This window comes from Gymnoscopelus microlampas (genome assembly GCF_963454915.1).
Source record: "Gymnoscopelus microlampas genome assembly, chromosome: 5".
Classification (NCBI taxonomy): Eukaryota; Metazoa; Chordata; class Actinopteri; order Myctophiformes; family Myctophidae; genus Gymnoscopelus; species Gymnoscopelus microlampas.
Window position 1 is genome coordinate 30,166,831 of NC_139942.1, and position 65,120 is coordinate 30,231,950.

A 65,120-nucleotide genomic window follows, 5' to 3' on the forward strand; every position below is an offset into this window, starting at 1 on the left:
TGCGTGGGGTGGGTATTTGGGGCGTGCGTGGGGTGGGTATTTGGGGCGTGCGTGGGGTGGGTATTTGGGGCGTGCGTGGGGGGTGGGTATTTGGGCGTGCGTGGGGTGGGTATTTGGGGCGTGCGTGGGGTGGGTATTTGGGGCGTGCGTGGTGGGTATTTGGGGCGTGGGGTGGGGTATTTGGGGCGTGCGTGGGGTGGGTATTTGGGGCGTGCGTGGGGTGGGTATTTGGGGCGTGCGTGGGGTGGGTATTTGGGGCGTGTGTGGGGTGGGTATTTGGGGCGTGCGTGGGGTGGGTATTTGGGGCGTGCGTGGGGTGGGTATTTGGGGCGTGCGTGGGGTGGGTATTTGGGGCGTGCGTGGGGTGGGTATTTGGGGCGTGCGTGGGGTGGGTATTTGGGGCGTGGCGTGGGGTGGGTATTTGGGGCGTGCGTGGGGTGGGTATTTGGGGCGTGCGTGGGGTGGGTATTTGGGGCGTGCGTGGGGTGGGTATTTGGGGCGTGGGGTGGGTATTTGGGGCGTGCGTGGGGTGGGTATTTGGGGCGTGCGTGGGGTGGGTATTTGGGGCGTGCGTGGGGTGGGTATTTGGGGCGTGCGTGGGGTGGGTATTTGGGGCGTGCGTGGGGTGGGTATTTGGGGCGTGCGGGTGGGTATTTGGGGCGTGCGTGGGGTGGGTATTTGGGGCGTGCGTGGGGTGGGTATTTGGGGCGCGTGGGGTGGGTATTTGGGGCGTGCGTGGGTGGGTATTTGGGGCGTGCGTGGGGTGGGTATTTGGGGCGTGCGTGGGGTGGGTATTTGGGGCGTGCGTGGGTGGGTATTTGGGGCGTGCGTGGGGTGGGTATTTGGGGCGTGCGTGGGGTGGGTATTTGGGGTGCGTGGGGTGGGTATTTGGGGCGTGCGTGGGGTGGGTATTTGGGGGCGTGCGTGGGGTGGGTATTTGGGGCGTGCGTGGGGTGGGTATTTGGGGCGTGCGTGGGGTGGGTATTTGGGGCTGCGTGGGGTGGGTATTTGGGGCGTGCGTGGGTGGGTATTTGGGGCGTGCGTGGGGTGGGTATTTGGGGCGTGCGGGGGTGGGTATTTGGGGCGTGCGTGGGGTGGGTATTTGGGCGTCGTGGGGTGGGTATTTGGGGCGTGGGGTGGGTATTTGGGGCGTGCGTGGGGTGGGTATTTGGGGCGTGCGTGGGGTGGGTATTTGGGGCGTGCGTGGGGTGGGTATTTGGGGCCGTGCGTGCGGGTGGGTATTTGGGGCGTGCGTGGGGTGGGTATTTGGGGCGTGGGGTGGGTATTTGGGGCGTGCGTGGGGTGGGTATTTGGGGCGTGCGTGGGGTGGGTATTTGGGGCGTGCGTGGGGTGGGTATTTGGGGCGTGCGTGGGGGTGGGTATTTGGGGCGTGCGTGGGGTGGGTATTTGGGGCGTGCGTGGGGTGGGTATTTGGGGCGTGCGTGGGGTGGGTATTTGGGGCGTGCGTGGGGTGGGTATTTGGGGCGTGCGTGGGGTGGGTATTTGGGGCTGCGTGGGGTGGGTATTTGGGGCGTGCGTGGGGTGGGTATTTGGGGCGTGCGTGGGGTGGGTATTTGGGGCGTGCGTGGGGTGGGTATTTGGGGCGTGCGTGGGGTGGGTATTTTGGGGCGTGCGTGGGGTGGGTATTTGGGGTGCGTGGGGTGGGTATTTGGGGCGTGCGTGGGGTGGGTATTTGGGGCGTGCGTGGGGTGGGTATTTGGGGCGTGCGTGGGGTGGGTATTTGGGGCGTGCGTGGGGTGGGTATTTGGGGCGTGCGTGGGGTGGGTATTTGGGGCGTGCGTGGGGGTGGGTATTTGGGGCGTGCGTGGGGTGGGTATTTGGGGCGTGCGTGGGGTGGGTATTTGGGGCGTGCGTGGGGTGGGTATTTGGGGCGTGCGTGGGGTGGGTATTTGGGGCGTGGGGGTGGGTATTGGGGCGTGCGTGGGGTGGGTATTTGGGGCGTGCGTGGGGTGGGTATTTGGGGCGTGCGTGGGGTGGGTATTTGGGGCGTGCGTGGGGTGGGTATTTGGGGCGTGCGTGGGGTGGGTATTTGGGGCGTGGGGGTGGGTATTTGGGGTGTGCGTGGGGTGGGTATTTGGGGCGTGCGTGGGGTGGGTATTTGGGGCGTGCGTGGGGTGGGTATTTGGGGCGTGCGTGGGGTGGGTATTTGGGGCGTGCGTGGGGTGGGTATTTGGGGCGTGCGTGGGGTGGGTATTTGGGGCGTGGGGTGGGTATTTGGGGCGTGCGTGGGGTGGGTATTTGGGGCGTGCGTGGGGTGGGTATTTGGGGCGTGCGTGGGGTGGGTATTTGGGGCGTGCGTGGGGTGGGTATTTGGGGCGTGCGTGGGGTGGGTATTTGGGGCGTGCGTGGGGTGGGTATTTGGGGGCGTGCGTGGGGTGGGTATTTGGGGCGTGGGGTGGGTATTTGGGGCGTGCGTGGGGTGGGTATTTGGGGCGTGCGTGGGGTGGGTATTTGGGGCGTGCGTGGGGTGGGTATTTGGGGCGTGCGTGGGGTGGGTATTTGGGGCGTGCGTGGGGTGGGTATTTGGGGCGTGCGTGGGGTGGGTATTTGGGGCGTGCGTGGGGTGGGTATTTGGGGCGTGGTGGGGCGGGGTGGGTATTTGGGGCTGCGTGGGGTGGGTATTTGGGGCGTGCGTGGGGTGGGTATTTGGGGCGTGGTGGGGTGGGTATTTGGGGCGTGCGTGGGGTGGGTATTTGGGGCGTGCGTGGGGTGGGTATTTGGGGCGTGCGTGGGGTGGGTATTTGGGGCGTGCGTGGGGTGGGTATTTGGGGCGTGCGTGGGGTGGGTATTTGGGGCGTGCGTGGGGTGGGTATTTGGGGCGTCGTGGGGTGGGTATTTGGGGCGTGCGTGGGGTGGGTATTTGGGGCGTGCGTGGGGTGGGTATTTGGGGCGTGCGTGGGGTGGGTATTTGGGGCGTGCGTGGGGTGGGTATTTGGGGCGTGCGTGGGGTGGGTATTTGGGGCGTGCGTGGGGTGGGTATTTGGGGCGTGCGTGGGGTGGGTATTTGGGGGCGTGGGGTGGGTATTTGGGGCGTGCGTGGGGTGGGTATTTGGGGCGTGCGTGGGGTGGGTATTTGGGGCGTGGGTGGGTGGGTATTTGGGGCGTGCGTGGGGTGGGTATTTGGGGCGTGCGTGGGGTGGGGTATTTGGGGCGTGCGTGGGGTGGGTATTTGGGGCGTGCGTGGGGTGGGTATTTGGGGCGTGCGTGGGGTGGGTATTTGGGGCGTGGGGTGGGTATTTGGGGCGTGCGTGGGGTGGGTATTTGGGGCGTGCGTGGGGTGGGTATTTGGGGCGTGCGTGGGGTGGGTATTTGGGGCGTGCGTGGGGTGGGTATTTGGGGCGTGCGTGGGGTGGGTATTTGGGGCGTGGGGTGGGTATTTGGGTTGTGCGTGGGGTGGGTATTTGGGGCGTGCGTGGGGTGGGTATTTGGGGCGTGCGTGGGGTGGGTATTTGGGGCGTGCGTGGGGTGGGTATTTGGGGCGTGCGTGGGGTGGGTATTTGGGGCGTGCGTGGGGTGGGTATTTGGGGCGTGGGGGTGGGTATTTGGGGCGTGCGTGGGGTGGGTATTTGGGGCGTGCGTGGGGTGGGTATTTGGGGCGTGCGTGGGGTGGGTATTTGGGGCGTGCGTGGGTGGGTATTTGGGCGTGCGTGGGGTGGGTATTTGGGGCGTGCGTGGGGTGGGTATTTGGGGCGTGGGGTGGGTATTTGGGGCGTGCTTGGGGTGGGTATTTGGGGGCGTGCGTGGGGTGGGTATTTGGGGCGTGGGGTGGGTATTTGGGGCGTGCGTGGGGTGGGTATTTGGGGCGTGCGTGGGGTGGGTATTTGGGGCGTGCGTGGGGTGGGTATTTGGGGCGTGCGTGGGGTGGGTATTTGGGGCGTGGGGTGGGTATTTGGGGCGTGCGTGGGGTGGGTATTTGGGGCGTGCGTGGGGTGGGTATTTGGGGCGTGCGTGGGGTGGGTATTTGGGCCGTGCGTGGGCTGGGTATTTGGGGCGTGCGTGGGGTGGGTATTTGGGGCGTGCGTGGGGTGGGTATTTGGGGCGTGCGTGGGGTGGGTATTTGGGGCGTGCGTGGGGTGGGTATTTGGGGCGTGCGTGGGGTGGGTATTTGGGGCGTGCGTGGGGTGCGTATTTGGGGCGTGGGGTGGGTATTTGGGGCGTGCGTGGGGTGGGTATTTGGGGCGTGCGTGGGGTGGGTATTTGGGGCGTGCGTGGGGTGGGTATTTGGGGCGTGCGTGGGGTGGGTATTTGGGGCGTGGGGTGGGTATTTGGGGCGTAAGTGGGGTGGGTATTTGGGGCGTGCGTGGGGTGGGTATTTGGGGCGTGCGTGGGGTGGGTATTTGGGGCGTGCGTGGGGTGGGTATTTGGGGCGTGCGTGGGGTGGGTATTTGGGGCGTGGGGTGGGTATTTGGGTTGTGCGTGGGGTGGGTATTTGGGGCGTGCGTGGGGTGGGTATTTGGGGCGTGCGTGGGGTGGGTATTTGGGGCGTGCGTGGGGTGGGTATTTGGGGCGTGCGTGGGGTGGGTATTTGGGGCGTGGGGTGGGTATTTGGGGCGTGCGTGGGGTGGGTATTTGGGGCGTGCGTGGGGTGGGTATTTGGGGCGTGCGTGGGGTGGGTATTTGGGGCGTGCGTGGGGTGGGTATTTGGGGCGTGCGTGGGGTGGGTATTTGGGGCGTGCGTGGGGTGGGTATTTGGGGCGTGCGTGGGGTGGGTATTTGGGGCGTGCGTGGGGTGGGTATTTGGGGCGTAAGTGGGGTGGGTATTTGGGGCGTGGGGTGGGTATTTGGGGCGTGCTTGGGGTGGGTATTTGGGGCGTGCGTGGGGTGGGTATTTGGGGCGTGGGGGTGGGTATTTGGGGCGTGCGTGGGGTGGGTATTTGGGGCGTGCGTGGGGTGGGTATTTGGGGCGTGCGTGGGGTGGGTATTTGGGGCGTGCGTGGGGTGGGTATTTGGGGCGTGCGTGGGGTGGGTATTTGGGGGCGTGGGGTGGGTATTTGGGGCGTGCGTGGGGTGGGTATTTGGGGCGTGCGTGGGGTGGGTATTTGGGGCGTGCGTGGGGTGGGTATTTGGGGCGTGCGTGGGGTGGGTATTTGGGGCGTGCGTGGGGTGGGTATTTGGGGCGTGGGGTGGGTATTTGGGTTGTGCGTGGGGTGGGTATTTGGGGCGTGCGTGGGGTGGGTATTTGGGGCGTGCGTGGGTGGGTATTTGGGGCGTGCGTGGGGTGGGTATTTGGGGCGTGCGTGGGGTGGGTATTTGGGGCGTGCGTGGGGTGGGTATTTGGGGCGTGGGGTGGGTATTTGGGGCGTGCGTGGGGTGGGTATTTGGGGCGTGCGTGGGGTGGGTATTTGGGGCGTGCGTGGGGTGGGTATTTGGGGCGTGCGTGGGGTGGGTATTTGGGGCGTGCGTGGGGTGGGTATTTGGGGCGTGCGTGGGGTGGGTATTTGGGGCGTGCGTGGGGTGGGTATTTGGGGCGTGCGTGGGTGGGTATTTGGGGCTTGGGGTGGGTATTTGGGGCGTGCTTGGGGTGGGTATTTGGGGCGTGCGTGGGGGTGGGTATTTGGGGCGTGGGGTGGGTATTTGGGGCGTGCGTGGGGTGGGTATTTGGGGCGTGCGTGGGGTGGGTATTTGGGGCGTGCGTGGGGTGGGTATTTGGGGCGTGGGTGGGGTGGGTATTTGGGGCGTGGGGTGGGTATTTGGGGCGTGCGTGGGGTGGGTATTTGGGGCGTGCGTGGGGTGGGTATTTGGGGCGTGCGTGGGGTGGGTATTTGGGCCGTGCGTGGGCTGGGTATTTGGGGCGTGCGTGGGGTGGGTATTTGGGGCGTGCGTGGGGTGGGTATTTGGGGCGTGCGTGGGGTGGGTATTTGGGGCGTGCGTGGGGTGGGTATTTGGGGCGTGGGGTGGGTATTTGGGGCGTGCGTGGGGTGGGTATTTGGGGCGTGCGTGGGGTGGGTATTTGGGGCGTGCGTGGGGTGGGTATTTGGGGCGTGCGTGGGGTGGGTATTTGGGGCGTGGGGTGGGTATTTGGGGCGTGCGTGGGGTGGGTATTTGGGGCGTGCGTGGGGTGGGTATTTGGGGCGTGCGTGGGGTGGGGTATTTGGGGCGTGCGTGGGGTGGGTATTTGGGGCGTGCGTGGGGTGGGTATTTGGGGCGTGCGTGGGGTGGGTATTTGGGGCGTGCGTGGGGTGGGTATTTGGGGCGTGCGTGGGGTGGGTATTTGGGGCGTGCGTGGGGTGGGTATTTGGGGCGTGCGTGGGGTGGGTATTTGGGGCGTGCGTGGGGTGGGTATTTGGGGCGTGGGGTGGGTATTTGGGGCGTGCGTGGGGTGGGTATTTGGGGCGTGCGTGGGGTGGGTATTTGGGGCGTGCGTGGGGTGGGTATTTGGGGCGTGGGGTGGGTATTTGGGGCGTGCGTGGGGTGGGTATTTGGGGCGTGCGTGGGGTGGGTATTTGGGGCGTGCGTGGGGTGGGTATTTGGGGCGTGCGTGGGGTGGGTATTTGGGGCGTGCGTGGGGTGGGTATTTGGGGCGTGCGTGGGGTGGGTATTTGGGGCGTGCGTGGGGTGGGTATTTGGGGCGTGCGTGGGGTGGGTATTTGGGGCGTGCGTGGGGTGGGTATTTGGGGCGTGCGTGGGGTGGGTATTTGGGGCGTGCGTGGGGTGGGTATTTGGGGCGTGCGTGGGGTGGGTATGTGGGGCGTGCGTGGGGTGGGTATTTGGGGCGTGCGTGGGGTGGGTATTTGGGGGCGTGGGGTGGGTATTTGGGGCGTGCGTGGGGTGGGTATTTGGGGCGTGCGTGGGGTGGGTATTTGGGGCGTGCGTGGGGTGGGTATTTGGGGCGTGCGTGGGGTGGGTATTTGGGGCGTGCGTGGGGTGGGTATTTGGGGCGTGGGGTGGGTATTTGGGGCGTGCGTGGGGTGGGTATTTGGGGCGTGGGGTGGGTATTTGGGGCGTGCGTGGGGTGGGTATTTGGGGCGTGCGTGGGGTGGGTATTTGGGGCGTGCGTGGGGTGGGTATTTGGGGCGTGCGTGGGGTGGGTATTTGGGGCGTGCGTGGGGTGGGTATTTGGGGCGTGCGTGGGGTGGGTATTTGGGGCGTGCGTGGGGTGGGTATTTGGGGCGTGCGTGGGGTGGGTATTTGGGGCTTGCGTGGGGTGGGTATTTGGAGCGTGCGTGGGGTGTGTATTTGGAGCGTGCGTGGGGTGTGTATTTGGAGCGTGCGTGGGGTGTGTATTTGGAGCGTGCGTGGGGTGGGTATTTGGAGCGTGCGTGGGGTGGGTATTTGGAGCGTGCGTGGGGTGGGTATTTGGAGCTGTGCGTGGGGTGGGTATTTGGAGCGTGCGTGGGGTGGGTATTTGGAGCGTGCGTGGGGTGGGTATTTGGAGCGTGCGTGGGGTGGGTATTTGGAGCGTGCGTGGGGTGGGTATTTGGAGGCGTGCGTGGGGTGGTATTTGGAGCGTGCGTGGGGTGTGTATTTGGAGCGTGCGTGGGGTGGGTATTTGGAGCGTGCGTGGGGTGTGTATTTGGAGCGTGCGTGGGGGTGTATATTTGGAGCGTGCGTGGGGTGTGTATTTGGAGCGTGCGTGGGTGGGTATTTGGAGCGTGCGTGGGGTGTGTATTTGGAGCGTGCGTGGGGTGGGTATTTGGAGCGTGCGTGGGGTGGGTATTTGGAGCGTGCGTGGGGTGGGTATTTGGAGCGTGCGTGGGGTGGGTATTTGGAGCGTGCGTGGGGTGGGTATTTGGAGCGTGCGTGGGGTGGGTATTTGGAGCGTGCGTGGGGTGGGTATTTGGAGCGTGCGTGGGGTGGGTATTTGGAGCGTGCGTGGGGTGGGTATTTGGAGCGTGCGTGGGGTGGGTATTTGGAGCGTGCGTGGGTGGGTATTTGGAGCGTGCGTGGGGTGGGTATTTGGAGCGTGCGTGGGGTGGGTATTTGGACCGTGCGTGGGGTGGGTATTTGGAGCGTGCGTGGGGTGTGTATTTGGAGCGTGCGTGGGGTGGGTATTTGGAGCGTGCGTGGGGTGGGTATTTGGAGCGTGCGTGGGGTGGGTATTTGGAGCGTGCGTGGGGTGGGTATTTGGAGCGTGCGTGGGTTGGGTATTTGGAGCGTGCGTGGGGTGGGTATTTGGAGCGTGCGTGGGGTGGGTATTTGGAGCGTGCGTGGGGTGGGTATTTGGAGCGTGCGTGGGGTGGGTATTTGGAGCGTGCGTGGGGTGGGTATTTGGAGCGTGCGTGGGGTGGGTATTTGGAGCGTGCGTGGGGTGGGTATTTGGAGCGTGCGTGGGGTGGGTATTTGGAGCCTGCGTGGGGTGGGTATTTGGAGCGTGCGTGGGGTGTGTATTTGGAGCGTGCGTGGGGTGGGTATTTGGAGCGTGCGTGGGGTGGGTATTTGGAGCGAGCGTGGGGTGGGTATTTGGAGCGTGCGTGGGGTGGGTATTTGGAGCGTGCGTGGGGTGGGTATTTGGAGCGTGCGTGGGGTGGGTATTTGGAGCGTGCGTGGGGGTGGGTATTTGGAGCGTGCGTGGGGTGGGTATTTGGAGCGTGCGTGGGGTGGGTATTTGGAGCGTGCGTGGGATGGGTATTTGGAGCGTGCGTGGGGTGGGTATTTGGAGCGTGCGTGGGGTGGGTATTTGGAGCGTGCGTGGGGTGGGTATTTGGAGCGTGCGTGGGGTGGGTATTTGGAGCGTGCGTGGGGTGGGTATTTGGAGCGTGCGTGGGGTGGGTATTTGGAGCGTGCGTGGGGTGGGTATTTGGAGCGTGCGTGGGGTGGGTATTTGGAGCGTGCGTGGGGTGTGTATTTGGAGTCGTGGTGGGTGTGTATTTGGAGCGTGCGTGGGGTGTGTATTTGGAGCGTGCGTGGGGTGTGTATTTGGAGCGTGCGTGGGGTGTGTATTTGGAGCGTGCGTGGGGTGGCTATTTGGAGCGTGCGTGGGGTGTGTATTTGGAGCGTGCGTGGGGTGTGTATTTGGAGCGTGCGTGGGGTGTGTATTTGGAGCGTGCGTGGGGTGTGTATTTGGAGCGTGCGTGGGGTGTGTACTTGGAGCGTGCGTGGGGTGTGTATTTGGAGCGTGCGTGGGGTGTGTATTTGGAGCGTGCGTGGGGTGTGTATTTGGAGCGTGCGTGGGGTGTGTATTTGGAGCGTGCGTGGGGTGTGTATTTGGAGCGTGCGTGGGGTGTGTATTTGGAGCGTGCGTGGGGTGTGTATTTGGAGCGTGCGTGGGGTGTGTATTTGGAGCGTGCGTGGGGTGGGTATTTGGAGCGTGCGTGGGGTGGGTATTTGGAGCGTGCGTGGGGTGGGTATTTGGAGCGTGCGTGGGGTGGGTATTTGGAGCGTGCGTGGGGTGGGTATTTGGAGCGTGCGTGGGTTGGGTATTTGGAGCGTGCGTGGGGTGGGTATTTGGAGCGTGCGTGGGGTGGGTATTTGGAGCGTGCGTGGGGTGGGTATTTGGAGCGTGCGTGGGGTGGGTATTTGGAGCGTGCGTGGGGTGGGTATTTGGAGCGTGCGTGGGGTGGGTATTTGGAGCGTGCGTGGGGTGGGTATTTGGAGCGTGCGTGGGGTGGGTATTTGGAGCGTGCGTGGGGTGGGTATTTGGAGCGTGCGTGGGGTGGGTATTTGGAGCCTGCGTGGGGTGGGTATTTGGAGCGTGCGTGGGGTGTGTATTTGGAGCGTGCGTGGGGTGGGTATTTGGAGCGTGCGTGGGGTGGGTATTTGGAGCGAGCGTGGGGTGGGTATTTGGAGCGTGCGTGGGGTGGGTATTTGGAGCGTGCGTGGGGTGGGTATTTGGAGCGTGCGTGGGGTGGGTATTTGGAGCGTGCGTGGGGTGGGTATTTGGAGCGTGCGTGGGGTGGGTATTTGGAGCGTGCGTGGGGTGGGTATTTGGAGCGTGCGTGGGGTGGGTATTTGGAGCGTGCGTGGGGGTGGGTATTTGGAGCGTGCGTGGGGTGGGTATTTGGAGCGTGCGTGGGGTGGGTATTTGGAGCGTGCGTGGGGTGGGTATTTGGAGCGTGCGTGGGGTGGGTATTTGGAGCGTGCGTGGGGTGGGTATTTGGAGCGTGCGTGGGGTGGGTATTTGGAGCGTGCGTGGGGTGGGTATTTGGAGCGTGCGTGGGGTGTGTATTTGGAGCGTGCGTGGGGTGTGTATTTGGAGCGTGCGTGGGGTGTGTATTTGGAGCGTGCGTGGGGTGTGTATTTGGAGCGTGCGTGGGGTGTGTATTTGGAGCGTGCGTGGGGTGTGTATTTGGAGCGTGCGTGGGGTGTGTATTTGGAGCGTGCGTGGGGTGGGTATTTGGAGCGTGCGTGGGGTGTGTATTTGGAGCGTGCGTGGGGTGTATTTGGAGCGTGCGTGGGGTGTGTATTTGGAGCGTGCGTGGGGTGTGTATTTGGAGCGTGCGTGGGGTGTGTACTTGGAGCGTGCGTGGGGTGTGTATTTGGAGCGTGCGTGGGGTGTGTATTTGGAGCGTGCGTGGGGTGGGTATTTGGAGCGTGCGTGGGGTGGGTATTTGGAAGCGTGCGTGGGGTGGGTATTTGGAGCGTGCGTGGGGTGGGTATTTGGAGCGTGCGTGGGGTGGGTATTTGGAGCGTGCGTGGGGTGGGTATTTGGAGCGTGCGTGGGGTGTGTATTTGGAGCGTGCGTGGGGTGTGTATTTGGAGCGTGCGTGGGGTGTGTATTTGGAGCGTGCGTGGGGTGTGTATTTGGAGCGTGCGTGGGGTGTGTATTTGGAGCGTGCGTGGGGTGTGTATTTGGAGCGTGCGTGGGGTGTGTATTTGGAGCGTGCGTGGGGTGTGTATTTGGAGCGTGCGTGGGGTGGGTATTTGGAGCGTGCGTGGGGTGGGTATTTGGAGCGTGCGTGGGGTGGGTATTTGGAGCGTGCGTGGGGTGGGTATTTGGAGCGTGCGTGGGGTATGTATTTGGAGCGTGCGTGGGGTGTGTATTTGGAGCGTGCGTGGGGTGTGTATTTGGAGCGTGCGTGGGGTGTGTATTTGGAGCGTGCGTGGGGTGGGTATTTGGAGCGTGCGTGGGGTGTGTATTTGGAGCGTGCGTGGGGTGTGTATTTGGAGCGTGCGTGGGTAGTGTATTTGGAGCGTGCGTGGGGTGTGTATTTGGAGCGTGCGTGGGGTGTGTATTTGGAGCGTGCGTGGGGTGTGTATTTGGAGCGTGCTTTGGGTGGGTATTTGGAGCGTGCGTGGGGTATGTATTTGGAGCGTGCGTGGGGTGTGTATTTGGAGCGTGCGTGGGGTGTGTATTTGGAGCGTGCGTGGGGTGTGTATTTGGAGCGTGCGTGGGGTGTGTATTTGGAGCGTGCGTGGGGTGTGTATTTGGAGCGTGCGTGGGTTGTGTATTTGGAGCGTGCGTGGGGTGTGTATTTGGAGCGTGCGTGGGGTGTGTATTTGGAGCGTGCGTGGGGTGTGTATTTGGAGCGTGCGTCGGGTGTGTATTTGGAGCGTGCGTGGGGTGTGTATTTGGAGCGTGCGTGGGGTGTGTATTTGGAGCGTGCGTGGGGTGTGTATTTGGAGCGTGCGTGGGGTGTGTATTTGGAGCGTGCGTGGGGTGTGTCTTTGGAGCGTGCGTGTGGTGTGTCTTTGGAGCGTGCGTGTGGTGTGTCTTTGGAGCGTGCGTGTGGTGTGTCTTTGGAGCGTGCGTGTGGTGTGTCTTTGGAGCGTGCGTGTGGTGTGTCTTTGGAGCGTGCGTGTGGTGTGTCTTTGGAGCGTGCGTGTGGTGTGTCTTTGGAGCGTGCGTGTGGTGTGTCTTTGGAGCGTGCGTGTGGTGTGTCTTTGGAGCGTGCGTGTGGTGTGTCTTTGGAGCGTGCGTGTGGTGTGTCTTTGGAGCGTGCGTGTGGTGTGTCTTTGGAGCGTGCGTGTGGTGTGTCTTTGGAGCGTGCGTGTGGTGTGTATTTGGAGCGTGCGTGTGGTGTGTCTTTGGAGCGTGCGTGTGGTGTGTATTTGGAGCGTGCGTGTGGTGTGTATTTGGAGCGTGCGTGTGGTGTGTCTTTGGAGCGTGCGTGTGGTGTGTATTTGGAGCGTGCGTGTGGTGTGTCTTTGGAGCGTGCGTGTGGTGTGTCTTTGGAGCGTGCGTGTGGTGTGTCTTTGGAGCGTGCGTGTGGTGTGTCTTTGGAGCGTGCGTGTGGTGTGTCTTTGGAGCGTGCGTGTGGTGTGTCTTTGGAGCGTGCGTGTGGTGTGTCTTTGGAGCGTGCGTGTGGTGTGTCTTTGGAGCGTGCGTGTGGTGTGTCTTTGGAGCGTGCGTGTGGTATGTCTTTGGAGCGTGCGTGTGGTGTGTCTTTGGAGCGTGCGTGTGGTGTGTCTTTGGAGCGTGCGTGTGGTGTGTCTTTGGAGCGTGCGTGTGGTGTGTCTTTGGAGCGTGCGTGTGGTGTGTATTTGGAGCGTGCGTGTGGTGTGTCTTTGGAGCGTGCGTGTGGTGTGTCTTTGGAGCGTGCGTGTGGTGTGTATTTGGAGCGTGCGTGTGGTGTGTATTTGGACCGTGCGTGTGGTGTGTATTTGGAGCGTGCGTGTGGTGTGTCTTTGGAGCGTGCGTGTGGTGTGTCTTTGGAGCGTGCGTGTGGTGTGTCTTTGGAGCGTGCGTGTGGTGTGTATTTGGAGCGTGCGTGTGGTGTGTATTTGGAGCGTGCGTGTGGTGTGTATTTGGAGCGTGCGTGTGGTGTGTCTTTGGAGCGTGCGTGTGGTGTGTCTTTGGAGCGTGCGTGTGGTGTGTATTTGTAGCGTGCGTGTGGTGTGTCTTTGTAGCGTGCGTGTGGTGTGTCTTTGTAGCGTGCGCGTGGTGTGTCTTTGTAGCGTGCGTGTGGTGTGTCTTTGTAGCGTGCGTGTGGTGTGTCTTTGTAGCGTGCGTGTCTTTGTAGCGTGCGTCTCAGAGCAGAGCGGAGCGTCTCAGAGCGGAGCGGAGCAGAGCGTCTCAGAGCAGAGTGGAGGGTCTCAGAGCGGAGCGGAGCGTCTCAGAGCGGAGCAGAGCGTCTCAGAGCAGAGAGTCTCAGAGCGGAGCGTCTCAGAGCGGAGCGGAGCAGAGCGTCTCAGAGCGGAGCGTCTCAGAGCAGAGCGTCTCAGAGCAGAGCGTCTCAGAGCGGAGCGGAGCAGAGCGGAGCATCTCAGAGCGGAGCGGAGCAGAGCGTCTCAGAGCGGAGCGGAGCAGAGCGTCTCAGAGCAGAGCGTCTCAGAGCGGAGCGGAGCAGAGCGTCTCAGAGCGGAGCGGAGCAGAGCGTCTCAGAGCGGAGCGTCTCAGAGCGGAGCGGAGCAGAGCGTCTCAGAGCAGAGCGGAGCGGAACGTCTCAGAGCGGAACGTCTCAGAGCGGAGCGTCTCAGAGCGGAGTGGAGCAGAGCGTCTCAGAGCGGAGCATCTCAGAGCGGAGCGGAGCAGAGCGTCTCAGAGCGGAGCGGAACAGAGCGTCTCAGAGCAGAGCGGAGCATCTCAGAGCGGAGCGGAGCAGAGCGTCTCAGAGCGGAGCGGAGCAGAGCGTCTCAGAGCAGAGCGGAGCGTCTCAGAGCGGAGCGGAGCAGAGCGTCTCAGAGCAGAGCGGAGCATCTCAGAGCGGAGCGGAGCAGAGCGTCTCAGAGCGGAGCGTCTCAGAGCGGAGCGGAGCAGAGCGTCTAAGAGCAGAGCGTCTCAGAGCGGAGCGGAGCAGAGCGTCTCAGAGCGGAGCATCTCAGAGCGGAGCGGAGCAGAGCGTCTCAGAGCGGAGCGGAGCATCTCAGAGCGGAGCGGAGCAGAGCGTCTCAGAGCAGAGCGGAGCGGAGCGTCTCAGAGCGGAGCGTCTCAGAGCGGAGCGGAGCGTCTCAGAGCGGAGCGTCTCAGAGCGGAGCGGAGCAGAGCGTCTCAGAGCAGAGCGTCTCAGAGCAGAGCGGAGCATCTCAGAGCGGAGCGGAGCAGAGCGTCTCAGAGCGGAGCAGAGCGTCTCAGAGCGGAGCGGAGCAGAGCGTCTCAGAGCGGAGCGTCTCAGAGCAGAGCGTCTCAGAGCGGAGCGTCTCAGAGCGGAGCGGAGCAGAGCGTCTCAGAGCGGAGCGGAGCAGAGCGGAGCAGAGCGTCTCAGAGCGGAGCGTCTCAGAGCGGAACGGAGCATCTCAGAGCGGAGCGGAGAAGAGCGTCTCAGAGTGGAGCGGAGCAGAGCGTCTCAGAGCAGAGCGGAGCATCTCAGAGCGGAGCGGAGCAGAGCGTCTCAGAGCGGAGCGGAGCAGAGCGTCTCAGAGCGGAGCGGAGCAGAGTGTCTCAGAGCGGAGTGTAACCTGTGTGACCCTGTTACAACATTAGAGTGGTTATATCAAGTGGCATAACTGTAAATACTTATTATAGTTATGTTGGGTTTGGACTAGTGACCAGAAATTGCTAGGATCGACTATGGAGCCAGGTACCATTATTACACCAGAATTAGCACCACTACACAGTTGTACTCTTTGGAAGGTATGAAATGCACCACTTCCTTTTAATAACAATAAAGAGTGAAATATGGAATAGAATGAAATAGAAAAAACATACAAATACAAATACTTTTTACCTTTGAAAATACAAAATATACGACCCGGGTTATCAAAAACAAAATAAATCCTAATTGGCCAATATCTAAATTCAATCAATCAAATTCCCCTTAGTCTCTGTAACCGATGTTCAGTTCACACCACTACTGGTTCAATTCACACCACTGTGGACGTGATGTGGGTGTGTTGGTCCCACTGCAGTGGAGGTTGGATTTGTCCTACCACACTGTAGAGGATTGGGACGATACGTGTGTATCAAGACTGTCAGTGAATTCAACCTTCTTTCTTCTGCATGCTATTGTTAGTTGATCATCTGGTTCATCTCCATTGGGTTGGGTAGCTCGCCATCAAGGTGTTTCATCAAGGCAGAATCAAACTCCAAGCAGTTCCAAAAAACCTGACCTACAATAAGTAAGGTCAGAATGTATTCATTTCCTTATATGGTATAGGGGTTCATAACATCAAATAAAGCTTAGCTTCATTCATGAAATTAACTCTTACTCACATCAACAGGAATTACAATTTAACCAATAACATTAATTACTGTAAAATTCCATTCATCAAAACAACAAAATAAATTAATCAAATTCAAATAATCAGGACAATTACAAATAAATCTCTCTTCACATAATAATGGCATAACATTGCTACACCAGTATAAAACATTTGCTATGTGACTGTATACTGCAATGGCTACCTTCAGTAGTTAGTGCAGGGAAGGCAGCCTATACAGACACATGCAGTAAAAATTAGCTTTACACCAAAGTGCATCCTTTTAGTGTGAAAAATACAGGATCAGAGTGTTTAACACTACTCTCCAAAAACATTCAGCATGTCCAGCTATTCATTGATACAGTAAACATCAACCTCATTCTTATCATATCATCACCTCTAAGTTAGCATCAGCATGCTAGCGCTAGCATTAGCATGCTAACGGTTTCAGCTTAGTCAATGGCATAGTCCTGTTTAAATTAGCATTAGCGGCTAGCGTTTAGCATGCTAAACGTTTTTAGCTCATTAGCACAACAAGCCTCACCATGCTGGTATCTCTCATCTAACTTCAAACACGAAGTCAGGGCTCATCTGGTTGCACCCAGATGAGTGGTTTTATGTATAAACAGCTTCTGGACTGTTTTTAGCTTGACCTTATCACTTTTTAGTAACTTTTAATCAATATAGTGGCTTCTGGCTCCACACAGCTCTGCTGTCTGTCTCTCATGGGATGAGGAAAAGGAAGTCACATGCTCTACACACTAGACTTAGCTTGACTCAACAGGAAGTGACATGTTCAAAATAAAAGTACTATTTCAGAATAAGTGCTTATCTTAGCTGACGTTTTTCTGCATAATGTTTACTCACTGGGCATACTCGTTTATATTTCTCAAACCTGGGTTACAGGAGCGTCTCAGAGCGGAGCGGAGCAGAGCGTCTAAGAGCTGAGAGTCTCAGAGCGGAGCGGAGCAGAGCGTCTCAGAGCGGAGCATCTCAGAGCGGAGCGGAGCAGAGCGTCTCAGAGCGGAGCGGAGCATCTCAGAGCGGAGCGGAGCAGAGCGTCTCAGAGCAGAGCGGAGCGGAGCGTCTCAGAGCGGAGCGTCTCAGAGCGGAGCGGAGCAGAGCGTCTCAGAGCAGAGCGTCTCAGAGCAGAGCGGAGCATCTCAGAGCGGAGCGGAGCAGAGCGTCTCAGAGCGGAGCAGAGCGTCTCAGAGCGGAGCGGAGCGGAGCAGAGCGTCTCAGAGCGGAGCGGAGCGTCTCAGAGCGGAGCGTCTCAGAGCGGAGCGGAGCAGAGCGTCTCGGAGCGGAGCAGAGCGGAGCAGAGCGGAGCAGAGCGTCTCAGAGCGGAGCGTCTCAGAGCGGAACGGAGCATCTCAGAGCGGAGCGGAGAAGAGCGTCTCAGAGTGGAGCGGAGCAGAGCGTCTCAGAGCAGAGCGGAGCATCTCAGAGCGGAGCGGAGCAGAGCGTCTCAGAGCGGAGCGGAGCAGAGCGGAGCAGAGCGTCTCAGAGCGGAGCGGAGCAGAGCGTCTCAGAGCGGAGTGTAACCTGTGTGACCCTGTTACAACATTAGAGTGGTTATATCAAGTGGCATAACTGTAAATACTTATTATAGTTATGTTGGGTTTGGACTAGTGACCAGAAATTGCTAGGATCGACTATGGAGCCAGGTACCATTATTACACCAGAATTAGCACCACTGCACAGTTGTACTCTTTGGAAGGTATGAAATGCACCACTTCCTTTTAATAACAATCGTCTCAGAGCGGAGCGGAGCATCTCAGAGCGGAGCGGAGCAGAGCGTCTCAGAGCGGAGCGGAGCAGAGCGTCTCAGAGCGGAGCGTCTCAGAGCGGAGCGGAGCAGAGCGTCTCAGAGCGGAGCGTCTCAGAGCGGAGCGGAGCGGAGCAGAGCAGAGCGGAGCAGAGCAGAGCGGAGCAGAGCAGAGCGGAGCGGAGCAGAGCGTCTCAGAGCATCTCAGAGCAGAGCGTCTCAGAGCGGAGCAGAGCGTCTCAGAGCGGAGCGGAGCAGAGCGTCTCAGAGCAGAGCGGAGCATCTCAGAGCGGAGCGGAGCAGAGCGTCTCAGAGCGGAGCGGAGCAGAGCGTCTCAGAGCAGAGCGTCTCAGAGCGGAGCGGAGCAGAGCAGAGCGTCTCAGAGCAGAGTCGTCTCAGAGCAGAGCAGTCTCAGAGCGGAGCGGAGCAGAGCGGAGCGTCTCAGAGCGGAGCGGAGCAGAGCGTCTCAGAGCAGAGCGTCTCGGAGCGGAGCAGAGCGGAGCAGAGCGTCTCAGAGCGGAGCATCTCAGAGCGGAGCGGAGCAGAGCGTCTCAGAGCGGAGCGGAGCAGAGCGGAGCATCTCAGAGCGGAGTGGAGCAGAGCGGAGCGGAGCAGAGCAGAGCGGAGCGGAGCGTCTCAGAGCGGAGCGTCTAAGAGCGGAGCGGAGCAGAGCGTCTCAGAGCAGAGCGGAGCGGAACGTCTCAGAGCGGAGCGTCTCAGAGCGGAGCGGAGCAGAGCGTCTCAGAGCGGAGCGTCTCAGAGCGGAGCGGAGCAGAGCGTCTCAAAGCAGAGCGGAGCATCTCAGAGCGGAGCAAAGCAGAGCGTCTCAGAGCGGAGCGGAGCATCTCAGAGCGGAGCGGAGCAGAGCGTCTCAGAGCGGAGCGGAGCAGAGCGTCTCAGAGCGGAGCGTCTCAGAGCGGAGCGGAGCGGAGCAGAGCAGAGCGGAGCATCTCAGAGCGGAGCGGAGCAGAGCGTCTCAGAGCGTCTCAGAGCAGAGCGTCTCAGAGCGGAGCAGAGCGTCTCAGAGCGGAGCGGAGCAGAGCGTCTCAGAGCAGAGCGGAGCATCTCAGAGCGGAGCGGAGCAGAGCGTCTCAGAGCGGAGCGGAGCAGAGCGTCTCAGAGCAGAGCGTCTCAGAGCGGAGCGGAGCAGAGCAGAGCGTCTCAGAGCAGAGTCGTCTCAGAACAGAGCAGTCTCAGAGCGGAGCGGAGCAGAGCGGAGCGGAGCAGAGCGTCTCAGAGCGGAGCGGAGCAGAGCGTCTCAGAGCGGAGCGTCTCAGAGCAGAGGAGAGCGTCTCAGAGCGGAGCAGTCTCAGAGCGGAGCGTCTCAGAGCGGAGCGTCTCAGAGCGGAGCGTCTCAGAGCGGAGCGTCTCAGAGCGGAGCGTCTCAGAGCGTCTCAGAGCAGAGCGTCTCAGAGCAGAGCGGAGCGTCTCAGAGCGGAGCGGAGCAGAGCGTCTCAGAGCGGAGCGGAGCAGAGCGTCTCGGAGCGGAGCGTCTCAGAGCGGAGCGTCTCAGAGCGGAGTGGAGCAGAGCGTCTCAGAGCGGAGCAACTCAGAGCGGAGCGGAGCGTCTCGGAGCGGAGCAAAGCAGAGCGTCTCAGAGCGGAGCGGAGCATCTCAGAGCGGAGCGGAGCAGAGCGTCTCAGAGCGGAGCGGAGCAGAGCGTCTCAGAGCGGAGCGTCTCAGAGCGGAGCGGAGCGGAGCAGAGCAGAGCGGAGCATCTCAGAGCGGAGCGGAGCAGAGCGTCTCAGAGCGTCTCAGAGCAGAGCGTCTCAGAGCGGAGCAGAGCGTCTCAGAGCGGAGCGGAGCAGAGCGTCTCAGAGCAGAGCGGAGCATCTCAGAGCGGAGCGGAGCAGAGCGTCTCAGAGCGGAGCGGAGCAGAGCGTCTCAGAGCAGAGCGTCTCAGAGCGGAGCGGAGCAGAGCAGAGCGTCTCAGAGCAGAGTCGTCTCAGAACAGAGCAGTCTCAGAGCGGAGCGGAGCAGAGCGGAGCGGAGCAGAGCGGAGCGGAGCAGAGCGTCTCAGAGCGGAGCGTCTCAGAGCAGAGGAGAGCGTCTCAGAGCGGAGCAGTCTCAGAGCGGAGCGTCTCAGAGCGGAGCGTCTCAGAGCGGAGCGTCTCAGAGCGTCTCAGAGCAGAGCGTCTCAGAGCAGAGCGGAGCGTCTCAGAGCGGAGCGGAGCAGAGCGTCTCAGAGCGGAGCGGAGCAGAGCGTCTCGGAGCGGAGCGTCTCAGAGCGGAGCGTCTCAGAGCGGAGTGGAGCAGAGCGTCTCAGAGCGGAGCAACTCAGAGCGGAGCGGAGCGTCTCGGAGCGGAGCGGAGCAGAGCGTCTCAGAGCAGAGCGGAACATCTCAGGGCGGAGCGGAGCAGAGCGTCTCAGAGCGGAGCGGAGCAGAGCGTCTCAGAGCGGAGCGTCTCAGAGCGGAGCGGAGCAGAGCGTCTCAGAGCAGAGCGTCTCAGAGCAGAGCGGAGCGTCTCAGAGCGGAGCGTCTCAGAGCGGAGCGGAGCAGAGCGTCTCAGAGCGGAGCGTCTCAGAGCAGAGCGTCTCAGAGCAGAGCGTCTCAGAGCGGAGCGGAGCGGAGCAGAGCGTCTCAGAGCAGCGGAGCGTCTCAGAGCGGAGGGTCTCAGAGCAGAGCGTCTCAGAGCAGAGCGTCTCAGAGCGGAGCGGAGCAGAGCGTCTCAGAGCGGAGCGGAGCAGAGCGTCTCAGAGCGGAGCGTCTCAGAGCGGAGCGAAGCAGAGCGTCTCAGAGCAGAGCGTCTCAGAGCAGAGCGTCTCAGAGCAGAGCGTCTCAGAGCGGAGCGGAGCAGAAAGTCTCAGAGCGGAGCGTCTCAGAGCAGAGCGTCTCAGAGCGGAGCGTCTCAGAGCGGAGCGGAACAGAGCGTCTCAGAGCGGAGCGGAGCAGAGCGTCTCAGAGCAGAGCGGAGCATCTCAGAGCGGAGCGGAGCAGAGCGTCTCAGAGCGGAGCAGAGCGTCTCAGAGCGGAGCGTCTCAGAGCGGAGCGGAGCAGCGCGTCTCAGAGCGGAGCGGAGCAGCGCGTCTCAGAGCGGAGGGTCTCAGAGCGGAGCGTCTCAGAGCGGAGTGGAGCAGAGCGTCTCAGAGCGGAGCATCTCAGAGCGGAGCGGAGCAGAGCGTCTCAGAGCGGAGCGTCTCAGAGCGGAGCGGAGCGGAGCAGAGCGTCTCAGAGCGGAGCAGAGCGTCTCAGAGCGGAGCGTCTCAGAGCGGAGTGGAGCAGAGCGTCTCAGAGCGGAGCATCTCAGAGCGGAGCATCTCAGAGCGGAGCTGAGCAGAGCGTCTCAGAACGGAGCGGAGCAGAGCGTCTCCGAGCAGAGCGGAGCGTCTCAGAGCGGAGCGGAGCAGAGCGGAACGTCTCAGAGCGGAGCGGAGCAGAGCGGAACGTCTCAGAGCGGAGCGGAGCAGAGCGTCTCAGAGCGGAGCGGAGCAGAGCGTCTCAGAGCGGAGCGTCTCAGAGCGGAGCGGAGCAGAGCGTCTCAGAGCAAAGCGTCTCAGAGCAGAGCGGAGCGGAGCGTCTCAGAGCGGAGCGGAGCAGAGCGTCTCAGAGCGGAGCGTCTCAGAGCAGAGCAGAGCGGAGCGGAGGAGAGCGTCTCAGAGCGGAGCAGTCTCAGAGCGGAGCGTCTCAGAGCGGAGCGGAGCAGAGCGTCTCAGAGCGGAGCGTCTCAGAGCAGACGACTCAGAGCGGAGCAGTCTCAGAGCGGAGCGTCTCAGAGCGGAGCGTCTCAGAGCAGACGACTCAGAGCGGAGCAGAGCGTCTCAGAGCAGAGCGTCTCAGAGCGGAGCGGAGCAGAGCGTCTCAGAGCGGAGCGAAGCAGAGCGTCTCAGAGCAGAGCGTCTCAGAGCAGAGCGTCTCAGAGCGGAGCGGAGCAGAGCGTCTCGGAACGGAGCAGAGCGGAGCGGAGCAGAGCGTCTCAGAGCGGAGCGTCTCAGAGCGGAGCGTCTCAGAGGGGAGCGAAGCAGAGCGTCTCAGAGCAGAGCGTCTCAGAGCAGAGCGTCTCAGAGCAGAGCGTCTCAGAGCAGAGCGTCTCAGAGCAGAGCATCTCAGAGCAGAGCGGAGCGGAGCGTCTCAGAGCGGAGCGTCTCAGAGCGGAGCGGAGCAGCGCGTCTCAGAGCGGAGGGTCTCAGAGCGGAGCGTCTCAGAGCGGAGTGGAGCAGAGCGTCTCAGAGCGGAGCATCTCAGAGTGGAGCGGAGCAGAGCGTCTCAGAGCGGAGCTACTCAGAGCGGAGCGGAGCGGAGCAGAGCGTCTCAGAGCGGAGCAGAGCGTCTCAGAGCGGAGCGTCTCAGAGCGGAGTGGAGCAGAGCGTCTCAGAGCGGAGCATCTCAGAGCGGAGCATCTCAGAGCGGAGCGGAGCAGAGCGTCTCAGAGCGGAGCGCAGCAGAGCGTCTCCGAGCAGAGCGGAGCGTCTCAGAGCGGAACGGAGCAGAGCGGAGCGGAGCAGAGCGTCTCAGAGCGGAGCGGAGCAGAGCGTCTCAGAGCGGAGCGTCTCAGAGCGGAGCGGAGCAGAGCGTCTCAGAGCGGAGCGTCTCAGAGCAGAGCGTCTCAGAGCAGAGCGTCTCAGAGCGGAGCGGAGCAGAGCGTTTCAGAGCGGAGCGGAGCAGAGCGTCTCAGAGCAGAGCGGAGCAGAGCGGAGCAGAGCGTCTCAGAGCGGAGCGTCTCAGAGCGGAGCGTCTCAGAGCGTCTCAGAGCAGAGCGTCTCAGAGCGGAGCGTCTCAGAGCGGAGCGGAGCAGAGCGTCTCAGAGCGGAGCGGAGCAGAGCGTCTCAGAGCAGAGCGGAGCAGAGCGTCTCAGAGCGGAGCGTCTCAGAGCGGAGCGAAGCAGAGCGTCTCAGAGCAGAGCGTCTCAGAGCGGAGCGGAGCAGAGCGTCTCAGAGCGGAGCATCTCAGAGCGGAGCGGAGGAGAGCGTCTCAGAGCGGAGCAGTCTCAGAGCGGAGCGTCTCAGAGCATCTCAGAGCAGAGCGTCTCAGAGCGGAGCGGAGCGTCTCAGAGCGGAGCGTCTCAGATCGTCTCAGAGCGGAGCGTCTCAGAGCGGAGCGTCTCAGAGCGGAGTGGAGCGGAGCGTCTCAGAGCGTCTCAGAGCGGAGCGTCTCAGAGCGGAGTGGAGCAGAGCGGAGCGGAGCAGAGCGGAGCAGAGCGGAGCAGAGCGTCTCAGAGCAGAGCGTCTCAGAGCGGAGCGTCTCAGAGCGTCTCAGAGCAGAGCGTCTCAGAGCGGAGCGGAGCAGAGCGTCTCAGAGCAGAGCGTCTCAGAGCGGAGCAGAGCGTCTCAGAGCGGAGCAGAGCGTCTCAGAGCGGAGCGTCTCAGAGCGGAGCGGAGGAGAGCGTCTCAGAGCGGAGCAGTCTCAGAGCGGAGCGTCTCAGAGCGGAGCGGAGCGGAGCGTCTCAGAGCGGAGCGTCTCAGAGCAGACGACTCAGAGCGGAGCAGTCTCAGAGCGGAGCGTCTCAGAGCGGAGCGTCTCAGAGCAGACGACTCAGAGCGGAGCAGTCTCAGAGCGGAGCGGAGTAGAGCGGAGCGTCTCAGAGTGGAGCGGAGCAGAGTGGAGCGGAGCAGAGCGTCTCAGAGCAGAGCGTCTCAGAGCGGAGCGTCTCAGAGCGGAGCGTCTCAGAGCAGAGCGTCTCAGAGCGGAGCAGTCTCAGAGCGGAGCGTCTCAGAGCGGAGCGTCTCAGAGCAGAGCGTCTCAGAGCGGAGCGTCTCAGAGCGGAGTGGAGCAGAGCGTCTCAGAGCGGAGCATCTCAGAGCGGAGCGGAGCAGAGCGTCTCAGAGCGGAGCAGAGCGTCTCAGAGCGGAGCGTCTCAGAGCGGAGTGGAGCAGAGCGTCTCAGAGCGGAGCATCTCAGAGCGGAGCGGAGCAGAGCGTCTCAGAGCGGAGCGGAGGAGAGCGTCTCAGAGCGGAGCAGTCTCAGAGCGGAGTTTCTCAGAGCGGAGCGGAGCAGAGCGTCTCAGAGCGGAGCGTCTCAGAGCGGAGCGTCTCAGAGCAGAGCGTCTCAGAGCGGAGCAGAGTGTCTCAGAGCGGAGCGTCTCAGAGCGGAGCGAAGCAGAGCGTCTCAGAGCAGAGCGTCTCAGAGCGGAGCGGAGCAGAGCGTCTCAGAGCGGAGCATCTCAGAGCGGAGCGGAGGAGAGCGTCTCAGAGCGGAGCAGTCTCAGAGCGGAGCGTCTCAGAGCGTCTCAGAGCAGAGCGTCTCAGAGCAGAGCGTCTCAGAGCAGAGCGGAGCGGAGCGTCTCAGAGCGGAGCGTCTCAGATCGTCTCAGAGCGGAGCGTCTCAGAGCGGAGCGTCTCAGATCGTCTCAGAGCGGAGCGTCTCAGAGCGGAGCGTCTCAGAGCGGAGTGGAGCGGAGCGTCTCAGAGCGTCTCAGAGCGGAGCGTCTCAGAGCGGAGTGGAGCAGAGCGGAGCGGAGCAGAGCGTCTCAGAGCAGAGCGTCTCAGAGCGGAGCGTCTCAGAGCGTCTCAGAGCAGAGCGTCTCAGAGCGGAGCGTCTCAGAGCGGAGCGGAGCAGAGCGTCTCAGAGCGGAGCGGAGCAGAGCGTCTCAGAGCGGAGCGGAGCAGAGCGTCTCAGAGCAGAGCGTCTCAGAGCGGAGCAGAGCGTCTCAGAGCGGAGCGGAGCAGAGCGTCTCAGAGCGGAGCGGAGGAGAGCGTCTCAGAGCGGAGCAGTCTCAGAGCGGAGCATCTCAGAGCGGAGCGGAGCAGAGCGTCTCAGAGCGGAGCGTCTCAGAGCAGACGACTCAGAGCGGAGCAGTCTCAGAGCGGAGCGTCTCAGAGCGGAGCGTCTCAGAGCAGACGACTCAGAGCGGAGCAGTCTCAGAGCGGAGCGGAGTAGAGCGGAGCGTCTCAGAGTGGAGCGGAGCAGAGTGGAGCGGAGCAGAGCGTCTCAGAGCAGAGCGTCTCTAAGCGGAGCGTCTCAGAGCGGAGCGTCTCAGAGCGGAGCAGAGCAGAGCGTCTCAGAGCGGAGCAGTCTCAGAGCGGAGCGTCTCAGAGCAGAGCGTCTCAGAGCGGAGCGTCTCAGAGCGGAGTGGAGCAGAGCGTCTCAGAGCGGAGCATCTCAGAGCGGAGCGGAGCAGAGCGTCTCAGAGCGGAGCAGAGCGTCTCAGAGCGGAGCGTCTCAGAGCGGAGTGGAGCAGAGCGTCTCAGAGCGGAGCATCTCAGAGCGGAGCGGAGCAGAGCGTCTCAGAGCGGAGCGGAGCAGAGCGTCTCAGAGCAGAGCGGAGCATCTCAGAGCGCAGCGGAGCAGAGCGCCTCAGTGCGTCTCAGAGCAGAGCGTCTCAGAGCGGAGCGGAGCGGAGCGGAGCAGAGCGTCTCAGAGCGGAGCGGAGCAGAGCGTCTCAGAGCGGAGCGGAGCAGAGCGTCTCAGAGCAGAGCGGAGCATCTCAGAGCGGAGCGGAGCAGAGCGCCTCAGAGCGTCTCAGAGCAGAGCGTCTCAGAGCGGAGCGGAGCAGAGCGTCTCAGAGCGGAGCGGAGCAGAGCGTCTCAGAGCAGAGCGGAGCATCTCAGAGCGGAGCGGAGCATCTCAGAGCGGAGCGGAGCAGAGCGTCTCAGAGCGGAGCGGAGCAGAGCGTCTCAGAGCAGAGCGTCTCAGAGCGGAGCGGAGCAGAGCGTCTCAGAGCGGAGCGGAGCAGAGCGTCTCAGAGCGGAGCGTCTCAGAGCAGAGCGTTTCAGAGCGGAGCGTCTCAGAGCGGAGTGTCTCAGAGCGGAGCGGAGCAGAGCGTCTCAGAGCGGAGCGTCTCAGAGCGGAGCACTCTCAGAGCGGAGCGTCTCAGAGCAGAGCGTCTCAGAGCGGAGCGTCTCAGAGCGTCTCAGAGCAGAGCGTCTCAGAGCAGAGCGTCTCAGAGCGGAGCAGAGCGTCTCAGAGCGGAGCGGAGCAGAGCGTCTAAGAGCGGAGCGGAGCAGAGCAGAGCGTCTCAGAGCGGAGCGGAGCAGAGCGTCTCAGAGCAGAGCGTCTCAGAGCGGAGCGGAGCAGAGCAGAGCGTCTCAGAGCGGAGCGGAGCAGAGCAGAGCGTCTCAGAGCAGAGTCGTCTCAGAGCAGAGCAGTCTCAGAGCGGAGCGGAGCAGAGCGGAGCGTCTCAGAGCGGAGCGGAGCAGAGCGGCTCAGAGCGGAGCGTCTCAGAGCGGAGCGGAGCAGAGCGTCTCAGAGCGGAGCGTCTCAGAGCGGAGCGGAGCAGAGCGGAGCGGAGCAGAGCGTCTCAAAGCAGAGCGGAGCATCTCAGAGCGGAGCAAAGCAGAGCGTCTCAGAGCGGAGCGGAGCATCTCAGAGCGGAGCGGAGCAGAGCGTCTCAGCGCGGAGCGGAGCAGAGCGTCTCAGAGCGGAGCGTCTCAGAGCGGAGCGGAGCGGAGCAGAGCAGAGCGGAGCATCTCAGAGCGGAGCGGAGCAGAGCGTCTCAGAGCGTCTCAGAGCAGAGCGGAGCAGAGCGTCTCAGAGCAGAGCGGAGCATCTCAGAGCGGAGCGGAGCAGAGCGTCTCAGAGCGGAGCGGAGCAGAGCGTCTCAGAGCAGAGCGTCTCAGAGCGGAGCGGAGCAGAGCAGAGCGTCTCAGAGCAGAGTCGTCTCAGAACAGAGCAGTCTCAGAGCGGAGCGGAGCAGAGCGGAGCGGAGCAGAGCGTCTCAGAGCGGAGCGTCTCAGAGCAGAGCGTCTCAGAGCGGAGCTTCTCAGAGCAGAGCGTCTCAGAGCAGAGCGTCTCAGAGCAGAGCAGTCTCAGAGCGGAGCAGTCTCAGAGCGGAGCGGAGCAGAGCGGAGCGTCTCAGAGCAGAGCGTCTCAGAGCGTCTCAGAGCGGAGCGTCTCAGAGCGGAGCTTCTCAGAGCAGAGCGTCTCAGAGCAGAGCGTCTCAGAGCGGAGCAGTCTCAGAGCGGAGCAGTCTCAGAGCGGAGCAGAGCGGAGCGTCTCAGAGCAGAGCAGAGCAGAGCGGAGCAGAGCAGAGCGTCTCAGAGCGGAGCAGTCTCAGAGCGGAGCGTCTCAGAGCGGAGCGTCTCAGAGCGGAGTGGAGCAGAGCGTCTCAGAGCGGAGCATCTCAGAGCGAAGCGGAGCAGAGCGTCTCAGAGCGGAGCGGAGCAGAGCGTCTCAGAGCAGAGCGGTGCATCTCAGAGCGGAGCGGAGCAGAGTCTCAGAGCGGAGCGGAGCAGAGCGTCTCAGAGCGGAGCGTCTCAGAGCGGAGCGGAGCAGAGCGTCTCAGAGCGGAGCGTCTCAGAGCAGAGCGTCTCAGAGCAGAGCGTCTCAGAGCAGAGCGTCTCAGAGCAGAGCTTCTCAGAGCGTCTCAGAGCGGAGCGTCTCAGAGCGGAGCGTCTCAGAGCGGAGCTTCTCAGAGCAGAGCGTCCCAGAGCAGAGCGTCTCAGAGCGGAGCAGTCTCAGAGCGGAGCAGTCTCAGAGCGGAGCAGAGCGGAGCGTCTCAGAGCAGAGCAGAGCGGAGCAGAGCAGAGCGTCTAAGAGCGGAGCAGTCTCAGAGCGGAGCGTCTCAGAGCGGAGCGTCTCAGAGCGGAGTGGAGCAGAGCGTCTCAGAGCGGAGCATCTCAGAGCGAAGCGGAGCAGAGCGTCTCAGAGCGGAGCGGAGCAGAGCGTCTCAGAGCAGAGCGGTGCATCTCAGAGCGGAGCGGAGCAGAGTCTCAGAGCGGAGCGGAGCAGAGCGTCTCAGAGCGGAGCGTCTCAGAGCGGAGCGGAGCAGAGCGTCTCAGAGCGGAGCGTCTCAGAGCAGAGCGTCTCAGAGCAGAGCGTCTCAGAGCAGAGCGTCTCAGAGCAGAGCGTCTCAGAGCGGAGCGGAGCAGAGCGTCTCAGAGCGGAGCGTCTCAGCGGAGCGTCAGCGGAGCGTCTCAGAGCAGATCGTCTCAGAGCGGAGCGTCTCAGAGCGGAGCGGAGCAGAGCGTCTCAGAGCGGAGCGTCTCGGAGCGGAGCGGAGCAGAGCAGAGCGGAGCATCTCAGAGCGGAGCGGAGCAGAGCGTCTCAGAGCGTCTCAGAGCAGAGTGTCTCAGAGCGGAGCGGAGCAGAGCGTCTCAGAGCGGAGCGGAGCAGAGCGTCTCAGAGCAGAGCGGAGCATCTCAGAGCGGAGCGGAGCAGAGCGTCTCAGAGCGGAGCGGAGCAGAGCGTCTCAGAGCGGAGCGGAGCAGAGCGTCTCAGAGCGGAGCGTCTCAGAGCGTCTCAGAGCGGAGCGGAGCAGAGCGGAGCACTCTCAGAGCGGAGCGTCTCAGAGCAGAGACTCTCAGAGCGGAGCGGAGCAGAGCGTCTCAGAGCGGAGCGTCTCAGAGCAGAGCGTCTCAGAGCAGAGCGTCTCAGAGCGGAGCGGAGCAGAGCGTCTCAGAGCGGAGCGGAGCAGAGCGTCTCAGAGCAGAGCGGAGCTCCTCAGAGCGGAGCGGAGCAGAGCGTCTCAGAGCGGAGCGGAGCAGAGCGTCTCAGAGCGGAGCGTCTCAGAGCAGAGCGTCTCAGAGCAGAGCGTCTCAGAGCGGAGCGGAGCAGAGCGTCTCAGAGCGGAGCGGAGCAGAGCGTCTCAGAGCGGAGCGTCTCAGAGCGGAGCGTCTCAGAGCGGAGTGGAGCAGAGCGGAGTGGAGCAGAGCGTCTCAGAGCGGAGCATCTCAGAGCGGAGCGTCTCAGAGCGTCTCAGAGCGGAGCGGAGCAGAGCGTCTCAGAGCGGAGCGGAGGAGAGCGTCTCAGAGCGGAGCAGTCTCAGAGCGGAGCGTCTCAGAGCGGAGCGTCTCAGAGCGGAGCGTCTCAGAGCGTCTCAGAGCAGAGCGTCTCAGAGCAGAGCGGAGCGTCTCAGAGCGGAGCGGAGCAGAGCGTCTCAGAGCGGAGCGTCTCAGAGCGGAGCGTCTCAGAGCGGAGTGGAGCAGAGCGTCTCAGAGCGGAGCAACTCAGAGCGGAGCGGAGCGTCTCAGAGCGGAGCGGAGCAGAGCGTCTCAGAGCAGAGCGGAACATCTCAGGGCGGAGCGGAGCAGAGCGTCTCAGAGCGGAGCGGAGCAGAGCGTCTCAGAGCGGAGCGTCTCAGAGCGGAGCGGAGCAGAGCGTCTCAGAGCAGAGCGTCTCAGAGCAGAGCGGAGCGTCTCAGAGCGGAGCGTCTCAGAGCGGAGCGGAGCAGAGCGTCTCAGAGCGGAGCGTCTCAGAGCAGAGCGTCTCAGAGCAGAGCGTCTCAGAGCGGAGCGGAGCGGAGCAGAGCGTCTCAGAGCAGCGGAGCGTCTCAGAGCGGACCGTCTCAGAGCAGAGCGTCTCAGAGCAGAGCGTCTCAGAGCGGAGCGGAGCAGAGCGTCTCAGAGCGGAGCGTCTCAGAGCAGAGCGGAGCGTCTCAGAGCGGAGCGTCTCAGAGCGGAGCGTCTCAGAGCGGAGCGGAGCAGAGCGTCTCAGAGCGGAGCGTCTCAGAGCAGAGCGTCTCAGAGCAGAGCGTCTCAGAGCGGAGCGGAGCGGAGCAGAGCGTCTCAGAGCAGCGGAGCGTCTCAGAGCGGAGCGTCTCAGAGCAGAGCGTCTCAGAGCAGAGCGTCTCAGAGCGGAGCGGAGCAGAGCGTCTCAGAGCGGAGCGGAGCAGAGCGTCTCAGAGCGGAGCGTCTCAGAGCGGAGCGAAGCAGAGCGTCTCAGAGCAGAGCGTCTCAGAGCAGAGCGTCTCAGAGCAGAGCGTCTCAGAGCGGAGCGGAGCAGAGCGTCTCAGAGCGGAGCGTCTCAGAGCAGAGCGTCTCAGAGCGGAGCGTCTCAGAGCGGAGCGGAACAGAGCGTCTCAGAGCGGAGCGGAGCAGAGCGTCTCAGAGCAGAGCGGAGCATCTCAGAGCGGAGCGGAGCAGAGCGTCTCAGAGCGGAGCAGAGCGTCTCAGAGCAGAGCGTCTCAGAGCAGAGCGTCTCAGAGCGGAGCGGAGCAGAGCGTCTCAGAGCAGAGCGGAGCGTCTCAGAGCGGAGCGTCTCAGAGCGGAGCGGAGCGGAGCAGAGCGTCTCAGAGCGGAGCAGAGCGTCTCAGAGCGGAGCGTCTCAGAGCGGAGCATCTCAGAGCGGAGCGGAGCAGAGCGTCTCAGAGCGGAGCGGAGCGTCTCAGAGCAGAGCGTCTCAGAGCAGAGCGGAGCGGAGCGTCTCAGAGCGGAGCGTCTCAGAGCGGAGCGTCTCAGAGCGGAGCGGAGCAGCGCGTCTCAGAGCGGAGCAGCGCGTCTCAGAGCGGAGGGTCTCAGAGCGGAGCGTCTCAGAGCGGAGTGGAGCAGAGCATCTCAGAGCGGAGCATCTCAGAGCGGAGCGGAGCAGAGCGTCTCAGAGCGGAGCGTCTCAGAGCGGAGCGGAGCGGAGCAGAGCGTCTCAGAGCGGAGCAGAGCGTCTCAGAGCGGAGCGTCTCAGAGCGGAGTGGAGCAGAGCGTCTCAAAGCGGAGCATCTCAGAGCGGAGCATCTCAGAGCGGAGCGGAGCAGAGCGTCTCAGAGCGGAGCGGAGCAGAGCGTCTCCGAGCAGAGCGGAGCGTCTCAGAGCGGAGCGGAGCAGAGCGGAGCGGAGCAGAGCGGAGCGGAGCAGAGCGTCTCAGAGCGGAGCGGAGCAGAGCGTCTCAGAGCGGAGCGTCTCAGAGCGGAGCGGAGCAGAGCGTCTCAGAGCAAAGCGTCTCAGAGCAGAGCGGAGCGGAGCGTCTCAGAGCGGAGCGGAGCAGAGCGTCTCAGAGCGGAGCGTCTCAGAGCAGAGCAGAGCGGAGCGGAGGAGAGCGTCTCAGAGCGGAGCAGTCTCAGAGCGGAGCGTCTCAGAGCGGAGCGGAGCAGAGCGTCTCAGAGCGGAGCGTCTCAGAGCAGACGACTCAGAGCGGAGCAGTCTCAGAGCGGAGCGTCTCAGAGCGGAGCGTCTCAGAGCAGACGACTCAGAGCGGAGCAGAGCGTCTCAGAGCAGAGCGTCTCAGAGCGGAGCGGAGCAGAGCGTCTCAGAGCGGAGCGAAGCAGAGCGTCTCAGAGCAGAGCGTCTCAGAGCAGAGCGTCTCAGAGCGGAGCGGAGCAGAGCGTCTCGGAACGGAGCAGAGCGGAGCGGAGCAGAGCGTCTCAGAGCGGAGCGTCTCAGAGCGGAGCGTCTCAGAGCGGAGCGTCTCAGAGGGGAGCGAAGCAGAGCGTCTCAGAGCAGAGCGTCTCAGAGCAGAGCGTCTCAGAGCAGAGCAGAGCATCTCAGAGCAGAGCGGAGCGGAGCGTCTCAGAGCGGAGCGTCTCAGAGCGGAGCGGAGCAGCGCGTCTCAGAGCGGAGCGGAGCAGCGCGTCTCAGAGCGGAGGGTCTCAGAGCGGAGCGTCTCAGAGCGGAGTGGAGCAGAGCGTCTCAGAGCGGAGCATCTCAGAGTGGAGCGGAGCAGAGCGTCTCAGAGCGGAGCTACTCAGAGCGGAGCGGAGCGGAGCAGAGCGTGTCAGAGCGGAGCAGAGCGTCTCAGAGCGGAGCGTCTCAGAGCGGAGTGGAGCAGAGCGTCTCAGAGCGGAGCATCTAAGAGCGGAGCATCTCAGAGCGGAGCGGAGCAGAGCGTCTCAGAGCGGAGCGGAGCAGAGCGTCTCCGAGCAGAGCGGAGCGTCTCAGAGCGGAGCGGAGCAGAGCGGAGCGGAGCAGAGCGTCTCAGAGCGGAGCGGAGCAGAGCGTCTCAGAGCGGAGCGTCTCAGAGCGGAGCGGAGCAGAGCGTCTCAGAGCGGAGCGTCTCAGAGCAGAGCGTCTCAGAGCGGAGCGTCTCAGAGCGGAGTGGAGCAGAGCGTCTCAGAGCGGAGCATCTCAGAGCGGAGCGGAGCAGAGCGTCTCAGAGCGGAGCAGAGCGTCTCAGAGCGGAGCGTCTCAGAGCGGAGTGGAGCAGAGCGTCTCAGAGCGGAGCATCTCAGAGCGGAGCGGAGCAGAGCGTCTCAGAGCGGAGCGGAGGAGAGCGTCTCAGAGCGGAGCAGTCTCAGAGCGGAGTTTCTCAGAGCGGAGCGGAGCAGAGCGTCTCAGAGCGGAGCGTCTCAGAGCGGAGCGTCTCAGAGCAGAGCGTCTCAGAGCGGAGCAGAGCGTCTCAGAGCGGAGCGGAGCAGAGCGTCTCAGAGCGGAGCGTCTCAGAGCGGAGCGAAGCAGAGCGTCTCAGAGCAGAGCGTCTCAGAGCGGAGCGGAGCAGAGCGTCTCAGAGCGGAGCATCTCAGAGCGGAGCGGAGGAGAGCGTCTCAGAGCGGAGCGTCTCAGAGCGTCTCAGAGCAGAGCGTCTCAGAGCAGAGCGTCTCAGAGCAGAGCGGAGCGGAGCGTCTCAGAGCGGAGCGTCTCAGATCGTCTCAGAGCGGAGCGTCTCAGAGCGGAGCGTCTCAGAGCGGAGCGTCTCAGATCGTCTCAGAGCGGAGCGTCTCAGAGCGGAGCGTCTCAGAGCGGAGTGGAGCGGAGCGTCTCAGAGCGTCTCAGAGCGGAGCGTCTCAGAGCGGAGTGGAGCAGAGCGGAGCGGAGCAGAGCGGAGCAGAGCGGAGCAGAGCGGAGCAGAGCAGAGCGTCTCAGAGCGGAGCGTCTCAGAGCGTCTCAGAGCGGAGCGTCTCAGAGCGGAGCGGAGCAGAGCGTCTCAGAGCGGAGCAGAGCAGAGCGTCTCAGAGCAGAGCGTCTCAGAGCGGAGCAGAGCGTCTCAGAGCGGAGCGGAGCAGAGCGTCTCAGAGCGGAGCGGAGCAGAGCGTCTTAGAGCGGAGCGGAGGAGAGCGTCTCAGAGCGGAGCAGTCTCAGAGCGGAGCATCTCAGAGCGGAGCGGAGCAGAGCGTCTCAGAGCGGAGCGTCTCAGATCAGACGACTCAGAGCGGAGCAGTCTCAGAGCGGAGCGTCTCAGAGCGGAGCGTCTCAGAGCAGACGACTCAGAGCGGAGCAGTCTCAGAGCGGAGCGGAGTAGAGCGGAGCGTCTCAGAGTGGAGCGGAGCAGAGTGGAGCGGAGCAGAGCGTCTCTAAGCGGAGCGTCTCAGAGCGGAGCGTCTCAGAGCGGAGCAGAGCAGAGCGTCTCAGAGCGGAGCAGTCTCAGAGCGGAGCGTCTCAGAGCAGAGCGTCTCAGAGCGGAGCGTCTCAGAGCGGAGTGGAGCAGAGCGTCTCAGAGCGGAGCATCTCAGAGCGGAGCGGAGCAGAGCGTCTCAGAGCGGAGCAGAGCGTCTCAGAGCGGAGCGTCTCAGAGCGGAGTGGAGCAGAGCGTCTCAGAGCGGAGCATCTCAGAGCGGAGCGGAGCAGAGCGTCTCAGAGCGGAGCGGAGCAGAGCGTCTCAGAGCAGAGCGGAGCATCTCAGAGCGGAGCGGAGCAGAGCGCCTCAGTGCGTCTCAGAGCAGAGCGTCTCAGAGCGGAGCGGAGCAGAGCGTCTCAGAGCAGAGCGGAGCATCTCAGAGCGGAGCGGAGCATCTCAGAGCGGAGCGGAGCAGAGCGTCTCAGAGCGGAGCGGAGCAGAGCGTCTCAGAGCAGAGCGTCTCAGAGCGGAGCGGAGCAGAGCGTCTCAGAGCAGAGCGTCTCAGAGCAGAGCGTCTCAGAGCGGAGCAGAGCGGAGCAGAGCGGAGCAGAGCGTCTCAGAGCGGAGCGGAGCAGAGCGTCTCAGAGCGGAGCGGAGGAGAGCGTCTCAGAGCGGAGCAGTCTCAGAGCGGAGCGTCTCAGAGCGGAGTGGAGCAGAGCGTCTCAGAGCGGAGCATCTCGGAGCGGACCAGAGCGTCTCAGAGCGGAGCGGAGCAGAGCGTCTCAGAGCAGAGCGGAGCATCTCAGAGCGGAGCGGAGCAGAGCGCCTCAGAGCATCTCAGAGCAGAGCGTCTCAGAGCGGAGCGGAGCAGAGCGTCTCAGAGCGGAGCGGAGCAGAGCGTCTCAGAGCAGAGCGGAGCATCTCAGAGCGGAGCGGAGCATCTCAGAGCGGAGCGGAGCAGAGCGTCTCAGAGCGGAGCGGAGCAGAGCGTCTCAGAGCAGAGCGTCTCAGAGCGGAGCGGAGCAGAGCGTCTCAGAGCGGAGCGGAGCAGAGCGTCTCAGAGCGGAGCGTCTCAGAGCAGAGCGTTTCAGAGCGGAGCGTCTCAGAGCGGAGTGTCTCAGAGCGGAGCGGAGCAGAGCGTCTCAGAGCGGAGCGTCTCAGAGCGGAGCACTCTCAGAGCGGAGCGTCTCAGAGCAGAGCGTCTCAGAGCGGAGCGTCTCAGAGCGTCTCAGAGCAGAGCGTCTCAGAGCAGAGCGTCTCAGAGCGGAGCAGAGCGTCTCAGAGCGGAGCGGAGCAGAGCGTCTAAGAGCGGAGCGGAGCAGAGCGTCTCAGAGCGGAGCGGAGGAGAGCGTCTCAGAGCGGAGCAGTCTCAGAGCGGAGCGTCTCAGAGCGGAACGTCTCAGAGCGTCTCAGAGCAGAGCGTCTCAGAGCAGAGCGTCTCAGAGCGGAGCGTCTCAGAGCGTCTCAGAGCAGAGCGTCTCAGAGCAGAGCGTCTCAGAGCAGAGCGGAGCGGAGCGTCTCAGAGCGGAGCGTCTCAGAGCGTCTCAGAGCGGAGCGTCTCAGAGCGGAGCGTCTCAGAGCGGAGCGTCTCAGAGCGGAGCGTCTCAGAGCGTCTCAGAGCGGAGCGTCTCAGAGCGGAGCGGAGCAGAGCGTCTCAGAGCAGAGCGTCTCAGAGCAGAGCGTCTCAGAGCGGAGCAGAGCGGAGCAGAGCGTCTCAGAGCGGAGCGGAGCAGAGCGTCTCAGAGCGGAGCGGAGGAGAGCGTCTCAGAGCGGATCAGTCTCAGAGCGGAGAGTCTCAGAGCGGAGTGGAGCAGAGCGTCTCAGAGCGGAGCATCTCAGAGCGGAGCGGAGCAGAGCGTCTCAGAGCGGAGCGGAGCAGAGCGTCTCAGAGCAGAGCGGAGCATCTCAGAGCGGAGCGGAGCAGAGCGCCTCAGAGCGTCTCAGAGCAGAGCGTCTCAGAGCGGAGCGGAGCAGAGCGTCTCAGAGCGGAGCGGAGCAGAGCGTCTCAGAGCAGAGCGGAGCATCTCAGAGCGGAGCGGAGCATCTCAGAGCGGAGCGGAGCAGAGCGTCTCAGAGCGGAGCGGAGCAGAGCGTCTCAGAGCAGAGCGTCTCAGAGCGGAGCGGAGCAGAGCGTCTCAGAGCGGAGCGGAGCAGAGCGTCTCAGAGCGGAGCGTCTCAGAGCAGAGCGTTTCAGAGCGGAGCGTCTCAGAGCGGAGTGTCTCAGAGCGGAGCGGAGCAGAGCGTCTCAGAGCGGAGCGTCTCAGAGCGGAGCACTCTCAGAGCGGAGCGTCTCAGAGCAGAGCGTCTCAGAGCGGAGCGTCTCAGAGCGTCTCAGAGCAGAGCGTCTCAGAGCAGAGCGTCTCAGAGCGGAGCAGAGCATCTCAGAGCGGAGCGGAGCAGAGCGTCTCAGAGCGGAGCGGAGCAGAGCGTCTCAGAGCGGAGCGGAGGAGAGCGTCTCAGAGCGGAGCAGTCTCAGAGCGGAGCGTCTCAGAGCGGAACGTCTCAGAGCGTCTCAGAGCAGAGCGTCTCAGAGCAGAGCGTCTCAGAGCGGAGCGTCTCAGAGCGTCTCAGAGCAGAGCGTCTCAGAGCAGAGCGTCTCAGAGCAGAGCGGAGCGGAGCGTCTCAGAGCGGAGCGTCTCAGAGCGTCTCAGAGCGGAGCGTCTCAGAGCGGAGCGTCTCAGAGCAGACGACTCAGAGCGGAGCAGTCTCAGAGCGGAGCGTCTCAGAGCGGAGCGTCTCAGAGCAGACGACTCAGAGCGGAGCAGTCTCAGAGCGGAGCGGAGTAGAGCGGAGCGTCTCAGAGTGGAGCGGAGCAGAGTGGAGCGGAGCAGAGCGTCTCAGAGCAGAGCGTCTCTAAGCGGAGCGTCTCAGAGCGGAGCGTCTCAGAGCGGAGCAGAGCAGAGCGTCTCAGAGCGGAGCAGTCTCAGAGCGGAGCGTCTCAGAGCAGAGCGTCTCAGAGCGGAGCGTCTAAGAGCGGAGTGGAGCAGAGCGTCTCAGAGCGGAGCATCTCAGAGCGGAGCGGAGCAGAGCGTCTCAGAGCGGAGCAGAGCGTCTCAGAGCGGAGCGTCTCAGAGCGGAGTGGAGCAGAGCGTCTCAGAGCGGAGCATCTCAGAGCGGAGCGGAGCAGAGCGTCTCAGAGCGGAGCGGAGCAGAGCGTCTCAGAGCAGAGCGGAGCATCTCAGAGCGGAGCGGAGCAGAGCGCCTCAGTGCGTCTCAGAGCAGAGCGTCTCAGAGCGGAGCGGAGCAGAGCGTCTCAGAGCGGAGCGGAGCAGAGCGTCTCAGAGCAGAGCGGAGCATCTCAGAGCGGAGCGGAGCATCTCAGAGCGGAGCGGAGCAGAGCGTCTCAGAGCGGAGCGGAGCAGAGCGTCTCAGAGCAGAGCGTCTCAGAGCGGAGCGGAGCAGAGCGTCTCAGAGCAGAGCGTCTCAGAGCAGAGCGTCTCAGAGCGGAGCAGAGCGGAGCGGAGCAGAGCGGAGCAGAGCGTCTCAGAGCGGAGCGGAGCAGAGCGTCTCAGAGCGGAGCGGAGGAGAGCGTCTCAGAGCGGAGCAGAGCGGAGCAGAGCGTCTCAGAGCGGAGCGTCTCAGAGCATCTCAGCGGAGCGTCTCAGAGCGGAGTGGAGCAGAGCGTCTCAGAGCGGAGCATCTCAGAGCGGAGCGGAGCAGAGCGTCTCAGAGCGGAGCGGAGCAGAGCGTCTCAGAGCAGAGCGGAGCATCTCAGAGCGGAGCGGAGCAGAGCGCCTCAGAGCGTCTCAGAGCAGAGCGTCTCAGAGCGGAGCGGAGCAGAGCGTCTCAGAGCGGAGCGGAGCAGAGCGTCTCAGAGCAGAGCGGATTATCTCAGAGCGGAGCGGAGCATCTCAGAGCGGAGCGGAGCAGAGCGTCTCAGAGCGGAGCGGAGCAGAGCGTCTCAGAGCAGAGCGTCTCAGAGCGGAGCGGAGCAGAGCGTCTCAGAGCGGAGCGGAGCAGAGCGTCTCAGAGCGGAGCGTCTCAGAGCAGAGCGTTTCAGAGCGGAGCGTCTCAGAGCGGAGTGTCTCAGAGCGGAGCGGAGCAGAGCGTCTCAGAGCGGAGCGTCTCAGAGCGGAGCACTCTCAGAGCGGAGCGTCTCAGAGCAGAGCGTCTCAGAGCGGAGCGTCTCAGAGCGTCTCAGAGCAGAGCGTTTCAGAGCGGAGCGTCTCAGAGCGGAGTGTCTCAGAGCGGAGCGGAGCAGAGCGTCTCAGAGCGGAGCGTGTCAGAGCGGAGCACTCTCAGAGCGGAGCGTCTCAGAGCAGAGCGTCTCAGAGCGGAGCGTCTCAGAGCGTCTCAGAGCAGAGCGTCTCAGAGCAGAGCGTCTCAGAGCGGAGCAGAGCGGAGCAGAGCGTCTCAGAGCGGAGCGGAGCAGAGCGTCTCAGAGCGGAGCGGAGCAGAGCGTCTCAGAGCGGAGCGGAGGAGAGCGTCTCAGAGCGGAGCAGTCTCAGAGCGGAGCGTCTCAGAGCGGAACGTCTCAGAGCGTCTCAGAGCAGAGCGTCTCAGAGCAGAGCGTCTCAGAGCGGAGCGTCTCAGAGCGGAGCGTCTCAGAGCGTCTCAGAGCAGAGCGTCTCAGAGCAGAGCGTCTCAGAGCAGAGCGGAGCGGAGCGTCTCAGAGCGGAGCGTCTCAGAGCGTCTCAGAGCGGAGCGTCTCAGAGCGGAGCGTCTCAGAGCGGAGCGTCTCAGAGCGTCTCAGAGCGGAGCGTCTCAGAGCGGAGTGGAGCAGAGCGTCTCAGAGCGGAGCGTCTCAGAGCAGAGCGTCTCAGAGCAGAGCGTCTCAGAGCGGAGCAGAGCGGAGCAGAGCGGAGCAGAGCGGAGCAGAGCGTCTCAGAGCGGAGCGTCTCAGAGCATCTCAGAGCAGAGCGTCTCAGAGCGGAGCGTCTCAGAGCGGAGCGGAGCAGAGCGTCTCAGAGCGGAGCGGAGCAGAGCGTCTCAGAGCAGAGCGTCTCAGAGCAGAGCGTGTCAGAGCGGAGCAGAGCGTCTCAGAGCGGAGCGGAGCAGAGCGTCTCAGAGCGGAGCGGAGGAGAGCGTCTCAGAGCGGAGCAGTCTCAGAGCGGAGCGTCTCAGAGCGGAGCGTCTCAGAGCAGACGACTCAGAGCGGAGCAGTCTCAGAGCAGACCGTCTCAGAGCGGAGCAGTCTCAGAGCAGAGCCTCTCAGAGCGGAGCGTCTCAGAGCAGAGCGTCTCAGAGCAGAGCAGTCTCAGAGCGGAGCGTCTCAGAGCAGAGCAGTCTCAGAGCGGAGCGTCTCAGAGCGGAGCGGAGCAGAGCGTCTCAGAGCAGAGCGGAGCATCTCAGAGCGGAGCGGAGCAGAGCGTCTCAGAGCGCAGCGGAGCGTCTCAGAGCGGAGCGTCTCAGAGCAGAGCGTCTCAGAGCAGAGCAGTCTCAGAGCAGAGCAGTCTCAGAGCGGAGCGGAGCAGAGCGGAGCGTCTCAGAGTGGAGCGGAGCAGAGCGTCTCAGAGCAGAGCGTCTCTAAGCGGAGCGTCTCAGAGCGGAGCGTCTCAGAGCGTCTCAGAGCGGAGCAGAGCAGAGCGTCTCAGAGAGGAGCAGTCTCAGAGCGGAGCGTCTCAGAGCAGAGCGTCTCAGAGCGGAGCGTCTCAGAGCGGAGCGTCTCAGAGCGGAGTGGAGCAGAGCGTCTCAGAGAGGAGCATCTCAGAGCGGAGCGGAGCAGAGCGGAGCGGAGCAGAGCGTCTCAGAGCGGAGCGTCTCAGAGCAGAGCGTCTCAGAGCAGAGCGTCTCAGAGCAGAGCGTCTCAGAGCGGAGCGGAGCAGAGCGTCTCAGAGCAGAGCGTCTCAGAGCGGAGCGTCTCAGAGCAGAGCGTCTCAGGGCAGAGCAGTCTCAGAGCGGAGCACTCTCAGAGCGGAGCGTCTCAGAGCAGCGGAGCAGAGCGGAGCGGAGCAGAGCGTCTCAGAGCGGAGCATCTCAGAGCGGAGCATCTCAGAGCGGAGCGGAGCGTCTCAGAGCGGAGCGGAGCAGAGCGTCTCAGAGCAGAGCGGAGCCTCTCAAAGCGGAGCGGAGCAGAGCGTCTCAGAGCAGAGCGTCTCAGAGCGGAGTGGAGCAGAGCGTCTCAGAGCGGAGTGGAGCAGAGCGTCTCAGAGCGGAGCATCTCAGAGCGGAGCGGAGCAGAGCGTCTCAGAGCGGAGCGGAGCAGAGCGTCTCAGAGCAGAACGGAGCATCTCAGAGCGGAGCGGAGCAGAGCGTCTCAGAGCGTCTCAGAGCAGAGCGTCTCAGAGCGGAGCGGAGCAGAGCGTCTCAGAGCGGAGCGGAGCAGAGCGGAGCAGAGCGTCTCAGAGCTGAGCGGAGCATCTCAGAGCGGAGCGGAGCATCTCAGAGCGGAGCGGAGCAGAGCGTCTCAGAGCGGAGCGGAGCAGAGCGTCTCAGAGCAGAGCGTCTCAGAGCGGAGCGGAGCAGAGCGGAGCAGAGCGTCTCAGAGCGGAGCGTCTCAGAGCAGAGCGTTTCAGAGCGGAGCGTCTCAGAGCGGAGTGGAGCAGAGCGTCTCAGAGCAGAGCGGAGCATCTCAGAGCAGAGCGTCTCAGAACAGAGCGTCTCAGAGCGGAGCAGAGCGGAGCAGAGCGGAGCAGAGCGGAGCGTCTCAGAGCATCTCAGAGCAGAGCGTCTCAGAGCGGAGCGTCTCAGAGCGGAGTGGAGCAGAGCGTCTCAGAGCGGAGCATCTCAGAGCGGAGCGGAGCAGAGCGTCTCAGAGCGGAGCAGAGCGTCTCAGAGCGGAGCGTCTCAGAGCGGAGTGGAGCAGAGCGTCTCAGAGCGGAGCATCTCAGAGCGGAGCGGAGCAGAGCGTCTCAGAGCGGAGCGGAGCAGAGCGTCTCAGAGCAGAGCGGAGCATCTCAGAGCGGAGCGGAGCAGAGCGCCTCAGTGCGTCTCAGAGCAGAGCGTCTCAGAGCGGAGCGGAGCAGAGCGTCTCAGAGCAGAGCGGAGCATCTCAGAGCGGAGCGGAGCATCTCAGAGCGGAGCGGAGCAGAGCGTCTCAGAGCGGAGCGGAGCAGAGCGTCTCAGAGCAGAGCGTCTCAGAGCGGAGCGGAGCAGAGCGTCTCAGAGCAGAGCGTCTCAGAGCAGAGCGTCTCAGAGCGGAGCAGAGCGGAGCAGAGCGGAGCAGAGCGGAGCAGAGCGTCTCAGAGCGGAGCGGAGCAGAGCGTCTCAGAGCGGAGCGGAGGAGAGCGTCTCAGAGCGGAGCAGTCTCAGAGCGGAGCGTCTCAGAGCGGAGTGGAGCAGAGCGTCTCAGAGCGGAGCATCTCGGAGCGGACCAGAGCGTCTCAGAGCGGAGCGGAGCAGAGCGTCTCAGAGCAGAGCGGAGCATCTCAGAGCGGAGCGGAGCAGAGCGCCTCAGAGCATCTCAGAGCAGAGCGTCTCAGAGCGGAGCGGAGCAGAGCGTCTCAGAGCGGAGCGGAGCAGAGCGTCTCAGAGCAGAGCGGAGCATCTCAGAGCGGAGCGGAGCATCTCAGAGCGGAGCGGAGCAGAGCGTCTCAGAGCGGAGCGGAGCAGAGCGTCTCAGAGCAGAGCGTCTCAGAGCGGAGCGGAGCAGAGCGTCTCAGAGCGGAGCGGAGCAGAGCGTCTCAGAGCGGAGCGTCTCAGAGCAGAGCGTTTCAGAGCGGAGCGTCTCAGAGCGGAGTGTCTCAGAGCGGAGCGGAGCAGAGCGTCTCAGAGCGGAGCGTCTCAGAGCGGAGCACTCTCAGAGCGGAGCGTCTCAGAGCAGAGCGTCTCAGAGCGGAGCGTCTCAGAGCGTCTCAGAGCAGAGCGTCTCAGAGCAGAGCGTCTCAGAGCGGAGCAGAGCGTCTCAGAGCGGAGCGGAGCAGAGCGTCTAAGAGCGGAGCGGAGCAGAGCGTCTCAGAGCGGAGCGGAGGAGAGCGTCTCAGAGCGGAGCAGTCTCAGAGCGGAGCGTCTCAGAGCGGAACGTCTCAGAGCGTCTCAGAGCAGAGCGTCTCAGAGCAGAGCGTCTCAGAGCGGAGCGTCTCAGAGCGTCTCAGAGCAGAGCGTCTCAGAGCAGAGCGTCTCAGAGCAGAGCGGAGCGGAGCGTCTCAGAGCGGAGCGTCTCAGAGCGGAGCGTCTCAGAGCGGAGCGTCTCAGAGCGTCTCAGAGCGGAGCGTCTCAGAGCGGAGCGGAGCAGACCGTCTCAGAGCAGACCGTCTCAGAGCAGAGCGTCTCAGAGCAGAGCGTCTCAGAGCGGAGCAGAGCGGAGCAGAGCGGAGCAGAGCGTCTCAGAGCGGAGCGGAGCAGAGCGTCTCAGAGCGGAGCGGAGGAGAGCGTCTCAGAGCGGAGCAGTCTCAGAGCGGAGCGTCTCAGAGCGGAGTGGAGCAGAGCGTCTCAGAGCGGAGCATCTCAGAGCGGAGCGGAGCAGAGCGTCTCAGAGCGGAGCGGAGCAGAGCGTCTCAGAGCAGAGCGGAGCATCTCAGAGCGGAGCGGAGCAGAGCGCCTCAGAGCGTCTCAGAGCAGAGCGTCTCAGAGCGGAGCGGAGCAGAGCGTCTCAGAGCGGAGCGGAGCAGAGCGTCTCAGAGCAGAGCGGAGCATCTCAGAGCGGAGCGGAGCATCTCAGAGCGGAGCGGAGCAGAGCGTCTCAGAGCGGAGCGGAGCAGAGCGTCTCAGAGCAGAGCGTCTCAGAGCGGAGCGGAGCAGAGCGTCTCAGAGCGGAGCGGAGCAGAGCGTCTCAGAGCGGAGCGTCTCAGAGCAGAGCGTTTCAGAGCGGAGCGTCTCAGAGCGGAGTGTCTCAGAGCGGAGCGGAGCAGAGCGTCTCAGAGCGGAGCGTCTCAGAGCGGAGCACTCTCAGAGCGGAGCGTCTCAGAGCAGAGCGTCTCAGAGCGGAGCGTCTCAGAGCGTCTCAGAGCAGAGCGTCTCAGAGCAGAGCGTCTCAGAGCGGAGCAGAGCATCTCAGAGCGGAGCGGAGCAGAGCGTCTCAGAGCGGAGCGGAGCAGAGCGTCTCAGAGCGGAGCGGAGGAGAGCGTCTCAGAGCGGAGCAGTCTCAGAGCGGAGCGTCTCAGAGCGGAACGTCTCAGAGCGTCTCAGAGCAGAGCGTCTCAGAGCAGAGCGTCTCAGAGCGGAGCGTCTCAGAGCGTCTCAGAGCAGAGCGTCTCAGAGCAGAGCGTCTCAGAGCAGAGCGGAGCGGAGCGTCTCAGAGCGGAGCGTCTCAGAGCGTCTCAGAGCGGAGCGTCTCAGAGCGGAGCGTCTCAGAGCAGACGACTCAGAGCGGAGCAGTCTCAGAGCGGAGCGTCTCAGAGCGGAGCGTCTCAGAGCAGACGACTCAGAGCGGAGCAGTCTCAGAGCGGAGCGGAGTAGAGCGGAGCGTCTCAGAGTGGAGCGGAGCAGAGTGGAGCGGAGCAGAGCGTCTCAGAGCAGAGCGTCTCTAAGCGGAGCGTCTCAGAGCGGAGCGTCTCAGAGCGGAGCAGAGCAGAGCGTCTCAGAGCGGAGCAGTCTCAGAGCGGAGCGTCTCAGAGCAGAGCGTCTCAGAGCGGAGCGTCTCAGAGCGGAGTGGAGCAGAGCGTCTCAGAGCGGAGCATCTCAGAGCGGAGCGGAGCAGAGCGTCTCAGAGCGGAGCAGAGCGTCTCAGAGCGGAGCGTCTCAGAGCGGAGTGGAGCAGAGCGTCTCAGAGCGGAGCATCTCAGAGCGGAGCGGAGCAGAGCGTCTCAGAGCGGAGCGGAGCAGAGCGTCTCAGAGCAGAGCGGAGCATCTCAGAGCGGAGCGGAGCAGAGCGCCTCAGTGCGTCTCAGAGCAGAGCGTCTCAGAGCGGAGCGGAGCAGAGCGTCTCAGAGCGGAGCGGAGCAGAGCGTCTCAGAGCAGAGCGGAGCATCTCAGAGCGGAGCGGAGCATCTCAGAGCGGAGCGGAGCAGAGCGTCTCAGAGCGGAGCGGAGCAGAGCGTCTCAGAGCAGAGCGTCTCAGAGCGGAGCGGAGCAGAGCGTCTCAGAGCAGAGCGTCTCAGAGCAGAGCGTCTCAGAGCGGAGCAGAGCGGAGCGGAGCAGAACGGAGCAGAGCGTCTCAGAGCGGAGCGGAGCAGAGCGTCTCAGAGCGGAGCGGAGGAGAGCGTCTCAGAGCGGAGCAGTCTCAGAGCGGAGCGTCTCAGAGCGGAGTGGAGCAGAGCGTCTCAGAGCGGAGCATCTCAGAGCGGAGCGGAGCAGAGCGTCTCAGAGCGGAGCGGAGCAGAGCGTCTCAGAGCAGAGCGGAGCATCTCAGAGCGGAGCGGAGCAGAGCGCCTCAGAGCGTCTCAGAGCAGAGCGTCTCAGAGCGGAGCGGAGCAGAGCGTCTCAGAGCGGAGCGGAGCAGAGCGTCTCAGAGCAGAGCGGAGCATCTCAGAGCGGAGCGGAGCATCTCAGAGCGGAGCGGAGCAGAGCGTCTCAGAGCGGAGCGGAGCAGAGCGTCTCAGAGAAGAGCGTCTCAGAGCGGAGCGGAGCAGAGCGTCTCAGAGCGGAGCGGAGCAGAGCATCTCAGAGCGGAGCGTCTCAGAGCAGAGCGTTTCAGAGCGGAGCGTCTCAGAGCGGAGTGTCTCAGAGCGGAGCGGAGCAGAGCGTCTCAGAGCGGAGCGTCTCAGAGCGGAGCACTCTCAGAGCGGAGCGTCTCAGAGCAGAGCGTCTCAGAGCGGAGCGTCTCAGAGCGTCTCAGAGCAGAGCGTCTCAGAGCAGAGCGTCTCAGAGCAGAGCGTCTCAGAGCGGAGCAGAGCGTCTCAGAGCGGAGCGGAGCAGAGCGTCTAAGAGCGGAGCGGAGCAGAGCGTCTCAGAGCGGAGCGGAGGAGAGCGTCTCAGAGCGGAGCAGTCTCAGAGCGGAGCAGAGCGTCTCAGAGCGGAGCGGAGCAGAGCGTCTCAGAGCGGAGCGGAGGAGAGCGTCTCAGAGCGGAGCAGTCTCAGAGCGGAGCGTCTCAGAGCGGAGTGGAGCAGAGCGTCTCAGAGCGGAGCATCTCAGAGCGGAGCGGAGCAGAGCGTCTCAGAGCGGAGCGGAGCAGAGCGTCTCAGAGCAGAGCGGAGCATCTCAGAGCGGAGCGGAGCAGAGCGCCTCAGAGCGTCTCAGAGCAGAGCGTCTCAGAGCGGAGCGGAGCAGAGCGTCTCAGAGCGGAGCGGAGCAGAGCGTCTCAGAGCAGAGCGGAGCATCTCAGAGCGGAGCGGAGCATCTCAGAGCGGAGCGGAGCAGAGCGTCTCAGAGCGGAGCGGAGCAGAGCGTCTCAGAGAAGAGCGTCTCAGAGCGGAGCGGAGCAGAGCGTCTCAGAGCGGAGCGGAGCAGAGCATCTCAGAGCGGAGCGTCTCAGAGCAGAGCGTTTCAGAGCGGAGCGTCTCAGAGCGGAGTGTCTCAGAGCGGAGCGGAGCAGAGCGTCTCAGAGCGGAGCGTCTCAGAGCGGAGCACTCTCAGAGCGGAGCGTCTCAGAGCAGAGCGTCTCAGAGCGGAGCGTCTCAGAGCGTCTCAGAGCAGAGCGTCTCAGAGCAGAGCGTCTCAGAGCAGAGCGTCTCAGAGCGGAGCAGAGCGTCTCAGAGCGGAGCGGAGCAGAGCGTCTAAGAGCGGAGCGGAGCAGAGCGTCTCAGAGCGGAGCGGAGGAGAGCGTCTCAGAGCGGAGCAGTCTCAGAGCGGAGCGTCTCAGAGCGGAACGTCTCAGAGCGTCTCAGAGCAGAGCGTCTCAGAGCAGAGCGTCTCAGAGCGGAGCGTCTCAGAGCGTCTCAGAGCAGAGCGTCTCAGAGCAGAGCGGAGCGTCTCAGAGCGGAGCGTCTCAGAGCGTCTCAGAGCGGAGCGTCTCAGAGCGGAGCGTCTCAGAGCGGAGCGTCTCAGAGCGTCTCAGAGCGGAGCGTCTCAGAGCGGAGCGGAGCAGAGCGTCTCAGAGCAGAGCGTCTCAGAGCAGAGCGTCTCAGAGCGGAGCAGAGCGGAGCAGAGCGTCTCAGAGCGGAGCGGAGCAGAGCGTCTCAGAGCGGAGCGGAGGAGAGCGTCTCAGAGCGGAGCAGTCTCAGAGCGGAGCGTCTCAGAGCGGAGTGGAGCAGAGCGTCTCAGAGCGGAGCATCTCAGAGCGGAGCGGAGCAGAGCGTCTCAGAGCGGAGCGGAGCAGAGCGTCTCAGAGCAGAGCGGAGCATCTCAGAGCGGAGCGGAGCAGAGCGCCTCAGAGCGTCTCAGAGCAGAGCGTCTCAGAGCGGAGCGGAGCAGAGCGTCTCAGAGCGGAGCGGAGCAGAGCGTCTCAGAGCAGAGCGGAGCATCTCAGAGCGGAGCGGAGCATCTCAGAGCGGAGCGGAGCAGAGCGTCTCAGAGCGGAGCGGAGCAGAGCGTCTCAGAGCAGAGCGTCTCAGAGCGGAGCGGAGCGTCTCAGAGCGTCTCAGAGCGGAGCGTCTCAGAGCAGAGCGTTTCAGAGCGGAGCGTCTCAGAGCGGAGTGTCTCAGAGCGGAGCGGAGCAGAGCGTCTCAGAGCGGAGCGTGTCAGAGCGGAGCACTCTCAGAGCGGAGCGTCTCAGAGCAGAGCGTCTCAGAGCGGAGCGTCTCAGAGCGTCTCAGAGCAGAGCGTCTCAGAGCAGAGCGTCTCAGAGCGGAGCAGAGCGGAGCAGAGCGTCTCAGAGCGGAGCGGAGCAGAGCGTCTCAGAGCGGAGCGGAGCAGAGCGTCTCAGAGCGGAGCGGAGGAGAGCGTCTCAGAGCGGAGCAGTCTCAGAGCGGAGCGTCTCAGAGCGGAACGTCTCAGAGCGTCTCAGAGCAGAGCGTCTCAGAGCAGAGCGTCTCAGAGCGGAGCGTCTCAGAGCGTCTCAGAGCAGAGCGTCTCAGAGCAGAGCGTCTCAGAGCAGAGCGGAGCGGAGCGTCTCAGAGCGGAGCGTCTCAGAGCGTCTCAGAGCGGAGCGTCTCAGAGCGGAGCGTCTCAGAGCGGAGCGTCTCAGAGCGTCTCAGAGCGGAGCGTCTCAGAGCGGAGTGGAGCAGAGCGTCTCAGAGCGGAGCGTCTCAGAGCAGAGCGTCTCAGAGCAGAGCGTCTCAGAGCGGAGCAGAGCGGAGCAGAGCGGAGCAGAGCGTCTCAGAGCGGAGCGTCTCAGAGCATCTCAGAGCAGAGCGTCTCAGAGCGGAGCGTCTCAGAGCGGAGCGGAGCAGAGCGTCTCAGAGCGGAGCGGAGCAGAGCGTCTCAGAGCAGAGCGTCTCAGAGCAGAGCGTCTCAGAGCGGAGCAGAGCGTCTCAGAGCGGAGCGGAGCAGAGCGTCTCAGAGCGGAGCGGAGGAGAGCGTCTCAGAGCGGAGCAGTCTCAGAGCGGAGCGTCTCAGAGCGGAGCGGAGCGGAGCGGAGCGGAGCGTCTCAGAGCGGAGCGTCTCAGAGCAGACGACTCAGAGCGGAGCAGTCTCAGAGCAGACCGTCTCAGAGCGGAGCAGTCTCAGAGCAGAGCCTCTCAGAGCGGAGCGTCTCAGAGCAGAGCGTCTCAGAGCAGAGCAGTCTCAGAGCGGAGCGTCTCAGAGCAGAGCAGTCTCAGAGCGGAGCGTCTCAGAGCGGAGCGGAGCAGAGCGTCTCAGAGCAGAGCGGAGCATCTCAGAGCGGAGCGGAGCAGAGCGTCTCAGAGCGCAGCGGAGCGTCTCAGAGCGGAGCGTCTCAGAGCAGAGCGTCTCAGAGCAGAGCAGTCTCAGAGCAGAGCAGTCTCAGAGCGGAGCGGAGCAGAGCGGAGCGTCTCAGAGTGGAGCGGAGCAGAGCGTCTCAGAGCAGAGCGTCTCTAAGCGGAGTGTCTCAGAGCGGAGCGTCTCAGAGCGGAGCGTCTCAGAGCGGAGCAGAGCAGAGCGTCTCAGAGAGGAGCAGTCTCAGAGCGGAGCGTCTCAGAGCAGAGCGTCTCAGAGCGGAGCGTCTCAGAGCGGAGCGTCTCAGAGCGGAGTGGAGCAGAGCGTCTCAGAGAGGAGCATCTCAGAGCGGAGCGGAGCAGAGCGGAGCGGAGCAGAGCGTCTCAGAGCGGAGCGTCTCAGAGCAGAGCGTCTCAGAGCAGAGCGTCTCAGAGCAGAGCGTCTCAGAGCGGAGCGGAGCAGAGCGTCTCAGAGCAGAGCGTCTCAGAGCGGAGCGTCTCAGAGCAGAGCGTCTCAGGGCAGAGCAGTCTCAGAGCGGAGCACTCTCAGAGCGGAGCGTCTCAGAGCAGCGGAGCAGAGCGGAGCGGAGCAGAGCGTCTCAGAGCGGAGCATCTCAGAGCGGAGCATCTCAGAGCGGAGCGGAGCGTCTCAGAGCGGAGCGGAGCAGAGCGTCTCAGAGCAGAGCGGAGCCTCTCAAAGCGGAGCGGAGCAGAGCGTCTCAGAGCGGAGCGTCTCAGAGCGGAGTGGAGCAGAGCGTCTCAGAGCGGAGTGGAGCAGAGCGTCTCAGAGCGGAGCATCTCAGAGCGGAGCGGAGCAGAGCGTCTCAGAGCGGAGCGGAGCAGAGCGTCTCAGAGCAGAACGGAGCATCTCAGAGCGGAGCGGAGCAGAGCGTCTCAGAGCGTCTCAGAGCAGAGCGTCTCAGAGCGGAGCGGAGCAGAGCGTCTCAGAGCGGAGCGGAGCAGAGCGGAGCAGAGCGTCTCAGAGCTGAGCGGAGCATCTCAGAGCGGAGCGGAGCATCTCAGAGCGGAGCGGAGCAGAGCGTCTCAGAGCGGAGCGGAGCAGAGCGTCTCAGAGCAGAGCGTCTCAGAGCGGAGCGGAGCAGAGCGTCTCAGAGCGGAGCGTCTCAGAGCAGAGCGTTTCAGAGCGGAGCGTCTCAGAGCGGAGTGGAGCAGAGCGTCTCAGAGCAGAGCGGAGCATCTCAGAGCAGAGCGTCTCAGAGCAGAGCGTCTCAGAGCGGAGCAGAGCGGAGCAGAGCGGAGCAGAGCGGAGCAGAGCGTCTCAGAGCGGAGCGTCTCAGAGCATCTCAGAGCAGAGCGTCTCAGAGCGGAGCGTCTCAGAGCGGAGCGGAGCAGAGCGTCTCAGAGCGGAGCGGAGCAGAGCGTCTCAGAGCAGAGCGTCTCAGAGCAGAGCGTCTCAGAGCGGAGCAGAGCGTCTCAGAGCGGAGCGGAGCAGAGCGTCTCAGAGCGGAGCGGAGGAGAGCGTCTCAGAGCGGAGCAGTCTCAGAGCGGAGCGTCTCAGAGCGGAGCGGAGCGTCTCAGAGCGGAGCGTCTCAGAGCAGACGACTCAGAGCGGAGCAGTCTCAGAGCAGACCGTCTCAGAGCGGAGCAGTCTCAGAGCAGAGCCTCTCAGAGCGGAGCGTCTCAGAGCAGAGCGTCTCAGAGCAGAGCAGTCTCAGAGCGGAGCGTCTCAGAGCAGAGCAGTCTCAGAGCGGAGCGTCTCAGAGCGGAGCGGAGCAGAGCGTCTCAGAGCAGAGCGGAGCATCTCAGAGCGGAGCGGAGCAGAGCGTCTCAGAGCGCAGCGGAGCGTCTCAGAGCGGAGCGTCTCAGAGCAGAGCGTCTCAGAGCAGAGCAGTCTCAGAGCAGAGCAGTCTCAGAGCGGAGCGGAGCAGAGCGGAGCGTCTCAGAGTGGAGCGGAGCAGAGCGTCTCAGAGCAGAGCGTCTCTAAGCGGAGCGTCTCAGAGCGGAGCGTCTCAGAGCGGAGCGTCTCAGAGCGGAGCAGAGCAGAGCGTCTCAGAGAGGAGCAGTCTCAGAGCGGAGCGTCTCAGAGCAGAGCGTCTCAGAGCGGAGCGTCTCAGAGCGGAGCGTCTCAGAGCGGAGTGGAGCAGAGCGTCTCAGAGAGGAGCATCTCAGAGCGGAGCGGAGCAGAGCGGAGCGGAGCAGAGCGTCTCAGAGCGGAGCGTCTCAGAGCAGAGCGTCTCAGAGCAGAGCGTCTCAGAGCAGAGCGTCTCAGAGCGGAGCGGAGCAGAGCGTCTCAGAGCAGAGCGTCTCAGAGCGGAGCGTCTCAGAGCAGAGCGTCTCAGGGCAGAGCAGTCTCAGAGCGGAGCACTCTCAGAGCGGAGCGTCTCAGAGCAGCGGAGCAGAGCGGAGCGGAGCAGAGCGTCTCAGAGCGGAGCATCTCAGAGCGGAGCATCTCAGAGCGGAGCGGAGCGTCTCAGAGCGGAGCGGAGCAGAGCGTCTCAGAGCAGAGCGGAGCCTCTCAAAGCGGAGCGGAGCAGAGCGTCTCAGAGCGGAGCGTCTCAGAGCGGAGTGGAGCAGAGCGTCTCAGAGCGGAGTGGAGCAGAGCGTCTCAGAGCGGAGCATCTCAGAGCGGAGCGGAGCAGAGCGTCTCAGAGCGGAGCGGAGCAGAGCGTCTCAGAGCAGAACGGAGCATCTCAGAGCGGAGCGGAGCAGAGCGTCTCAGAGCGTCTCAGAGCAGAGCGTCTCAGAGCGGAGCGGAGCAGAGCGTCTCAGAGCGGAGCGGAGCAGAGCGGAGCAGAGCGTCTCAGAGCTGAGCGGAGCATCTCAGAGCGGAGCGGAGCATCTCAGAGCGGAGCGGAGCAGAGCGTCTCAGAGCGGAGCGGAGCAGAGCGTCTCAGAGCAGAGCGTCTCAGAGCGGAGCGGAGCAGAGCGGAGCAGAGCGTCTCAGAGCGGAGCGTCTCAGAGCAGAGCGTTTCAGAGCGGAGCGTCTCAGAGCGGAGTGGAGCAGAGCGTCTCAGAGCAGAGCGGAGCATCTCAGAGCAGAGCGTCTCAGAGCAGAGCGTCTCAGAGCGGAGCAGAGCGGAGCAGAGCGTCTCAGAGCGGAGCGTCTCAGAGCATCTCAGAGCAGAGCGTCTCAGAGCGGAGCGTCTCAGAGCGGAGCGGAGCAGAGCGTCTCAGAGCGGAGCGGAGCAGAGCGTCTCAGAGCAGAGCGTCTCAGAGCAGAGCGTCTCAGAGCGGAGCAGAGCGTCTCAGAGCGGAGCGGAGCAGAGCGTCTCAGAGCGGAGCGGAGGAGAGCGTCTCAGAGCGGAGCAGTCTCAGAGCGGAGCGTCTCAGAGCGGAGCGGAGCGGAGCGGAGCGGAGCGGAGCGTCTCAGAGCGGAGCGTCTCAGAGCAGACGACTCAGAGCGGAGCAGTCTCAGAGCAGACCGTCTCAGAGCGGAGCAGTCTCAGAGCAGAGGCTCTCAAGGGCGGAGCGTCTCAGAGCAGAGCGTCTCAGAGCAGAGCAGTCTCAGAGCGGAGCGTCTCAGAGCAAAGCAGTCTCAGAGCGGAGCGTCTCAGAGCGGAGCGGAGCAGAGCGTCTCAGAGCAGAGCGGAGCATCTCAGAGCGGAGCGGAGCAGAGCGTCTCAGAGCGCAGCGGAGCGTCTCAGAGCGGAGCGTCTCAGAGCAGAGCGTCTCAGAGCAGAGCAGTCTCAGAGCAGAGCAGTCTCAGAGCGGAGCGGAGCAGAGCGGAGCGTCTCAGAGTGGAGCGGAGCAGAGCGTCTCAGAGCAGAGCGTCTCTAAGCGGAGCGTCTCAGAGCGGAGCGTCTCAGAGCGGAGCGTCTCAGAGCGGAGCAGAGCAGAGCGTCTCAGAGAGGAGCAGTCTCAGAGCGGAGCGTCTCAGAGCAGAGCATCTCAGAGCGGAGCGTCTCAGAGCGGAGCGTCTCAGAGCGGAGTGGAGCAGAGCGTCTCAGAGAGGAGCATCTCAGAGCGGAGCGGAGCAGAGCGGAGCGGAGCAGAGCGTCTCAGAGCGGAGCGTCTCAGAGCAGAGCGTCTCAGAGCAGAGCGTCTCAGAGCAGAGCGTCTCAGAGCGGAGCGGAGCAGAGCGTCTCAGAGCAGAGCGTCTCAGAGCGGAGCGTCTCAGAGCAGAGCGTCTCAGGGCAGAGCAGTCTCAGAGCGGAGCACTCTCAGAGCGGAGCGTCTCAGAGCAGCGGAGCAGAGCGGAGCGGAGCAGAGCGTCTCAGAGCGGAGCATCTCAGAGCGGAGCATCTCAGAGCGGAGCGGAGCGTCTCAGAGCGGAGCGGAGCAGAGCGTCTCAGAGCAGAGCGGAGCCTCTCAAAGCGGAGCGGAGCAGAGCGTCTCAGAGCGGAGCGTCTCAGAGCGGAGTGGAGCAGAGCGTCTCAGAGCGGAGTGGAGCAGAGCGTCTCAGAGCGGAGCATCTCAGAGCGGAGCGGAGCAGAGCGTCTCAGAGCGGAGCGGAGCAGAGCGTCTCAGAGCAGAACGGAGCATCTCAGAGCGGAGCGGAGCAGAGCGTCTCAGAGCGTCTCAGAGCAGAGCGTCTCAGAGCGGAGCGGAGCAGAGCGTCTCAGAGCGGAGCGGAGCAGAGCGGAGCAGAGCGTCTCAGAGCTGAGCGGAGCATCTCAGAGCGGAGCGGAGCATCTCAGAGCGGAGCGGAGCAGAGCGTCTCAGAGCGGAGCGGAGCAGAGCGTCTCAGAGCAGAGCGTCTCAGAGCGGAGCGGAGCAGAGCGTCTCAGAGCGGAGCGTCTCAGAGCAGAGCGTTTCAGAGCGGAGCGTCTCAGAGCAGAGTGGAGCAGAGCGTCTCAGAGCAGAGCGGAGCATCTCAGAGCGGAGCGGAGCAGAGCGTCTCAGAGCGCAGCGGAGCGTCTAAGAGCGGAGCGTCTCAGAGCAGAGCGTCTCAGAGCAGAGCAGTGTCAGAGCAGAGCAGTCTCAGAGCGGAGCGGAGCGTCTCAGAGTGGAGCGGAGCAGAGCGTCTCAGAGCAGAGCGTCTCAGAGCGGAGCGTCTCAGAGCAGACGACTCAGAGCGGAGCAGTCTCAGAGCGGAGCGTCTCAGAGCGGAGCGTCTCAGAGCAGACGACTCAGAGCGGAGCAGTCTCAGAGCGGAGCGGAGTAGAGCGGAGCGTCTCAGAGTGGAGCGGAGCAGAGTGGAGCGTCTCAGAGCGGAGCGTCTCAGATCGTCTCAGAGCGGAGCGTCTCAGAGCGGAGCGTCTCAGAGCGGAGTGGAGCGGAGCGTCTCAGAGCGTCTCAGAGCGGAGTGGAGCAGAGCGGAGCGGAGCAAAGCGGAGCAAAGCGGAGCAGAGCGTCTCAGAGCAGAGCGTCTCAGAGCGGAGCGTCTCAGAGCGTCTCAGAGCAGAGCGTCTCAGAGCGGAGCGTCTCAGAGCGGAGCGGAGCAGAGCGTCTCAGAGCGGAGCGGAGCAGAGCGTCTCAGAGCAGAGCGTCTCAGAGCGGAGCAGAGCGTCTCAGAGCGGAGCAGAGCGTCTCAGAGCGGAGCGGAGGAGAGCGTCTCAGAGCGGAGCAGTCTCAGAGCGGAGCGTCTCAGAGCGGAGCGGAGCAGAGCGTCTCAGAGCGGAGCGTCTCAGAGCAGACGACTCAGAGCGGAGCGGTCTCAGAGCGGAGCGTCTCAGAGCGGAGCGTCTCAGAGCAGACGACTCAGAGCGGAGCAGTCTCAGAGCGGAGCGGAGTAGAGCGGAGCGTCTCAGAGTGGAGCGGAGCAGAGTGGAGCGGAGCAGAGCGTCTCAGAGCAGAGCGTCTCTAAGCGTAGCGTCTCAGAGCGGAGCGTCTCAGAGCGGAGCAGAGCAGAGCGTCTCAGAGCGGAGCAGTCTCAGAGCGGAGCGTCTCAGAGCAGAGCGTCTCAGAGCGGAGCGTCTCAGAGCGGAGTGGAGCAGAGTGTCTCAGAGCGGAGCATCTCAGAGCGGAGCGGAGCAGAGCGTCTCAGAGCGGAGCAGAGCGTCTCAGAGCGGAGCGTCTCAGAGCGGAGTGGAGCAGAGCGTCTCAGAGCGGAACATCTCAGAGCGGAGCGGAGCAGAGCGTCTCAGAGCGGAGCGGAGCAGAGCGTCTCAGAGCAGAGCGGAGCATCTCAGAGCGGAGCGGAGCAGAGCGCCTCAGAGCGTCTCAGAGCAGAGCGTCTCAGAGCGGAGCGGAGCAGAGCGTCTCAGAGCGGAGCGGAGCAGAGCGTCTCAGAGCAGAGCGGAGCATCTCAGAGCGGAGCGGAGCATCTCAGAGCGGAGCGGAGCAGAGCGTCTCAGAGCGGAGCGGAGCAGAGCGTCTCAGAGCAGAGCGTCTCAGAGCGGAGCGGAGCAGAGCGGAGCAGAGCGTCTCAGAGCGGAGCGTCTCAGAGCAGAGCGTTTCAGAGCGGAGCGTCTCAGAGCGGAGTGTCTCAGAGCGGAGCGTCTCAGAGCGGAACGTCTCAGAGCGTCTCAGAGCAGAGCGTCTCAGAGCAGAGCGTCTCAGAGCGGAGCGTCTCAGAGCGTCTCAGAGCAGAGCGTCTCAGAGCAGAGCGTCTCAGAGCAGAGCGGAGCGGAGCGTCTCAGAGCGGAGCGTCTCAGAGCGTCTCAGAGCGGAGCGTCTCAGAGCGGAGCGTCTCAGAGCGGAGCGTCTCAGAGCGGAGCGTCTCAGAGCGGAGCGTCTCAGAGCGGAGCGTCTCAGAGCGGAGCGTCTCAGAGCGGAGCGTCTCAGAGCGTCTCAGAGCGGAGCGTCTCAGAGCGGAGTGGAGCAGAGCGTCTCAGAGCGGAGCGTCTCAGAGCAGAGCGTCTCAGAGCAGAGCGTCTCAGAGCGGAGCAGAGCGTCTCAGAGCGGAGCGTCTCAGAGCATCTCAGAGCAGAGCGTCTCAGAGCGGAGCGTCTCAGAGCGGAGCGGAGCAGAGCGTCTCAGAGCGGAGCGGAGCAGAGCGTCTCAGAGCAGAGCGTCTCAGAGCAGAGCGTCTCAGAGCGGAGCAGAGCGTCTCAGAGCGGAGCGGAGCAGAGCGTCTCAGAGCGGAGCGGAGGAGAGCGTCTCAGAGCGGAGCAGTCTCAGAGCGGAGCGTCTCAGAGCGGAGCGGAGCGTCTCAGAGCGGAGCGTCTCAGAGCAGACGACTCAGAGTGGAGCAGTCTCAGAGCGGAGCGTCTCAGAGCGGAGCGTCTCAGAGCAGACGACTCAGAGCGGAGCAGTCTCAGAGCGGAGCGTCTCAGAGCGGAGCGTCTCAGAGCAGACCTACTCAGAGCGGAGCAGTCTCAGAGCAGAGCCTCTCAGAGCGGAGCGTCTCAGAGCAGAGCGTCTCAGAGCAGAGCAGTCTCAGAGCGGAGCAGAGCGGAGCGGAGCAGAGCGTCTCAGAGCGGAGCGTCTCAGAGCGGAGCGTCTCAGAGGGGAGCGAAGCAGAGCGTCTCAGAGCAGAGCGTCTCAGAGCAGAGCGTCTCAGAGCAGAGCGTCTCAGAGCAGAGCATCTCAGAGCAGAGCGGAGCGGAGCGTCTCAGAGCGGAGCGTCTCAGAGCGGAGCGGAGCAGCGCGTCTCAGAGCGGAGCGGAGCAGCGCGTCTCAGAGCGGAGGGTCTCAGAGCGGAGCGTCTCGGAGCGGAGTGGAGCAGAGCGTCTCAGAGCGGAGCATCTCAGAGTGGAGCGGAGCAGAGCGTCTCAGAGCGGAGCTACTCAGAGCGGAGCGGAGCGGAGCAGAGCGTCTCAGAGCGGAGCAGAGCGTCTCAGAGCGGAGCGTCTCAGAGCGGAATGGAGCAGAGCGTCTCAGAGCGGAGCATCTCAGAGCGGAGCATCTCAGAGCGGAGCGGAGCAGAGCGGAGCGGAGCGGAGCGGAGCGGAGCAGAGCGGAGCAGAGCGTCTCCGAGCAGAGCGGAGCGTCTCAGAGCGGAGCGGAGCAGAGCGGAGCAGAGCGGAGCAGAGCGTCTCAGAGCGGAGCGGAGCAGAGCGTCTCAGAGCGGAGCGTCTCAGAGCGGAGCGGAGCAGAGCGTCTCAGAGCGGAGCGTCTCAGAGCAGAGCGTCTCAGAGCAGAGCGTCTCAGAGCGGAGCGGAGCAGAGCGGAGCGGAGCAGAGCGGAGCGGAGCGGAGCGGAGCGGAGCGGAGCGGAGCGGAGCAGAGCGTCTCAGAGCGGAGCGGAGCAGAGCGTCTCAGAGCAGAGCGGAGCAGAGCGGAGCGTCTCAGAGCGGAGCGAAGCAGAGCGTCTCAGAGCAGAGCGTCTCAGAGCGGAGCGGAGCAGAGCGTCTCAGAGCGGAGCATCTCAGAGCGGAGCGGAGGAGAGCGTCTCAGAGCGGAGCAGTCTCAGAGCGGAGAGTCTCAGAGCGTCTCAGAGCAGAGCGTCTCAGAGCAGAGCGTCTCAGAGCAGAGCGGAGCGGAGCGTCTCAGAGCGGAGCGTCTCAGATCGTCTCAGAGCGGAGCGTCTCAGAGCGGAGCGTCTCAGAGCGGAGTGGAGTGGAGCGTCTCAGAGCGTCTCAGAGCGGAGCGTCTCAGAGCGGAGTGGAGCAGAGCGGAGCGGAGCAGAGCGGAGCAGAGCGTCTCAGAGCAGAGCGTCTCAGAGCGGAGCGTCTCAGAGCGTCTCAGAGCAGAGCGTCTCAGAGCGGAGCGGAGCAGAGCGGAGCAGAGCGTCTCAGAGCAGAGCGTCTCAGAGCGGAGCAGAGCGTCTCAGAGCGGAGCGTCTCAGAGCGGAGCGGAGGAGAGCGTCTCAGAGCGGAGCGTCTCAGAGCAGACGACTCAGAGCGGAGCAGTCTCAGAGCGGAGCGTCTCAGAGCGGAGCGTCTCAGAGCAGACGACTCAGAGCGGAGCAGTCTCAGAGCGGAGCGGAGTAGAGCGGAGCGTCTCAGAGTGGAGCGGAGCAGAGTGGAGCGGAGCAGAGCGTCTCAGAGCAGAGCGTCTCTAAGCGGAGCGTCTCAGAGCGGAGCGTCTCAGAGCGGAGCAGAGCAGAGCGTCTCAGAGCGGAGCAGTCTCAGAGCGGAGCAGTCTCAGAGCGGAGCGTCTCAGAGCGGAGCGTCTCAGAGCGGAGCGTCTCAGAGCGGAGTGGAGCAGAGCGTCTCAGAGCGGAGCATCTCAGAGCGGAGCGGAGCAGAGCGTCTCAGAGCGGAGCAGAGCGTCTCAGAGCGGAGCGTCTCAGAGCGGAGTGGAGCAGAGCGTCTCAGAGCGGAGCATCTCAGAGCGGAGCGGAGCAGAGCGTCTCAGAGCGGAGCGGAGGAGAGCGTCTCAGAGCGGAGCAGTCTCAGAGCGGAGTTTCTCAGAGCGGAGCGGAGCAGAGCGTCTCAGAGCGGAGCGTCTCAGAGCGGAGCGTCTCAGAGCAGAGCGTCTCAGAGCGGAGCGGAGCAGAGCGTCTCAGAGCGGAGCGGAGCAGAGCATCTCAGAGCGGAGCGTCTCAGAGCGGAGCGAAGCAGAGCGTCTCAGAGCAGAGCGTCTCAGAGCGGAGCGGAGCGGAGCGGAGGAGAGCGTCTCAGAGCGGAGCAGTCTCAGAGCGGAGCGTCTCAGAGCGTCTCAGAGCAGAGCGTCTCAGAGCAGAGCGTCTCAGAGCAGAGCGTCTCAGAGCAGAGCGGAGCGGAGCGTCTCAGAGCGGAGCGTCTCAGATCGTCTCAGAGCGGAGCGTCTCAGAGCGGAGCGTCTCAGAGCGGAGTGGAGCAGAGCGGAGCGGAGCAGAGCGTCTCAGAGCAGAGCGTCTCAGAGCGGAGCGTCTCAGAGCGTCTCAGAGCAGAGCGTCTCAGAGCGGAGCGTCTCAGAGCGGAGCGGAGCAGAGCGTCTCAGAGCAGAGCGTCTCAGAGCTGAGCAGAGCGTCTCAGAGCGGAGCGTCTCAGAGCGGAGCGGAGGAGAGCGTCTCAGAGCGGAGCAGTCTCAGAGTGGAGCATCTCAGAGCGGAGCGGAGCAGAGCGTCTCAGAGCGGAGCGTCTCAGAGCAGACGACTCAGAGCGGAGCAGTCTCAGAGCGGAGCGTCTCAGAGCGGAGCGTCTCAGAGCAGACGACTCAGAGCGGAGCAGTCTCAGAGCGGAGCGGAGTAGAGCGGAGCGTCTCAGAGTGGAGCGGAGCAGAGTGGAGCGGAGCAGAGCGTCTCAGAGCAGAGCGTCTCTAAGCGGAGCGTCTCAGAGCGGAGCGTCTCAGAGCGGAGCAGAGCAGAGCGTCTCAGAGCGGAGCAGTCTCAGAGCGGAGCGTCTCAGAGCAGAGCGTCTCAGAGCGGAGCGTCTCAGAGCGGAGTGGAGCAGAGCGTCTCAGAGCGGAGCATCTCAGAGCGGAGCGGAGCAGAGCGTCTCAGAGCGGAGCAGAGCGTCTCAGAGCGGAGCGTCTCAGAGCGGAGTGGAGCAGAGCGTCTCAGAGCGGAGCATCTCAGAGCGGAGCGGAGCAGAGCGTCTCAGAGCGGAGCGGAGCAGAGCGTCTCAGAGCAGAGCGGAGCATCTCAGAGCGGAGCGGAGCAGAGCGCCTCAGAGCGTCTCAGAGCAGAGCGTCTCAGAGCGGAGCGGAGCAGAGCGTCTCAGAGCGGAGCGGAGCAGAGCGTCTCAGAGCAGAGCGGAGCATCTCAGAGCGGAGCGGAGCATCTCAGAGCGGAGCGGAGCAGAGCGTCTCAGAGCGGAGCGGAGCAGAGCGTCTCAGAGCAGAGCGTCTCAGAACGGAGCGGAGCAGAGCGTCTCAGAGCAGAGCGTCTCAGAGCAGAGCGTCTCAGAGCGGAGCAGAGCGGAGCAGAGCGTCTCAGAGCGGAGCGGAGCAGAGCGTCTCAGAGCGGAGCGGAGGAGAGCGTCTCAGAGCGGAGCAGTCTCAGAGCGGAGCGTCTCAGAGCGGAGTGGAGCAGAGCGTCTCAGAGCGGAGCATCTCAGAGCGGAGCGGAGCAGAGCGTCTCAGAGCGGAGCGGAGCAGAGCGTCTCAGAGCAGAGCGGAGCATCTCAGAGCGGAGCGGAGCAGAGCGCCTCAGAGCGTCTCAGAGCAGAGCGTCTCAGAGCGGAGCGGAGCAGAGCGTCTCAGAGCGGAGCGGAGCAGAGCGTCTCAGAGCGGAGCGGAGCAGAGCGTCTCAGAGCAGAGCGGAGCATCTCAGAGCGAAGCGGAGCATCTCAGAGCGGAGCGGAGCAGAGCGTCTCAGAGCGGAGCGGAGCAGAGCGTCTCAGAGCAGAGCGTCTCAGAGCGGAGCGGAGCAGAGCGGAGCAGAGCGGAGCAGAGCGTCTCAGAGCGGAGCGTCTCAGAGCAGAGCGTTTCAGAGCGGAGCGTCTCAGAGCGGAGCGTCTCAACGCAGAGCGTCTCAGAGCGGAGCGGAGCAGAGCGTCTCAGAGCGGAGCGGAGCAGAGCGTCTCAGAGCGGAGCGTCTCAGAGCGGAGCGAAGCAGAGCGTCTCAGAGCAGAGCGTCTCAGAGCGGAGCGGAGCAGAGCGTCTCAGAGCGGAGCGGAGCGGAGAGTCTCAGAGCGGAGCGTCTCAGATCGTCTCAGAGCGGAGCGTCTCAGAGCGGAGCGTCTCAGAGCGGAGCAGAGCGTCTCAGAGCAGAGCGTCTCAGAGCGGAGCGTCTCAGAGCGTCTCAGAGCAGAGCGTCTCAGAGCGGAGCGTCTCAGAGCGGAGCGGAGCAGAGCGTCTCAGAGCGGAGCGGAGCAGAGCGTCTCAGAGCAGAGCGTCTCAGAGCGGAGCAGAGCGTCTCAGAGCGGAGCGGAGCAGAGAGTCTCAGAGCGGAGCGGAGGAGAGCGTCTCAGAGCGGAGCAGTCTCAGAGCGGAGCATCTCAGAGCGGAGCGGAGCAGAGCGTCTCAGAGCGGAGCGTCTCAGAGCAGACGACTCAGAGCGGAGCAGTCTCAGAGCGGAGCGTCTCAGAGCGGAGCGTCTCAGAGCAGACGACTCAGAGCGGAGCAGTCTCAGAGCGGAGCGGAGTAGAGCGGAGCGTCTCAGAGTGGAGCGGAGCAGAGTGGAGCGGAGCAGAGCGTCTCAGAGCAGAGCGTCTCTAAGCGGAGCGTCTCAGAGCGGAGCGTCTCAGAGCGGAGCAGAGCAGAGCGTCTCAGAGCGGAGCAGTCTCAGAGCGGAGCGTCTCAGAGCAGAGCGTCTCAGAGCGGAGCGTCTCAGAGCGGAGTGGAGCAGAGCGTCTCAGAGCGTAGCATCTCAGAGCGGAGCGGAGCAGAGCGTCTCAGAGCGGAGCAGAGCGTCTCAGAGCGGAGCGTCTCAGAGCGGAGTGGAGCAGAGCGTCTCAGAGCGGAGCATCTCAGAGCGGAGCGGAGCAGAGCGTCTCAGAGCGGAGCGGAGCAGAGCGTCTCAGAGCAGAGCGGAGCATCTCAGAGCGGAGCGGAGCAGAGCGCCTCAGAGCGTCTCAGAGCAGAGCGTCTCAGAGCGGAGCGGAGCAGAGCGTCTCAGAGCGGAGCGGAGCAGAGCGTCTCAGAGCAGAGCGGAGCATCTCAGAGCGGAGCGGAGCATCTCAGAGCGGAGCGGAGCATCTCAGAGCGGAGCGGAGCAGAGCGTCTCAGAGCGGAGCGGAGCAGAGCGTCTCAGAGCAGAGCGTCTCAGAGCGGAGCGGAGCAGAGCGTCTCAGAGCAGAGCGTCTCAGAGCAGAGCGTCTCAGAGCGGAGCAGAGCGGAGCAGAGCGTCTCAGAGCGGAGCGGAGCAGAGCGTCTCAGAGCGGAGCGGAGGAGAGCGTCTCAGAGCGGAGCAGTCTCAGAGCGGAGCGTCTCAGAGCGGAGTGGAGCAGAGCGTCTCAGAGCGGAGCATCTCAGAGCGGAGTGGAGCAGAGCGTCTCAGAGCGGAGCGGAGCAGAGCGTCTCAGAGCAGAGCGGAGCATCTCAGAGCGGAGCGGAGCAGAGCGCCTCAGAGCGTCTCAGAGCAGAGCGTCTCAGAGCAGAGCGTCTCAGAGCGGAGCGGAGCAGAGCGTCTCAGAGCGGAGCGGAGCAGAGCGTCTCAGAGCAGAGCGGAGCATCTCAGAGCGGAGCGGAGCATCTCAGAGCGGAGCGGAGCAGAGCGTCTCAGAGCGGAGCGGAGCAGAGCGTCTCAGAGCAGAGCGTCTCAGAGCGGAGCGGAGCAGAGCGGCTCAGAGCAGAGCGTCTCAGAGCAGAGCGTCTCAGAGCGGAGCAGAGCGGAGCAGAGCGTCTCAGAGCGGAGCGGAGCAGAGCGTCTCAGAGCGGAGCGGAGGAGAGCGTCTCAGAGCGGAGCAGTCTCAGAGCGGAGCGTCTCAGAGCGGAGTGGAGCAGAGCGTCTCAGAGCAGAGCATCTCAGAGCGGAGCGGAGCAGAGCGTCTCAGAGCGGAGCGGAGCAGAGCGTCTCAGAGCAGAGCGGAGCATCTCAGAGCGGAGCGGAGCAGAGCGCCTCAGAGCGTCTCAGAGCAGAGCGTCTCAGAGCGGAGCGGAGCAGAGCGTCTCAGAGCGGAGCGGAGCAGAGCGTCTCAGAGCAGAGCGGAGCATCTCAGAGCGGAGCGGAGCATCTCAGAGCGGAGCGGAGCAGAGCGTCTCAGAGCGGAGCGGAGCAGAGCGTCTCAGAGCAGAGCGTCTCAGAGCGGAGCGGAGCAGAGCGGAGCAGAGCGTCTCAGAGCGGAGCGTCTCAGAGCAGAGCGTTTCAGAGCGGAGCGTCTCAGAGCGGAGTGTCTCAGAGCGGAGCGGAGCAGAGCGTCTCAGAGCGGAGCGGAGCAGAGCGTCTCAGAGCAGAGCGGAGCATCTCAGAGCGGAGCGGAGCAGAGCGCCTCAGAGCGTCTCAGAGCAGAGCGTCTCAGAGCGGAGCGGAGCAGAGCGTCTCAGAGCGGAGCGGAGCAGAGCGTCTCAGAGCAGAGCGGAGCATCTCAGAGCGGAGCGGAGCATCTCAGAGCGGAGCGGAGCAGAGCGTCTCAGAGCGGAGCGGAGCAGAGCGTCTCAGAGCAGAGCGTCTCAGAGCGGAGCGGAGCAGAGCGGAGCAGAGCGTCTCAGAGCGGAGCGTCTCAGAGCAGAGCGTTTCAGAGCGGAGCGTCTCAGAGCGGAGTGTCTCAGAGCGGAGCGGAGCAGAGCGTCTCAGAGCGGAGCGGAGCAGAGCGTCTCAGAGCGGAGCGTCTCAGAGCGGAGCACTCTCAGAGCGGAGCGTCTCAGAGCAGAGCGTCTCAGAGCGGAGCGTCTCAGAGCGTCTCAGAGCAGAGCGTCTCAGAGCAGAGCGTCTCAGAGCGGAGCAGAGCGGAGCAGAGCGTCTCAGAGCGGAGCGGAGCAGAGCGTCTCAGAGCGGAGCGGAGCAGAGCGTCTCAGAGCGGAGCGGAGGAGAGCGTCTCAGAGCGGAGCAGTCTCAGAGCGGAGCGTCTCAGAGCGGAACGTCTCAGAGCGTCTCAGAGCAGAGCGTCTCAGAGCAGAGCGTCTCAGAGCGGAGCGTCTCAGAGCGTCTCAGAGCAGAGCGTCTCAGAGCAGAGCGGAGCGGAGCGTCTCAGAGCGGAGCGTCTCAGAGCGTCTCAGAGCGGAGCGTCTCAGAGCGGAGCGTCTCAGAGCGGAGCGTCTCAGAGCGGAGCGTCTCAGAGCGTCTCAGAGCGGAGCGTCTCAGAGCGGAGTGGAGCAGAGCGTCTCAGAGCGGAGCGTCTCAGAGCAGAGCGTCTCAGAGCAGAGCGTCTCAGAGCGGAGCAGAGCGGAGCAGAGCGGAGCAGAGCGTCTCAGAGCGGAGCGTCTCAGAGCATCTCAGAGCAGAGCGTCTCAGATCGGAGCGTCTCAGAGCGGAGCGGAGCAGAGCGTCTCAGAGCGGAGCGGAGCAGAGCGTCTCAGAGCAGAGCGTCTCAGAGCAGAGCGTCTCAGAGCGGAGCAGAGCGTCTCAGAGCGGAGCGGAGCAGAGCGTCTCAGAGCGGAGCGGAGGAGAGCGTCTCAGATCGGAGCAGTCTCAGAGCGGAGCGTCTCAGAGCGGAGCGGAGCGGAGCGTCTCAGAGCGGAGCGTCTCAGAGCAGACGACTCAGAGCGGAGCAGTCTCAGAGCAGACCGTCTCAGAGCGGAGCAGTCTCAGAGCAGAGCCTCTCAGAGCGGAGCGTCTCAGAGCAGAGCGTCTCAGAGCAGAGCAGTCTCAGAGCGGAGCGTCTCAGAGCAGAGCAGTCTCAGAGCGGAGCGTCTCAGAGCGGAGCGTCTCAGAGCGGAGCGGAGCAGAGCGTCTCAGAGCAGAGCGGAGCATCTCAGAGCGGAGCGGAGCAGAGCGTCTCAGAGCGCAGCGGAGCGTCTCAGAGCGGAGCGTCTCAGAGCAGAGCGTCTCAGAGCAGAGCAGTCTCAGAGCAGAGCAGTCTCAGAGCGGAGCGGAGCAGAGCGGAGCGTCTCAGAGTGGAGCGGAGCAGAGCGTCTCAGAGCAGAGCGTCTCTAAGCGGAGCGTCTCAGAGCGGAGCGGAGCAGAGCGTCTCAGAGCAGAGCGGAGCCTCTCAGAGCGGAGCGGAGCGGAGCGGAGCAGAGCGTCTCAGAGCGGAGCGTCTCAGAGCGGAGTGGAGCAGAGCGTCTCAGAGCGGAGTGGAGCAGAGCGTCTCAGAGCGGAGCATCTCAGAGCGGAGCGGAGCAGAGCGTCTCAGAGCGGAGCGGAGCAGAGCGTCTCAGAGCAGAACGGAGCATCTCAGAGCGGAGCGGAGCAGAGCGTCTCAGAGCGTCTCAGAGCAGAGCGTCTCAGAGCGGAGCGGAGCAGAGCGTCTCAGAGCGGAGCGGAGCAGAGCGGAGCAGAGCGTCTCAGAGCTGAGCGGAGCATCTCAGAGCGGAACGGAGCATCTCAGAGCGGAGCGGAGCAGAGCGTCTCAGAGCGGAGCGGAGCAGAGCGTCTCAGAGCGGAGCGGAGCAGAGCGTCTCAGAGCAGAGCGTCTCAGAGCGGAGCGGAGCAGAGCGGAGCGGAGCAGAGCGGAGCAGAGCGTCTCAGAGCGGAGCGTCTCAGAGCAGAGCGTCTCAGAGCAGAGCGTCTCAGAGCAGAGCGTCTCAGAGCAGAGCGTCTCAGAGCGGAGCGGAGCAGAGCGTCTCAGAGCAGAGCGTCTCAGAGCGGAGCGTCTCAGAGCAGAGCCTCTCAGGGCAGAGCAGTCTCAGAGCGGAGCACTCTCAGAGCGGAGCGTCTCAGAGCAGCGGAGCAGAGCGGAGCGGAGCAGAGCGTCTCAGAGCGGAGCATCTCAGAGCGGAGCGTCTCAGAGCGGAGCGGAGCAGAGCGTCTCAGAGCAGAGCGGAGCCTCTCAGAGCGGAGCGGAGCAGAGCGTCTCAGAGCGGAGCGTCTCAGAGCGGAGTGGAGCAGAGCGTCTCAGAGCGGAGTGGAGCAGAGCGTCTCAGAGCGGAGCATCTCAGAGCGGAGCGGAGCAGAGCGGAGCAGAGCGTCTCAGAGCGGAGCGGAGCAGAGCGTCTCAGAGCAGAACGGAGCATCTCAGAGCGGAGCGGAGCAGAGCGTCTCAGAGCGTCTCAGAGCAGAGCGTCTCAGAGCGGAGCGGAGCAGAGCGTCTCAGAGCGGAGCGGAGCAGAGCGGAGCAGAGCGTCTCAGAGCTGAGCGGAGCATCTCAGAGCGGAGCGGAGCATCTCAGAGCGGAGCGGAGCAGAGCGTCTCAGAGCGGAGCGGAGCAGAGCGTCTCAGAGCGGAGCGGAGCAGAGCGTCTCAGAGCGGAGCGGAGCAGAGCGTCTCAGAGCAGAGCGTCTCAGAGCGGAGCGGAGCAGAGCGGAGCAGAGCGTCTCAGAGCGGAGCGTCTCAGAGCAGAGCGTTTCAGAGCGGAGCGTCTCAGAGCGGAGTGGAGCAGAGCGTCTCAGAGCAGAGCGGAGCATCTCAGAGCGGAGCGGAGCAGAGCGTCTCAGAGCGCAGCGGAGCGTCTAAGAGCGGAGCGTCTCAGAGCAGAGCGTCTCAGAGCAGAGCAGTCTCAGAGCAGAGCAGTCTCAGAGCGGAGCGGAGCGTCTCAGAGTGGAGCGGAGCAGAGCGTCTCAGAGCAGAGCGTCTCTAAGCGGAGCGTCTCAGAGCGGAGCGTCTCAGAGCGGAGCAGAGCGGAGCGTCTCAGAGTGGAGCGGAGCAGAGCGTCTCAGAGCGGAGCGTCTCAGAGCAGAGCGTCTCAGAGCGGAGTGGAGCAGAGCGTCTCAGAGCGGAGCGGAGCAGAGCGTCTCAGAGCGGAGCGTCTCAGAGCAGAGCGTCTCAGAGCAGAGCGTCTCAGAGCGGAGCGGAGCAGAGCGTCTCAGAGCGGAGCATCTCAGAGCGGAGCGGAGGAGAGCGTCTCAGAGCGGAGCAGTCTCAGAGCGGAGCGTCTCAGAGCGTCTCAGAGCAGAGCGTCTCAGAGCAGAGCGTCTCAGAGCAGAGCGTCTCAGAACGGAGCGTCTCAGATCGTCTCAGAGCGGAGCGTCTCAGAGCAGAGCGTCTCAGAGCGGAGCAGAGCGTCTCAGAGCGGAGCGTCTCAGAGCGGAGCGGAGGAGAGCGTCTCAGAGCGGAGCAGTCTCAGAGCGGAGCGTCTCAGAGCGGAGCGGAGCAGAGCGTCTCAGAGCGGAGCGTCTCAGAGCAGACGACTCAGAGCGGAGCAGTCTCAGAGCGGAGCGTCTCAGAGCGGAGCGTCTCAGAGCAGACGACTCAGAGCGGAGCAGTCTCAGAGCGGAGCGGAGTAGAGCGGAGCGTCTCAGAGTGGAGCGGAGCAGAGTGGAGCGGAGCAGAGCGTCTCAGAGCAGAGCGTCTCTAAGCGGAGCGTCTCAGAGCGGAGCGTCTCAGAGCGGAGCAGAGCAGAGCGTCTCAGAGCGGAGCAGTCTCAGAGCGGAGCGTCTCAGAGCAGAGCGTCTCAGAGCGGAGCGTCTCAGAGCGGAGTGGAGCAGAGCGTCTCAGAGCGGAGCATCTCATAGCGGAGCGGAGCAGAGCGTCTCAGAGCGGAGCAGAGCGTCTCAGAGCGGAGCGTCTCAGAGCGGAGTGGAGCAGAGCGTCTCAGAGCGGAGCATCTCAGAGCGGAGCGGAGCAGAGCGTCTCAGAGCGGAGCGGAGGAGAGCGTCTCAGAGCGGAGCAGTCTCAGAGCGGAGTTTCTCAGAGCGGAGCGGAGCAGAGCGTCTCAGAGCGGAGCGTCTCAGAGCGGAGCGTCTCAGAGCAGAGCGTCTCAGAGCGGAGCGGAGCAGAGCGTCTCAGAGCGGAGCGGAGCAGAGCGTCTCAGAGCGGAGCGAAGCAGAGCGTCTCAGAGCAGAGCGTCTCAGAGCGGAGCGGAGCAGAGCGTCTCAGAGCGGAGCATCTCAGAGCGGAGCGGAGGAGAGCGTCTCAGAGCGGAGCAGTCTCAGAGCGGAGCGTCTCAGAGCGTCTCAGAGCAGAGCGTCTCAGAGCAGAGCGTCTCAGAGCAGAGCGGAGCGGAGCGTCTCAGAGCGGAGCGTCTCAGATCGTCTCAGAGCGGAGCGTCTCAGAGCGGAGCGTCTCAGAGCGGAGTGGAGCGGAGCGTCTCAGAGCGTCTCAGAGCGGAGCGTCTCAGAGCGGAGTGGAGCAGAGCGGAGCGGAGCAGAGCGGAGCAGAGCGGAGCGTCTCAGAGCAGAGCGTCTCAGAGCAGAGCAGTCTCAGAGCGGAGCAGTCTCAGAGCGGAGCGGAGCAGAGCGGAGCGTCTCAGAGTGGAGCGGAGCAGAGCGTCTCAGAGCAGAGCGTCTCTAAGCGGAGCGTCTCAGAGCGGAGCGTCTCAGAGCGGAGCAGAGCAGAGCGTCTCAGAGAGGAGCAGTCTCAGAGCGGAGCGTCTCAGAGCAGAGCGTCTCAGAGCGGAGCGTCTCAGAGCGGAGCGTCTCAGAGCGGAGTGGAGCAGAGCGTCTCAGAGAGGAGCATCTCAGAGCGGAGCGGAGCAGAGCGTCTCAGAGCGGAGCGTCTCAGAGCAGAGCGTCTCAGAGCAGAGCGTCTCAGAGCGGAGCGTCTCAGAGCAGAGCGTCTCAGAGCAGAGCAGTCTCAGAGCAGAGCAGTCTCAGAGCGGAGCGGAGCAGAGCGGAGCGTCTCAGAGTGGAGCGGAGCAGAGCGTCTCAGAGCAGAGCGTCTCTAAGCGGAGCGTCTCAGAGCGGAGCGTCTCAGAGCGGAGCAGAGCAGAGCGTCTCAGAGAGGAGCAGTCTCAGAGCGGAGCGTCTCAGAGCAGAGCGTCTCAGAGCGGAGCGTCTCAGAGCGGAGCGTCTCAGAGCGGAGTGGAGCAGAGCGTCTCAGAGAGGAGCATCTCAGAGCGGAGCGGAGCAGAGCGTCTCAGAGCGGAGCGTCTCAGAGCAGAGCGTCTCAGAGCAGAGCGTCTCAGAGCAGAGCGTCTCAGAGCGGAGCGGAGCAGAGCGTCTCAGAGCAGAGCGTCTCAGAGCGGAGCGTCTCAGAGCAGAGCGTCTCAGGGCAGAGCAGTCTCAGAGCGGAGCACTCTCAGAGCGGAGCGTCTCAGAGCAGCGGAGCAGAGCGGAGCGGAGCAGAGCGTCTCAGAGCGGAGCATCTCAGAGCGGAGCGGAGCGGAGCAGAGCGGAGCGGAGCAGAGCGTCTCAGAGCAGAGCGGAGCCTCTCAGAGCGGAGCGGAGCAGAGCGTCTCTGAGCGGAGCGTCTCAGAGCGGAGTGGAGCAGAGCGTCTCAGATCGGAGTGGAGCAGAGCGTCTCAGAGCGGAGCATCTCAGAGCGGAGCGGAGCAGAGCGTCTCAGAGCGGAGCGGAGCAGAGCGTCTCAGAGCAGAACGGAGCATCTCAGAGCGGAGCGGAGCAGAGCGTCTCAGAGCGTCTCAGAGCAGAGCGTCTCAGAGCGGAGCGGAGCGGAGCAGAGCGGAGCAGAGCGTCTCAGAGCTGAGCGGAGCATCTCAGAGCGGAACGGAGCATCTCAGAGCGGAGCGGAGCAGAGCGTCTCAGAGCGGAGCGGAGCAGAGCGTCTCAGAGCGGAGCGGAGCAGAGCGTCTCAGAGCAGAGCGTCTCAGAGCGGAGCAGAGCGGAGCAGAGCGTCTCAGAGCGGAGCGTCTCAGAGCAGAGCGTCTCAGAGCAGAGCGTCTCAGAGCAGAGCGTCTCAGAGCGGAGCGGAGCAGAGCGTCTCAGAGCAGAGCGTCTCAGAGCAGAGCGTCTCAGAGCGGAGCGGAGCAGAGCGTCTCAGAGCAGAGCGTCTCAGAGCAGAGCGTCTCAGAGCGGAGCGGAGCAGAGCGGAGCAGAGCGTCTCAGAGCTGAGCGGAGCATCTCAGAGCGGAGCGGAGCATCTCAGAGCGGAGCGGAGCAGAGCGTCTCAGAGCGGAGCGGAGCAGAGCGTCTCAGAGCGGAGCGGAGCAGAGCGTCTCAGAGCAGAGCGTCTCAGAGCGGAGCGGAGCAGAGCGGAGCAGAGCGTCTCAGAGCGGAGCGTCTCAGAGCAGAGCGTTTCAGAGCGGAGCGTCTCAGAGCGGAGTGGAGCAGAGCGTCTCAGAGCAGAGCGGAGCATCTCAGAGC